Source organism: Puntigrus tetrazona, chromosome 3 (genome assembly GCF_018831695.1).
Source record: "Puntigrus tetrazona isolate hp1 chromosome 3, ASM1883169v1, whole genome shotgun sequence".
Taxonomy (NCBI): Eukaryota; Metazoa; Chordata; class Actinopteri; order Cypriniformes; family Cyprinidae; genus Puntigrus; species Puntigrus tetrazona.
In genome coordinates, this window is record NC_056701.1 from 26,376,153 (window position 1) to 26,438,956 (window position 62,804).

General features: G+C 40.4%; 1 protein-coding gene and 1 pseudogene across 2 annotated transcripts in view; both read left to right on the top strand.

Moving 5' to 3' along the window:
* The window catches only part of nptx2a (neuronal pentraxin 2a), a 14,133-nt gene extending 11,874 nt beyond the window's left edge, over positions 1-2,259 (top strand). For both annotated transcript variants that reach the window (XM_043228183.1, XM_043228175.1), the window contains exon 5: positions 1-2,259. This exon is cut by the window's left edge and continues 414 nt beyond it. The gene's annotated coding sequence lies outside the window, so the exon portion shown is untranslated.
* Positions 2,260-28,366: 26,107 nt separating this feature from the next.
* LOC122341390 lies at positions 28,367-56,693 on the top strand (annotated as a pseudogene).
* The last annotated feature ends 6,111 nt before the right edge of the window (positions 56,694-62,804 follow it).

Genomic DNA, 62,804 nt, shown 5'->3' on the forward strand with positions numbered 1-62,804 from the left:
AAAATGACTTAATTAGAAAAAGGAAGAAAAAATATCAGTCTGCACTTTCAAGGTCAAAATAGAGTATTTGAGGCTTTGGCTGAAGCTAAACATTTTGTTGATATTATATATGCTTTTCTCTGTGTTGCGTCCTTCAAAAACTTCTTCTCTCCACAGACTCGTGGGTATTTTAAGAACTGCAGTAAAAGATGAGTTTTTTTGCCATTTTCGCTTCGAGCTTTTGTCGTGTCGTGTATAGGCCGATGCCCTTCAAACCCCTGAGAAAAAAATCCAACTGCATAGTTTCAACGTAAGCTTTATTAAAAATTAACGAATGAGCTAGACTGTGACGTCGCACATACGGAGGGGCGTTCAGACATTCAGAAGCGTCTTTATGTCTGTGATCCAAAGATTAATGGAGGGAACGTTCGCATTTAAAAAAAAAAAAATCTTCTTTAATATCGCTATCCCTCACCGGCTGCCGTCTCCAGCAGATCTGACATCCAGAAAACCTTAAAGTAGCAAAGCTGCCAAGGACTGACCCGCAGCTCCCAGGAGAAGGTCTGGCTGCTGTGACTCACCCCGTCAAGCTAGATTGATTTCATTCGGTTTGTGAATCCCGAATTGTGCTATCTTTGAAACGTTTGTAAAGGGTTTTGACGCGAACAGATCACGGCGTCGTGAGATTAACTGTGAGACCTCGACCGGGAATGTGTGCTATACTTTTTTAATAACGTTTCATTTAGAGATGAAATTCTGATAGGCGCTAATGAGGTTGATGGCGTTTGCGCTCGTTTAAGCGCGACGTCGGGAGGTTTGATTTATCTGACAGTTTGATGCTACGAATGGGTGAATCTCACAAAAACTGTCAAGGTCATGTTTCCCTCCGAAACCTAAAGAGAAAAAAATAGAGAAAATATATTTTGCATAAGAAAATGAAACCTATTTTTAATCGTATTTTTGCACTGTACCTAGTGCTGTCAAACGATTAGTGTGATAATAAATAATATATAAATGTATAAATGAAGTTTTAAGCACATTTCCCATAGATTCTCATTAGCGTAATGCAATATATATATATATATTATTTATTGTGAAGTGTTTATGGTGTCCTGGTAGTATGGTTACTAGGTACCGCCTTCATTGCTTTTAACGTAAATATTACTTAACTGAAATGTTCTTGAAATAAAACCAGTATTACAGTCATTACGATAATGAGAATCAACCTTGAGCACTCAAAAGGCTTAGGTAAAAACCCGAACACGGGAAACGTGCTTATTACCGTAAAAACAATGTCACAAAACGGAAAAAAAAAATAGGGGTTGTTTTCGTGAGATTCACTTGTGTGCTTTCCGATTTTATTTGTGCTTGATCTATTTAGACAACTTCAAACCGTACATTTGTGTTGAAGTAGAGCAGTGCAATATATATATGGGACACTTTATGTAAATGTGGTCCTCGGCATCGTTTCTGTGTTTTCACGTCTAAATGCACCGCTGGGCCTGTCGCTCTCACTCTGTCTCGCTGTGTTACATGGATGTTTTCATTTCATCTTTCAACTTGTCGTGCACAAAGGCCAGATCAAAGTCTGTGAAATTCACCGTGGTGCAGCGTTCTCACACAATAGACACTAATAATGCATTAGTGTGTTTCCCTCGTCGACACGTGTTTGTATTTGGGCTACGAGAGCTCTCTCGCTCGACCGAAACGCACTGCAATGAGATCAAACTCTTTTGGATACTCGGTTTCTTTGGTTTGAATGTAATCTACTGCTATTTTGTGTCATAAATGTACTTAGAAGAACAAAAATCTCACATGGCAACGCATTTTGCGTCTGTTATGCTGCCTTCAGGTCCTGTTGAAATCAACGTATGTTAAGTTATACAAACGACGGGAACCTGAATCACGGTGAAACGGCGATATTCGGACCGAATCATGATATGCCATTACACACGTTGGATTCGAAGGCAGCATTAGGGCAAAATGTTTACTTGTTTGTAATCTGACCTGATTTTGTTCAGAATGTAACATGATATTTTCGTCCGAAATGAATGGCCTTTTCTGAGCACCGACTGTGCTTTCTGGGTTTTTCAAGGATTCAACCCCTAACGTAAGACCACGGCGTGAAACGGCGAGAGCGAGGAAAATAATAGACCAAAAAAAAAATGGGTTTAATGTGAAATCTCTCTTTCCTCGTACACAGAGCAACCTGGGGATGTTGTTCAGCATGGAGGAACGGTTGAATGTCCTTTCTCACCCAATAAATGATTCTGAAAACCACACGTCAGAGTTCTGCCTCGGGGAATATTCCAGTCTTTTACCGTTTCTTTCTTCGTTAGGGTAAACAGGATTTCTGTGCTCTCTATCAACTTATTTATATACTTTTTGAAATATCAAATGCATATCTAACCTACAAATATATAGCGTATCTTGCATAACATGTATGTTTGGAGTTCATTTTTTTCAATTTAAAAAGTAATATCTTGAAATATTGTCTACGTAAGAAGCTTTTCTTAGAATTATCAGTGTTGAAAATGGTTGTGCTGCTTAATATTTTTATACTAATATAACATTTAAAAAAATATTTTTTTTAACATTCATTTGAATACAATTTATATCATAAACCTTTACATCGATTTAATGCACCCTTGCTGTATAAAAGTATTAAATATTTGAAAGAAAACTGTCACTGACCTCAAACGGTTGAAGTTTAAACATGCAAAAGGTAGCGTATGATCATTAAAGGGTGCTTGCTTTAAAAAAAATCGCCCGTTTTGTCCTCGAACCAAATAAATACACACTTTCTGTGGCTCAGCCAGAAATGGACAAATCTACTAATGAATCATTGGTCTCATAATTTCCATAAGTAAATAAAAAACTCTTGGAAATGGAACAAAAAAAATCTGTGTCTACATGATTGCTCTTAACCTGACGGCCTGAGCTCATAATTAATTGTCTGCTCGTTTTATTACTGTTACGAGCAGGGCTTGAAACTAGGGCGATACGGTTGAACACTAACAAGGTCAAAGGGACGCATTAAAGCAATATCCCATTTGATTCATCGTAATAGAAACATCGGTGTAGATGCCGCCCTGCTGTATCTTCTTTTTCCTTTGTCTTTCCTCTGCAGTGGGAGCCTTTGAAAGCCCTTCGATGATTTTATTGAGACCTGCGAAGTCTGCCACAGTCCATTCGTCTTCGGAAATAGGTTTAAAAAACCTTATAAATTTCCAGGCTTTTGTGCTAAAGTCACGTGCCTGGTCCCAAACTGCCGTGTGTCTTTTGACGTTTGGCCCAGCCGTAGGTGTTGTGGATGAAACCTCACACGAAAGGTCGCGGGGTTCAAACCCTTCCCGTGCCGCACCTCTGACGTCCTTGACCTCTCGGCTTTGCAGCCGACGGAGTGAAACGTAACTGGAACGACCCGTAATGAAATTGTCTTGTAGTCCGTGCGTCTCTATTCTGGACATGTCTAGACTCTGCTTGTCATCTGACGCGTCGCTTCTCAGATCGCGCAGGAGACGGGTTTTCTGGGAAGGCGTTGCGTTGGTTTTCTTCTCATAACGGAAGCGAGACGCCGTGCTGTTTTGTTTGAGTCCGCAGAAGCTTTGAATAGACGTAAATGGCTTTTTTTTTTTTTTTTTTTTTCGGTCCTCTGTTTTGGATCAAATTGCTTCCAGCAGCTGCAAAATCCTCGTCCTGGCAAGACGCCAGGTGGAAATGAAAAAATCCGCGGATTATGAGCGGAGCAATGTAGGTCGTGCTTTTTCCGGGGCTCTCTGTTTTAATTTGCACTCTCGGGGTCGTCGCTGGCGTTAATTCACGGGTTTCCTTTTCCCAAGGCGTCACATTGTAATTGCTTTAGTGCTTTAACTACGGCGGAATTGCACATACAATAAAATAAAAATTAAAAAAAAAACAATTGAAGATACTGATGAAGCACGGTGAGTATCTGACGGCGCTATTGTTGGGTTCAGCTGGAGCCGTCCCATAGGAAAGAAACATCACAGATGAGATGCTTTATATTAGCTCTGTTTTTCTCCCGTAAAAGATGTTAAATTGAGAATCTTATTAATGCTTGCGTCTCATTAATCCCAGAAATTTCTCCTGAGTAAACAACCCCATTAATCACACATTACTGAGAAGTGTCTCCTTCAGGAGAGCTTCTCCAACTCGTATTTATTGAAAGTGCTTAATTTTATTGTACTTTAAATCCTAAAAGCATTTTTATACTGTACTTTTAGATAATATAATATTAATGAAATGGAAGGCCATATTAAGCGTAAAGTGTGAAAAGAGACACTTTATAATATTAAATTTTTAAATAAAAAAGTCATAAAGTTGAACATTTTAATTGTAATTACAGATACATTTAAATGCATGGCATATACATTTGAATATAATTGACATTAAAGGCCGGAAGTTTGCGACCGATTTTACTTCTGTTTTGTGACGTGCTTCAGAGAGAAGCAGAATATCGAATGAGAAAAATAGAGCGTGAGAAATGATTGGCTCATCAGAGAAGGCACGTCATTTTAAATGGGAGGAGCTTTTCAGATCTGGATTAACGATTATGAACGTGTGTGTGTGTGTGTGTGTGTGTGTGAGAATGCACTGATCAATTGTTCACCACAAAAATAGCAATTTGTGGTAACAAAATAAATATAGTCAATTTTAATTTCACGCTGACTTTAAAGTATACAAAAAAATTAACAAAAAAAAAACCTATAAATTTTGCGCCTAATTACTAATAAACTACTAAAGTAAAACTTCTAGTAGCTAGACCTTCTCCAACAATGTTTGTTAGTATGCTTGCTTGTTTTGAATTTTTAGCATCAAAACATTTTTTTGTATATTGTGTATATATTACGGTAATTGTACTTAAGTCACACTTAAGTGTCTAAAAAGCACTCTGAAGTTGATCTAATTGCATCTAAAGGGAAAAAAAATAGTTAGGAATCCCTTTTTGCGTATCAATACCACGAGTTTTGATTTTTAAATGGCAAACTATTTACACTATTTATTAAATCATGGGGTAATTTTCATTTTTGAGTGAAGTAACCCTTAATATACATTTAACCTGTATATAATATATTTTAATTTAATGCAAATGCAAATAACATGCAATTTAATGCAAACAGGTGTCCAAAAAAAGTGTATTTATTTCACGCTTAAGCATATTCTTTCTGTAACAAGTACTGTATGCCAAAAGTCTATTTCTTTTTCAAAAAGGGTTTATTAAATAAATACTTAAAAAGAAAAAAAACTCAGGTGCAATTTTATACCTGCTATTAACCTAAACCGCAAAGCACACATCATATTTGCCACTTAATCTCTAATTAAAATAATGCTAAAAAAATCCCGATACCGGGCACATATGGTGAGGTTAAAAATACGAAACTCCAGTCTTATTTCAAACGCTGCAAAAACGGCTGCGGTTTTAATTATAATTCCCCTTCATTATGCATTCCCCAAGCGGGACTTTACAGCGCCGAGAAGGAGCACAAGTTCTCGCTGTTGCCTAGAGGTTGTGTTGAAGCCGAGAGCAGCCGAGTATGAACTAGCAATTAGCACACACAGTTCTGTATCCGTTCGGGAAAAGGGCAAGTTTCACAGTTGCGGGGGGGCAAATTAAAATGCCACAGTTTCGGTTCTGCCCTCAGACGAAGATCCGCGAGTGAAAATCTGGCCGGCTAACATGTGTTTCTCTGTAATTACAGTCAGAGAGAATGCGGAGCGGGAGGATGACCTCTTCCAGGCACACCGAGTCTCCGCTCGTGAAAAACTACTCACAAAAGCCCTTTCAGCTCAACAGCTCTCATTAAATTACGAAACCCGAATGTCATATCCTCCCTTCCTGCACGAGCCCTTCCTCTTGCTCGCTAACCGGCGTCTCCAAAAAACGTCATCTTTGCTTTTTGTTTTTTTTATTTTCCTTCCTTACATAATTTATGTTTTTGATGTTTGTTGCTTACCCTAGGTGTTCTGTTCAAAACGGCTTGTCTGGTTACTATTCTGTTTCATGTTTGAATCGCCCTCAGAACATTGAGTTAACCCAGTTTAGATTTAGTCCGGGTACGTAACACGCGACTAGGTCAATTTTAACAGTTTTATTGTAATAATGGTCAATTTTAATAATGATTAATTAACATACTGTTAATGATATGTATATATGTGTGTGTGTGTATATATATATATATATATATATATATATATATATATATATATATATATATATACTGTATACAAATATGCATTACATTAGGTATTATATATATATATATATATATATACCTAATGTAATGCATATTTGTATAGTTGTTTATATAAGATAAACAGGTAAGATTTCTGCAGTTTATTGACTATTTGCATAATCATTTTCAAAATGCATTTATTCAAATGCCTAAAATCGGCATAAATCTGTTTAGTGTGAAAATTGAATTGAATACATTAAATATGCAAACAAAAAATATGAACGTGGTTAAAATATGGCTATTAAACAAGCAATACTCAGATCAAATGTATGAGATTAAAACTAATTGGATTTATTTATGATAAATATAAAAACCTAGTTATTGTGCATTTAAAACAGACTCTGTTTATTAATACCTTTACATAAATAATATCTATTCCATTTAAATAAATATATAACAATTTATATATATATGTGTGTATGTGTGTATTTATATGTACATACTAAATATACACAGTCCAAAAAAAATACTATATTGTAAATATATTACATAAACCTTCATTTTGGATGCAATTAATCATTTGACCGCACAAATGATTTCAGAAATAAAATAAACGACCACCTGTAGATGATATTAGATGATAAAAAAAAACATCAAAACTGGTACAACGTCTGAAATTTCTCGGTGCTTTCGTCACAACCGCTGTGTGTCACGCTTCAGTCAGCTGTCACCAGAGCTCATCTCCACAAATAGCACGCAGCTAAAAGTATCATAGTCCACTCTGATATTCCCCCTGACATTAATCCTGATTGCCTCTGTGTGATTTCCCAGATGAGAACTAATCAGAAATGATCGGGGACAGATAAGCACATCACCTGGATTACGGCCCCCCTCGAGGATCGAGGCGCTCGTGCTCAGATGAAGCGCTGCTGCGTTTGACCTGTGCCCTCCCCGTGTTTAAAACCTCCTCCGCCGTGACATTTCGCCAACATCGGACTCTCATCAGAGTCCGGCCGATGCAAAAACACCCGCGTTAATGTCAACACCGTCAAAGCAGCTCAAGCGGGTGTGATCCGCCCTAAAATCAGCCTGTCATTGTCGCGCTGCCTCTGGTTACCGATTAGATGATAAAGCAAACGCCGCAATAATTCGCTGCGTAGAGACAGCACGGTCGAGTTTTAAATGCGTCTAAAAATATGCGTAGCACATAGTACATTATTACATCAGGCTTCCCATCAAGAACCGTCAAATGAAAACAAGCTCGTGCTGGCTGCACGACGTGGCCTTGGTGAGAGAAAGGCATTTGTTTCGTAACTTTGTCTTTACAAAACCACTTCTTTCTACACCTGGATTAGATTTCTGAATCTCTATTGATGAGAAAAACGAGAAGACGCGTACTCTAAAATACGCTATTAATGCTTATCGACTCGAACGAAGGCAAAAATAAAAATAACTCCTGATTATCAGTGCGTTCTAGCCTCGGGCTCAACCGAAAACAAAGCTCTGGCTACGTGTCGCGGGCATTGGGAGTTCGAATGAATTTAAATCAAGCTAAATATTTAAAGCGCTACACTGTTGTTACTACAGTAACAAAGAAAAGCCCGCCGAAGGTGACTTTGTGCTCACGTAGAGATGAATATCAATGCGCAACGTGGACCTGACATGAGCACCTGCTTTTGTACGGCTGGAACTTTTTGCCGTGTCCGTAATGCAGCAGCTCTTTCGGAGCGTGGATGTGTGCACGCGGTCGGCCTGAACTAGTCAACACCTGCCGCCGCTCGATGCCTCTGTTCCTCCAGCTGCAGGTCACCATTACGTACATTGTTCACGATCAAAAGCCGAGCCTCTCGGACACGACCCCCAGGCCGCGTCCAAACCCAGCGGCCCTCAACAAACTTATTTATGTTTGGGTAGGCAGTGATCTTTTCATTCGGTGTCCGATGAAGGGCGTCAAACTCATTTTAGGTTGAGGGTCGGAAAACGTCCCCCTTGTGCAGGCCAAATTAGCATCTGTTAAACCTGATCGCTCACCGTACAAAATAATTTTAGTGAAAACTCGGGGTAGTGTTCGTGAAAATCACTTTTCATTTTCCGTCGGTCTTAGTACACAGCGCAGCTCTAGAAGAGTCGAGTTTTAAATAGGAAAAGTATCTTTTTGGTCATTTTCGAGCGTTGTGCTAACGGTCTAATCAGATTCAATGATGCTAAGCTACGGATAAAGCTACAGACAGACAGGAGATCGGCTGAATGGATTTAAAAACGGTAAAGCTCAACTGTTTAAAGTCGGACAAAAGTTTTTTCAGATAAAAAGGGCGTGTTCCCTTAAAGGAATATTTCGCTGGAGAATGAAAATTCTGTCATCATTTAGAGTCGTTCCAAATCTGTAATAATTTCTTTGTTCTGGCGAACACGAAGTTAAGATATTTTGAAGAAAGTTTGCAACCAGGCTGTTTTGGGCCACAATTGACTCCCGTAGTATTTTTTTTCAGATTAGTCAATATCGTTTCGAGCCTGTAAGACCTTAGTTTATCTTAAGATATCTTTGCTGCGTTCTGAGAGCTCTGTGACTCTCTATAGACAGCGACAGTGCTACCGCGAACAAGGCTCAGAAACGGAGTGAAGAGATCATTAAAACAATCCATGTGTCATCAGTGGTTCGACCGTACTTTTACAAAGGTGCGAGAATACTTTTTGTGCGCGAAGAAAACAAAAATAACGACTTTATTCAACAATTTGTGTCCTCCGCATCACTGTGTCGCGTACATACCATCAAAGACAAACTGTGGAATAAAGTCATTGTTTTAGTTTTCTTAGAAAGTATTCTTGTCACATCGTAAAATTACGTTTGAACTGATGTCACATGGATTTTTTGAACAATTTCTTGGCTATGTTTCTGAGCCTTGTTCATGGTAGTACCCTTGCTGTCTATAGAGAGTCAAAGAACCCTCAGAATGCATCAAAAATATCTTCATTTCTGATCTAAAGATAAACGAAGGTCTTGCAGGGTTGGAGTTTTATTTTTGGGTGAACCATCCCTTACATTTTATCTGCAAGTTCAGTTTTTTACTCATAAGTTCATACAAGCACACGTTTCTTCAGCGGTGCTAGTTGTATGTATGCACATGGGATGGTCAAAATCCTGAAATATTTATTTTTTGAGATCTGTGTTTTAAATCTCTGATATTTGAGTGTGGACTCAGACTTTGGCAGTTCACTGTATATATAAATATATTGCAGCCCTTTGCATCAGTTGCACTGTGAATGAGGCTCTCTCGGCTTCTCAAGCTGAGCCTCTGATCAAAAGCAAAGCCATTTCGGTAGCTAAGCGAACGCGTTTGTCCATATATAGTCCTCCGTAGAAGCAACGGCCAGCCAGTATGTTCCAGGAAGACGGCTCCAGGTCAACAGGATTGATGGTGCCATGTGTTCTTCATACGAGGACTCAGGGGGGAGGTCAGTGACGGCTGCTGTTTTCTTCTGACACTCATTGATCTGTCCCTCCTGGTGTCTGATGACTGATCAGTGCGTCAGAAACCCGAGACAATAAGAAGTTTGAAGGTCACCTTGGGAAACGCTTCTGACTTCAACTGTTTCTCAACTTTTCTTGTGGAGAATCCATTGAGGGAATCCACTGAAGCTGTTGTTGTGAACATGAACCATGTTAACAAACCAAAATAAACCTTGACACAAATTCCCTTGTCAAAAAACCCTGAAGGAACGCTGAGGAAATGCTGATCTGATTTTTGGAAGAGCTTGAATGAGAAAAGGTGGATGCTGTTCAGAAAATGAGGCAAATTTGTGTTTATTTTCTGAATAAACTCACTGTTAACAATACTGCTGTTTTTTTTGTTTCGTTTTTTGATTTATTTTTGCCCTATGGAGGGTGTAAGCATCCATATCCATCTTATATAACAACATTAAACAAGTATGTTTAATGACATGGGTATGACAGAGGTATTATAGTTTGAAGGTGGTTTATGAAGACACTGCCATTGTTCTAATAATGCAAAAGGCTTAAAAAAAACATACTAAATTGTGTTTTTTTGGAAATCTAAAAATGCAGCGTTTCCTGTAAGGGGTAGGTTTGGGTGCAGGGCTGGTGTAGGGCAATAGCACATAGTTTGTACAATATAAAAACCATTACGCCTATCCACGAAAGCCGTAAATGTTAACGTGATTGTGTGTAGGTGTAGCATACATAGTATGCATGTATAGTATAGAATGAGAACTGGGTACAGAAGCTTATTTCCACCAGAGAATGAAAACTATTAAAAAAAAAGGTAAGTTCAGTAAGTCTAGATGAGAGAAAAAATGGATCATTTCCTAGAAAAAATAGAAAATTAGAGACGTTAACTTGGAATTTTGAGAAAAGACTGAATTGTGAGATGTAGTCTGAGAGAAAAAAAGTGATATAAACGCTCAGTTGTGATTAACTTAATTAATTAACAATTAACAGAGACATTGCAATTACGTCGTAAAACAAATAATGCAATTATGCTTCCATAAATAGATCATTTTTACTTTTTTTTGTGTATTATATTTTTAACATGTTTAGAAGGATTATTGATTTATTAAAAAAAAAAGGTTTTAACCGCATTAATCGAATTGAAAATATATTTGTTTGTTTGGTTGGTTTTATTTTCTTTACTGATTTCTATATTTTTATTTATTTGAATGTTTGTCACTTATCCGGCCACGTGCACTTGATTCGGCGGGAGCAATCTTGCTTATCCCTGCGACAACAGGTTGCAAATTATGGAAGAAAACGTGTTATTAACGTATTTTCTTTTCGGCCGTAAGTAATCGAGGTTTGTTAGTCCGGAGTTCGAGGCGGAAATTGCCAATCGATGCTTGTGAAGAGCAAGATCTGACCTGAGGAGCCCGTGGAGTATCCCGTGAGCCTGGCTCACGGATCAATCGGCTGGCACCGGGATAAGACATCAGTTAGCTTGAGACCCGATCTGGGCCCCTCTGCTCAGGAAAAAAACATTTTCAAACAACTTTTCAGCACAGGTGAAGGCATTCCTCCGGCTTCGTGCTTCTGTAGCCCTGCGACTACAAACCCAGACATGAAACGTCAATCCAGATCCTTTCTCTTCCTCGCTTTGGCATTCTGTTGTACCCCTCTGCTCTCCCCTGTGGCGGCGTGTTTGTAGATTGAGAATCAGGCAAGAACCGGCTTTGGAACCGGCCTTCGTCTCGACAGCCAATCGGCGCGCGGACCAATGATCTCATTTCGTCTCGTATTTCTGCTCTAGTTGCAGCGCTCCCTCCAGAGAGTTCCAGTCCCAGGAAACACGCTCGAATACAATTCACACACACGCACACGCTCGCTCGCGCACGGAGCCGGACGGAGAGATCAAACGCGAAAACGTGAGCGAGGCTGCGCATGCAAAAGCGGTTTATTGGTTAATTTAGTCAAACTGTGATTTGTGTTTGCGGACGGGGGTTTTGCGAGCAGAAACACCTGCAGTGTTCGCCCGCTCCCTTCTGCTCCACACACCTGCACTTCACCGATTTCACCTCCGACTGAATGACACCTCCTGCGCTACAAGGAGAATATTTCATAGCACATCAAAAATCAGACATTAAAGGCAAGAATCCTTTTCAAATTCTGACATCCTCGCATCGCCTCTATGACAAAGCCATGTGCGTTTCATCACCTGACGTCTTTTCAGACGCAAAAAACGAATTTAGGATTGATAAAAATGGGTTTATGCAGTTGAAGCGCTAATTTTTCTTGCCACGTTACAGATACGGTAGAACCAAAATTTTGACTTTTTGTTGCATGAGCTGTTTAAAAGGGCTTAAAAGTTTTACGTGAACATGCATTTGTATGCTGATGGCGTTTTATTCACCGTATCGTAGTCGACAAGTGTCATCAACAACATCGTAGTCTCCAGCGTCACACAAATCTGCATATGATTGCATATGAACTCATAAAGTGTGTTTTGGGCTTAAGTAAAGGCGAAATACGCAAGATATAGTACCTTCAACCTTCTGTAGATGGTGATATATCACAGTGCTGCAGAAAGCGGCATGCAAAATATAAAGAACAACTGCATGTCAGTCAGGTCCAGTTTGATTCAGAATATTGTAGAGGAAATATGAAAAACTCTATTTATGATGCAAATGTAAACCTTAAATGCATATACATTAGGAAACTGAATGCATCGTGTCTTATTTTTGAATATACTGGTAATTATAAATACTATCATATACCGTAAAATAAAAAAGTTATTTTGACCGTGATGTTATTACTAGACGCAATGATGTATAACCTTCTCGACATATTATAAAGAAAATATTATATCCCAGGGCTCCGCTGAACATGTTCAGTTTGTGAACATGTCCTGAAGACTAACTGCTCAATCGGATACGCAATCTAATACCTAGATATTATTATAAGTGGTTATTTAATGCTGCAATCATAAGTTATTATTCACGTGACTGCAGAGTCGCGACCGTGGCGTCTCTGTGGATTATTTGTCACGTCTGATGAATTCACGCTTTGTTTTTGGACCCCAGACCTCTAAAGGACTCTATGAGATTGTGAAACTTTAGCAATTGTGAGAAATTGTGCCGTAGTTATTACACACCGGCATGACGTTCTTGCATTTTTTCTCCTTTCTAAACGTCTCTGTTTTGCATAGACACCATCAGTCGGTCTCCACGGCCCACGTTTGAGCTTTTAGGCTAAATTCGATCAAATGGGGATGTGACGCGGCTGAACAAATTGTTGCCTCACATGTTTTTAGACAAAGAATATTGTACACATCAATCCAGCTTTTGAAAGCTGTGATTTGTTTTCGGTTTACAGATACTAATTTGTTTGCTGATTACTCTTCCATTCGTTTCTTACGTCCTGCAAGCAATTCTCTTGAAGGAAAAACAGTGAAACGGTTTTTAAGGTGACTGGTTAGTTGTGATGTCATTACGTGCCGAAAGCTTGGGTAATAATATTGAATATTAATTAGGTCACTCTGTTGTTGCTAGGAAACCTTCCCGGTCCATCCGGTCACATAACCTAATTAAAACTGATTAGATTTCAGCAAATCAGTGGGGTGCATGTCATGTGATTAATTCATATTCATACGCCGCACATTTACCTTAGGATAAGATTCATAGGACATTATACAATGATGGAGTTTATGTCAGGCCAACTTTATGATCACTCAGATATTGACTTTATATGCCTATCTCTCTCTCTCTCTCTCATATATGAATAAAAAAGATTACAAATGTAGTCCATTACTGATTACAGATTTTATTTGATTTATTTATTTATATTTAATTAAATTTTAAAGTGTAGTTAGTCTCGTAATCTAGGTTACTTGCTTTAGGCAATGCATTCTGACTACTTTTTAGATTACTTTTATTAAACCTGTTTTAAATTTACCGCTAAATATAATATTTTCCTTGAAATATTTATTTTCTTTCTTAATTAATTCTTTCTTATTTTAAAAGAATTTTTGGAAAAATTAAGAATTAGGTAGACTCAATAAATGATTAATTTACTGTCATTGCATAAATAATATGTAATCATAAAAGTGTGTGTGTATATATATATATATATATATATATATATATATATATATATATATATATATATATATATATATGGACAATACAGTGTTTTGCTCTCAACCAATTATAGCTCAAGTGTATTTTTACTATATTTTATTTCCAATTTTAGAGCTTTTTAGATCATCGGATTAACAAATAAATAACATGAACTTTTCCAGGTAATCTACAGTCTCAAGTAACATGAACGTGCCGCATTGCAGTATAAAAATGATGAGAAACATTCCAGATGACCTGGCTTTCATACTTTGTAGCAGCGGTAGTTTATTATGGATCTGCTCAGATCGTCTTAATCAGATGGATTAATTAATAGTGCAGTGAAATACTGCATTGGAGCAATATTCCACTGGGCTGTGTGTGTGTGTGTGTGTGTGTGTGTGTGTGTGTGTGTGTGTGTGTGTGTGTGTGTGCGTGTGTGTGTAAAAGATCCTGTTACGCCGAATAACACATTATCATAGATGATGCTCACCTTATATAATGAGAGGTCAGGGTCAAACAGAGCGCTTCATGCTGCTCCATCACACGCCGTGAAACTCCCAGAAGCCTCCAGGCACAAAAGCACCAAGGCCTCCTTTATACTGCAAACAGAAACACAGAGGTCAAAGTTCAAAGCCAGAGAAACTCTAGAGACCTCGATAAACCTGAGAAGCCGAGGCATCCGCAGTCATACCACAGATAACCAAACAAATGATACGCATATGATAAATGAGATCTTTTTTTAAAAACGTATACTTGGCCTTTTGCGTGTCATTTGATCATTTGACAAATTGCTCTTTAGCTCTGTAATGCACGCTAAAACTCTCATTCGGATGAAACGTCACACGGTCATTTTATTGGGCAATTTTATTCAGAGTAATGTAAAATGCCCTTTGTGCGAAAAATGACCAGTGCATTCTTCAAAAAGCCTCCTTTTACGGTCCGCGAAAGACAGAGAGTCATACTAGTTTAGAACGACGTGAGGGAGAGTAAATGACAGAATCCTTCATGACGCTAGTCTAATTAGGAGTCGAGATGCGTCTCTCTTCTCCGGGAGGAGGTGCTGGCAAACCACAGAGTCGGTGGTAGGTGTCTCGACTCATTCGCATATTTTGACACCAGTCTGTCTTGCTCCGCCGTAGTCGCTCCCACCAGCCCTGCGGTAATGAGATAAACAAAACACGCCGCTTCTGTCGACTGCAAGTTTACTAATAATTGCCAGACGTTATATGTCTCCAGTCACTAATGGTGTTTTGGTCAGAAAGCTAACACCGAACTGCCGGCATCTGTGTTTTTGTTGTTTACAGCCTCGAGAGTCGAGACCCTAAATTACGTCAGTCGCTTCCAGGATGTATTTTGTACACAAGAGCAAAAACTGAAAGGGTTTAATCCATGCATTTAAATGTGATTGTCGTTCCCACAGTGTCGGCGTGACCGAAGTGGATGATCTAAATTCTCATTATCTGAAATGAAATAGTCAAAGAAAGTGTCAAGTTGCAGTGCCGCGGCGCTCAGTGGTGGCCAAATGGCATAACTCTACAGCTATAATACCCTTTTGCTGTTACGTAAATAGCAGCGGAGTGGGGGAAAAAAATCTCTACGCTGTTTGTTTTGTCCTCGACACTAAACAGCTAATATAATAATAGTGCTGTCAAATGAATAATCGTGATTAATCGCATGCCAAATAGACATTTAATGTATGTATGTATAATGTATATATGTATTATGTATATATATATATATATATATATATATATATATATATATATATATATATATATAAATATAATTTTTTTTCTTAATTATATACATGCTTCTGTATTTATATGTACATAATAATTTATTCTGTATGTGTTAATTGTGATTAGTCGTTTGACAGCACCGATAGATAGATAGATAGATAGATAGATAGATAGATAGATAGATAGATAGATAGATAGATAGATAGATAGATAGATAGATGGATGGATGGATGGATGGGTGGGTGGATGGATGGATAGATAGATAGATAGATAGATAGATAGATAGATAGAACCATACATGAAAAGAATCTGTATGCATGCATGTGATTTTAGTGCCTGTTTTTACCATATATATGTATATATATGTATGCAAAATATATAGGCCGCACATACATTTGCATTTTTATATACCTCTTATGAATGGAGTTTAGCACACAAATTACATTAAATGATTATCCAGAAGAAGTAGAATTAGTAGAATTTATTACGTGCTACATTTCAACAGTTCAGTGACAGTGAGGAGCGTTTGGCTGTGAAAACTCTATACTGCAGAAACCACAGTCTGAGTGCAATGGCTGTAACTCAATCGACTGAACAGTGATCGATCAATGGTGACTTGACTCAAAAGATGGCTTAGCAGCACACTAGCAAACTCATTCAGTGTCCGGTTCAAACAGACATGATGACCCGTTCCAACAGCAAGTCAGCAGTCGATATCATTTTTTTAACTTTATTTCCCTTACTATGCGATATCTGCGTTCATACTGAGCACGGAGGTCAGCGTTTGTGCAATCAATGCCTGGGCAGAACCTGATTGTGCTGAGTTCAACGCTGTTCCCGGATCAACATCTTTGTTGACCCTGGAACAACATTTTGATTGACCAATCAGATTTGAAGAGAAGTTCAGGCTTACGATCAGTGTTTGGTGCTCGTACATCAGTGTCACTCATCAGTCATTAAATCTGCTCACGGGTGAGGTTAGGTTTAGGTGTGGAGATGTGGTCAAAATGACATTTTTGGATTAAAATGTTGTTCCAGGCTCGACAAAATATGTTGACCCAGGATATCAGGTTGTGCCAACAGCTAAAGTGATGCTGAGCTCAAACGCTTACTCAGGTGGAAGTCAAAAACAAACCTTTGAGTACCAAATTCAAAAGAATCGGCCCTATTCATCCGATCTCCAGGTCTGGCTGTATAGCTGTAGCTTAGCATAGATCATTGAATCTGATTAGACCGTTAGCATCACGCCCAAAAAGGACCAACGGTATATTTGGTCGATTTAAAACTACATCGTGTGCTGAGGTCGACAGAAAATGAAAAGTTTGGATTTTCTAGTCAAGGATCAAGGAACTTTGCTGCCGTGCTCAACGTTTTCAGCTGTTTAACTTTAGGGTAAAATTTTAGTTGGAAAATTAGCCTATTTTGAGAAACAGTGGAGTGTTCTTTAGTATGTTTGGAAATGACTGGAGAATACAGAAACGGACACTTCTTCACTTAAAACAGTTCAAAACCAAGACCAACTAATGTGTCGTTCGCTCCCTTGACATTTCAGAGACCTGAGCTGGAATCCTACAGGAAGTGCTATATTTCAATACTCTGAGGCTGAGCGTGGGCGCTGAAGGTCATGGTGTAGATATTCGAAAGCGTCCAGCACACACTTCCTAATAACTTCTGAGATGCAGAATCTGCACATCGTGATGGCTGCTCATTCACGCTCTCCTGGGAGCGAGGACGCTTTATGAGTTTAGTGCACTGTGGGTTGGTTAGACTTCGTTCAGCTTATTTGATCTAAAATGCAGTAAAAACTATAATAATGAGAAACATGTTAGAATTTAAAACAAGTAGGTTTAGGTGTAGGATGATAACACGCACAGTATAAAAAGCATTACGCCTATGGAGAGTCACTATAAAACATGGAAACACAACGCATGTGTATTTTCTTTCTAGAACTCCTTTATCTTGCAGGAAGGAACATCACCAAGAAGGAAGTCGTGTCGTAAATGGTACCGCCGTCAGTCCTTTCAGCCGGACCCTTGATGAAGATGTTACTGGTAGAGCTACCATCATGCTGAGAGCGCACGATCTTTATTATTTTGCCCAGGTCCGGAAGATGAGGGTGCCCAGGGCATGCTCGGCTGAAAGAGAGGTTTAATAACGCACAATAAAAGATAAAAGAGAACTGACTGATTGGCTTTCATAACTGATGCTTTCAAATGACTTTTTACATTGTTACTAGTCCGTCAGCGTTCGCAGCAGTCAGCACATGCGCCGGATAAAATTCACTTGCATGTTTAAATGAATATTAATAAATCCCAAGGGGTGCGCAAAGCGTCCATGTCCTGCGGCTCAGAGCCAAGTGGGGCCCACCAACATCCCACGAGAGACCTCCCGAGCATCAACCGAGGACGCTTGAAGCCATAAACAAACCCCATTTAATTTGAGTTTTTATACTTTGATATATACACTTCACGGTCAAAGCATGCTCACGGGTTTTTCTCGAGCTGCTGGACAGGACTCGCATTTTTCTCTCTAGCCACTGAAATGTTTTTGTTTGTTTTTTTAGGTTGCACTGGAGTATTTTTTTGCGCGCGAATATGTTTTTTTTGTAAAGTGGCGATTCATTCAGCGCACGCTTTGAGTTTCCTCAGCCTCGCCGCCGTGTTTTTAGGTCTGAGCCCAGAAGCGCGTGAATGTGAACGATCTCTCACGTGTTGGAGCCGCACGGGCCTCGCAGCTAAATGTTCTGCGATAGAAAAGCCATAAAAATCAGATCGCTGAGAGGCTCTGCAGCTGGTGGAGCAGAACTCAGCAGATGTCCTCCCACCCGTCTCCTCACCGCTTACGACCGAACGCTGGTACGAACTCTTCTCTGAAGATAAAGCGCGACATTCGGATGATTAACGGCAATAGACGAAAAAGCTTTCAAATACAGACAGCGGTCAGTGGTTTTATTCCACGTGCGCAAATGTCTCAAGCGTGGAGGAACGGCTGGCTCTGGAAAGCTTAAGGCAGAATAAATAACTGTTTGTTTTTTTCATGTCATTGATTTAGAGAAAATTATTTAATTATTATGTCCTACTGTCACTTTCTGTTGGTCAAATTTTACATGACCAATATCTGCATGGTAAAACTCACAATCGAGCAGATTTGTATTGAAAATATATATATATATTTTTTTAGACCATTTTTTTTTTTTTTTTTCATGAATTTCCCCAAAATTCTCAGTGGTGATTATTTGATTAGATCTAGTGCAAACGTGCTTAACTGAAATAAATAAATGTTTAACGTAATCATTTTAATAATAAATGATTATAAATCGTATTCGTATTTTGTGCTTTCAAAAAATGTATTGCAATTAATCACCTCCAAAATAAAAGTTTTTCTTTACGTAATATATGTGTGTGCACTGTGCCGATTTATTAAGTAAATATTAAAACACACATACAGTGTATATTTACATGTAATCTTATATTAGGCATTATATATTAATATATATATTTAACATATAAACATAATATATTTCCCTTAAATATATACATGTGTGATTTTATATGCATAATAAATATGTGCAGTACACAGTTGATTAATCTTTTGACAGCGCTAATTGTTTTATATTAATTTATTGGTTCTGGGCAGGCTTCTGATTAAGCAGAAGATTCACTGAGGATTGAGAACTGATCTGATCTGATCTGATCTGACCGAACAATCTTTGGCCTGTGTGTCATTATACTGTATTGACATATAATGCATAATGTTAGAAGCAAATGTGCTCTCCGCGTTTCACAGATCGTCCGATTTTATGGAGTTTTATCTCGTGATGGAGACGAGCAGAAGGCACAGTCTGTTTTACTTCAAAGGAATGAAGTCTGGTGAATGAGCTTTGATCGCTTGCTTTGTTACAGCTATGAATATCAGCAGATCTCTTATTGCGTTTATTTCATTAACCGTCTAACATTTTCTTTATCGTTTTAGCTTTTCACGGAGCGTTTGGGACTCATGAAAGAGTACCGAAGTGCTACATGCCAAAAACCAGTGACGGATGCTGTAGAAACACCAGAACGTAACCTTTGTGTGACCTTTAATTGCCATTTATTTTCTCTGCTTTAAATTCAGTGGCATTCAGTATGGATGGACAGACGGACGGTTACACAGACAGAGTGATCTGTCACCAAATGGCAGGGTTGCTGACTTTCTGGAAAGTTTTATAAAGTTATGTAGCTGATTATAATGTACACTACGCTTCCTTATTACTGATTGCTGGAATGAAAATGCTGTCAAAAGGTGTTTGTTTGTTTTTACGTGATATGGTGAATATAATTTTACTCTATTTATGCTTTCTGCTGAAGGAGAAACGGTTTTAAATAATTACAGCGGATCCTGCCATCGGTGTGGAAAATGATGCGTAAACATATTATATAACATCAGCCGTAATGTGAAAGCATTGCTGCGTCTGGCTCTTACTCAACATTTATTTTAGTCTGTATATTTACATATATCTCAATCATTTAAAAGAGCATCATAAAGCGCCACAAGCGCAAGAGTGACAATACAATTTCTTGTCAGTGTCATGCACTGTCTCACATAAAAGACTTTATTCGTGATTGTGGTGGCCTCTTGTGGTAGGAAATACAAATATATATATATATTCATTTTCATATAGTTCCATATTGGTGAGAAATAAGAAGTATAATTAAAGGCATTCAGTATATACACACACACACACATATATATATATCTATATATATATATATATATATATATCTATAGAAGAAAGATTGAGGGGTGAGTAACTAAATGATGACAGAATTAACTTTTTTTTATGGAGAACTAACCCATTAATGGTTTTAACATTCAACAGTTATTAAAAATCGTTGAACTCCGCCAACAAAAACGGTGAGACTGCGAGACGCTCAAAATGATAAACGCAGCGAATTATGAATCGAGCGTAAAGAATCATTTAGACACCATGCGAAAACTTACGTTGGTTGATGAAGGCGAGATGTGATTTTAAAATTTAATGAGAGCCTTCGCCGATGGCTGAAATGGATTTGGGTTTGAGCGACTCGGTCGTCATGGAAACGAGTTCACGAGCACAGCCGAGCTACTCCTTCGTCTCTTAAGAGGCCCAACAGTCAATTTACAGCGGCAGCGCATTAAAAGTTTGGATTTACACACAGTCTAGGCGTATTAAAAGCTGAAAAATTACACGAATAATGGCACCCTTATATGTATTTATTCGTGTGAATGTATTCGCGCGTAATGTTCAGAAAAAAAAAGTGCATAACACCCGCCACGGGTATAAAGTGACCTCCACCCCATCAAACACGTTTGGGATGAACGGGAAGATGAATGAGCAAACATTCCCACAGAAACACCCCAAATCCTGTGGAAGGACCAGCTTCCTATTAATGTCATTAAGGTCTCTGTTGATTTAATGGTCGGGTTTGCAAATTAAAGGCTTAAAATTTAATTAGAAATTGAATCAGAAAAAGAAAGTAGACTTATATAAGCAATGTTTAGTAAAAATGTATAGCAGGAGATTTCAGAACGAGATTGTTAAGGATGTCTACCTAAAGGTCATGTTTAATTTAAATGCAGTTTTGGGTTATTTGTTCAATATTTTGTGAGTTATGTTTTAGTGGAACATCCTGCTTCTTCTTCTTCTTCTTCCTTGGATTGAAGGATGTCACTTGAATTATTAACAGCAACCATACAACAGGCCTGTGACTTAAAGATACAGGCATCTGCTTTTGTACACTCGTCATCTGTAGCATATTCTTTCATTCACACTGATATCTCTCTCTCTCAATCTGTCACGAATGAGCGGTCTGAGGCGTATGGATCCATGTGCAGGCTTTTATTAAACGAAGGCATGGTCATAACAGGCAGGGCGTCGAACAGGGCTAACAGATATATAGGAGGCGAGGCAATAACAAAATCCAGAGACAGGCGGAGGTCAGGTCTCAGGCGTGCAAACGATCAGAGAATCAGAATACAGACAGGGTCAAAACCAGAGACAATAATCCCTAACGATATAACTACAATACAACAGGCGAAACAATGCAACCTGCAGTTGAGTGGCTTGCTGCAGTATTTATAGTCCTGGGACAGGAAGTTGTCGCAGAGAGGAGTGGATGCAGATCACCCAGAGGTCAGGGCTCTCTGCTGGCTTGGTGACATAGCCCCCTCCTAGGAGCGACTCCTGGCGCTCCACAACACAAAACATAACTGTGAGCTTGGGAGGGGTTCCGGGAGAGAGTCAGCACACTGAGACCAGGAGGAAGAGGCGGTGGGAGGAGCCAGGGTGAAGGCGGGAGGAGTCCGGGGCGGAGGCGATCCAGAGCCCAGCCATGATGGTCAGTGGTGGAGCCGACGGAGGAGGAGCCATGGAGAGGTAACGGTCATCAACCCCATGGAGCCGACCGGACGCGCGGCGGAGCAGGTGGTCGGGGAGACTGAGGCGGAGGCGGAGAGCCGAAGAGCCAGGGCGACACAGCGGCTGGAGGTCCTGGCGATCCCGCAGACTTCGGCGACTGATGCGGAGACGGGGACGAGAAGGACGCGGCGGAGCCAGAGCGACAGAGGACTGAGGTGGGCCGGGGAAGGGAGGAGCCTGACAGAGCCGGAGGATGGAGGGACGAGGCGGCTGGAGGAGTGGAATCCTGAGGCGACGGATGGTCGGCGACCGACCAAGGCGTAGACGGAGAGACGATGGAGCCTGGTGAAGCTGGTGGAATGACGGAGCATGGTAGAGAGGAGGAGCTAGGAGCCTAAGGGAAGCCGGCGGGTCTACAAGCCGAGGTGGAGTCTGGGACTCGGAGGCGGACGGTGAAGCGAGGATCCTTCACCCACGGCGGCGATGGAGACTGGCAGACCCGTGACGAGCTCCAGGTGGAGGGAGGAGGATGAGTGCAGGGGCTGCTGGGATCCATTGACGACGTGTAGCAAGGGTGGAGGGTGGGATAACTTGAGGCTTTGCAGGCACGGGCACTGGAGGCTTTGCACGCAGGCGCGGGCACTGGAGGCTTTGCACGAGGCGCGGGCACTGGAGGCTTTGCACGCAGGCGCGGGCACTGGAGGCTGCACGCAGGCGCGGGCACTGGAGGCTTTGCACGAGGCGCGGGCACTGGAGGCTTTGCACGCAGGCGCGGGCACTGGAGGCTTTGCAGCGCGGGCACTGGAGGCTTTGCACGCAGGCGCCGGCACTGGAGGCTTTGCACGCAGGCGCGGGCACTGGAGGCTTTGCACGCAGGCGCGGGCACTGGAGGCTTTGCACCAGGCGCGGGCACTGGAGGCTTTTGCAGGCGCGGGCACTGGAGGCTTTGCAGGCGCGGGCACTGGAGGCTTTGCGCAGGCGCGGGCACTGGAGGCTTTGCACGAGGCGCGGCACTGGAGGCTTTGCACGAGGCGGGCACTGGAGGCTTTGCAGGCAGGCGGCAGCCATCTTGGGAAGCGGCGCTGGGCAGCGGCAGCCATCTTGGGAAGCGGCGCTGGGCAGGCGGCAGCCATCTTGGGAAGCGGCGCTGGGCAGGCGGCAGCCATCTTGGGAAGCGGCGCTGGGCAGGCGGCAGCCATCTTGGGAAGCGGCGCTGGGCAGGCGGCAGCCATCTTGGGAAGCGGCGCTGGGCAGGCGGCAGCCATCTTGGGAAGCGGCGCTGGGCAGGCGGCAGCCATCTTGGGAAGCGGCTCTGGGCAGGCGGCGACCATCTTGGGAAGCGGCTCTGGGCAGGCGGCGACCATCTTGGGAAGCGGCTCTGGGCAGGCGGCGACCATCTTGAAGCGGCTCTGGGCAGGCGGCGACCATCTTGGGAAGCGGCTCTGGGCAGGCGGCGACCATCTTGGGAAGCGGCTCTGGGCAGGCGGCGACCATCTTGGGAAGCGGCTCTGGGCAGGCGGCGACCATCTTGGGAAGCGGCTCTGGGCAGGCGGCGGCCATCTTGGGAAGCGGCTCTGGGCAGGCGGCGGCCATCTTGGGCAGGGGCTCGGGAAGGCGGCGGCCATCTTGGGCAGGGGCTCGGGAAGGCGGCCATCTTGGGCAGCGGCTCGGGAAGGCGGCCATCTTGGGCAGCGGCTCGGGAAGGCGGCCATCTTGGGCAGCGGCTCGGGAAGGCGTGCCATCTTGGGCAGCGGCTCGGGAAGGCAGCCATCTTGGGAATAAATGCAGTGTCTTCTTCCTCCATAATACCCAACGTGAGAGCTGACCCCACAGTCACTAAACCAAACTCAATAAAGTGTGCCAGTGATTCACGTGGACCCTCTTGAACAAGTTGTGTTTTGAGTGGCTGATTTATTCCTCGTGAAAAATTCAATTAGCAAACAGTCCGGTAAATCAGAGAAGTAAGCCAGGTCAGAAATTCCTGAGTATAATCCTCAAGTGATCGGGTGCCTGCTTGAGGGTTAGCAAAGACATTGCAAGGTGCATACCTGGCCATGGTTCGGGTGAAAAGCCGCTGGATCCTGGTGTGAGGTTGCATTCTGTCACGACTGAGCGGTCTGAGCGTGCGGATCCATGTGCAGGCTTTTATTAAGCGAAGGCATGGTCATAACAGGCAGGCGCGAACAGGGCTAACAGATATATAGGAGGCGAGGCAATAACAAAATCCAGAGACAGGCGGAGGTCAGGTCAGGCGGCAAACGATCAGAGAATCAGAATACAGACAGGGTCAAAACCAGAGACAATAATCCACGAACGATATAACTACAATACAACAGGCGAAACAATGCAACCTGCAGTTGAGTGGCTTGCTGCAGTATTTATAGTCCTGGGACAGGAAGTTGTCGCCAGAGGAGTGGATGCAGATCACCCAGAGGTCAGGGCTCCTCTGCTGGCTTGGTGACACAATCATTAATTTCATATAGCTTATTATTTTATTAATTTACTTAATTACCCTTGTTTTATTCCTTCTTAAAAAGTACAAAAATAAAAAAATACAAAATAGGTGCAAATTATTAAGTGACTACAGAAGCCCCGCCCGTGATGTAAAGAGGACCAATCACATATCAGCTCACCAGGATTCTGCAAGTATAGAGGTGTGTTCGACTTGAAGCGGTGCTTTGATGTCTTACACTGACCGGTCGCTTCCAGTATAGGTCTCTGCAGGCAACGTAATGGGCGGTTTAAAAAGGCCCAGAAATTGAGAAAAGCCCACTTTTGCTCTGTAGAGAAGACAAGTCCCACAAGCTATAGTCTGTGCTGCTGACATCCCACAATCTACAGTTTGTACCGCTGACGTCCCACAAGACATCCAGCAAGCTACAGTTTTCACTGATGTCCCCTAATATAGCATCTGCACCACTGATGTCCTGCAAGTCTGTGCTATTGATCGCAAGCTACAGTCTGTCACACAAGATGTACCACAAGCTACAATCTGTGCCACTGACGTCCCACAAGATGTCCCACAAGACGTCCCTCAAGCTACAGACTGTGCCCCTGACGTCCCACAAGCTACAGTCTGGGCCACTGACGTCCCACAAGACGTGCAACAAGCAAGAGTCTGTGCCACTGACGTCCCACAAGCTACAGTCTGTGCCCCTGATGTCCCACAAGATGTCCCACAAAACGTCCCTCAAGCTAAAGACTGTGCCCCTGACGTCCAACAAGCAACAGTCTGTGCCCCTGATGTCCCACAAGACGTCACACAAGGTGTCCCACAAGCTACAGTCTGGGCCACTGACATCCCACAAGATGTCCAACAAGGTGTCCCACAAGCTACAGTCTGGGCCACTGACGTCCAACAAGCAACAGTCTGGGCCACTGACGCCCCACACGACGCCCAACAAGGTGTCCTACAAGCTACAGTCTGGGCCACTGGCATCCCACTGACGTCGCACAAGTTACAGTCTAGGCCACTGACGTCCAACAAGCAACAGTCTGTGCCTCTGACGTCCCACAAGACATCCCGCAAGTTTTTCACTGATGTCCCCTAATCTTCCCTCTGCACCACTGATGCCCTGCAAGTCTGTGCTACCGATGTCCCATAAGCCACAGTCTGTCACACAAGACGTCCCACAAGCTAAAGTCTCGTGCCCCTGACGTCCCACAAGACGTCCCACAAGTTTACATTCTGTCCCACAAAATGTCCCACAAGTTGAGTCTATGCCACTTACGTCCCTCGCAGGCTACAGTCTGTGCCTAGGACATCCCAAAAGATGTCCCATAAGACGTCCACAAGCTATAGTCTGTGCCACTGACGTCCCTCAAGCTGCAGGAACATGGCAAGCACGTCCGATGCCATGTTCCTGCAGCTTTTTCGATCATGTCCAACTACAGTGAAAATATTCCTAAAGGCTTTTTCACTGCCACGTCTGACTTTGGAGTTGTTGCCGACTTGAGAGTCAACGCTCTCAAACTCCATTCCAGCCTACATCAGAATGAACAGTCAAAAGTCCCACCTGTAGCATGTATGTGCCTCAAGCTGCCGTTAATGTCTGCTTTTTTTATATAGATAAATTGATAACTAGCATTTAACATTCAGCAAGATTTCTTTCAAATCTGTGTTAAAATGAAGATGAAGTTGCACATTTTATAGAAATAAATTAATAATGACCATTACACTTAACGTAATTCTGTAGTGTAACAAATTAAATAAAAGGCACAAACATTCAGTTAATGTATAAATTAGACAAATCTTTTTAAATAGTTCAATTAAATGGCAAGTGAAAAAGCTTTGGAATTGTTTATGCAGCTACTCATTATTAAATAATTTGCATTATTTCTAATACATATCTAGCTATTCTCACTCTCTCCTTTGCAAGCACTAGTGTGTCATATATGAACTATCTACAGCGCTTGGCCTGTCAGACCTGTTCAGACATGCTCTACTGTTTGTATTTTAATCAGGCTAATGAAAATGGGGTTAGTGATCGAAACATTATGAGCAATATGCACTCAAACTAACAGTAAATCTTACCCTTACTACTCTCCAACAGCAACACGCAGTTCATCAGGATCGTGAAGTAGGCCGTGCTCTTTCTGTTTCCCCTCTAAAGCCCCTATTATCAATTTCAAACATCTATTATACATCAATAACATACTACAAATGATTACAGTTGTCTTTCTCTAGGGTGGTTATTTCAAAGGTCTTCCACTGGAGGTCGCTCGGCAAATTCGTGCAAATCAAGGCCCCCAGATTCCTGAAATCATCCAGCGTCTGGACTGGCAGCAGGTCCCCTACATCCTGGTCCTAGAGCGGCCCGTTTCTAAAGTGCTACAAGGGCACCGTTGAAGAAGATGTGGCACGGATTATGATGCTCCAGGCAACACTCGCGGCTGGAGTGGAGTGTTTCACGGAGATATCAAGTTGGAAAACTTGCTGATTAACCCAGACACCCTTGAAATCAAATGAACTGACTTCGGATGCGGTGACATTTTTACCAACGAGGGTTACACGTCCTCTGCCGCACGGGGTCCCTTAAAGCCGTATCGTGGGTCTCAAAGTGGAGAAGCATCATGGAACGAGATCAAATTGCATCAAAGTATTTAATGCGCGATAATGGATATCAAGGTATAATGCTGTCTTTTCCTCTAGGCACAAAAGAGTGCTGCCTCCTGAGTACTTCACTGACAAGAACCACGGGGAACCGGTACGGTGTGGTCAATTAGGATACTCTTGATTGTAGTCCTCTTCTGTAAATTTGCAAGGGTACGAGATCTGTGAAAGATCAATGGGAAAAATCTAGGGCAAAGATAGCCTGTCACAAGGTGAGATCTTCATTTCAGCACAGAGCCAGGCAACGCTTGAGACTGGTGGATTAATTAAGCATAAGGAGGTCATTTTGATCATTTGACAGATGGTCATAAGGAGCATGTGTGAAGCTCATGGTAATAGGTAATAATCAGACGTCTCTCCTTTTTCTGCATATATATATATATATATATATATATATATATATTTATTTATATATATATATATATATATATATATATATATATATATATATATATATATATATATATATATATATATATATATTTTATTTTATTTATTTTTTTTTTTTTCCTGTCTCCAGATATATATATTTATTTATTTATTTTTATATATATATTTTTTTCTGTATAAAATATTTATTTATTTATTTATTTATTTATTTTTGCCCAGTCCTCACAACATATCTATGACAAATAAAATAAATAAATGAACATACAATTAAACAAATAAATGAAACATTTAAATAATGTTATAAAAACAGTGTATGTATTCAGTTTTATTTACTTTTTAAGATTTTTATTTTATTTTTATCCATTCATAAATGTTAAATTGCTTTTAATGCAAGAGCTAACTTTTTGATTTGATATTTCATGAGACTCAGTGACTTGACTGTATGTTTTATGTTTTTCCTCGGCATTTGTGTTCCGAGCTTCAAAGACAGGACTAAAAAAACCAAGGAAACAAGGAACAAGTTAGAGAAAACTTGGGAGGGGTTTTAGCTATGAGAAATAAAATAAATAAATCAACATACAATTAAACAAATAAATGAAACATTTAAATACAGTGTATGTGTTATCAGTATTTATCAGTATTTATGAATAAAGAATTTTACAGATTTTACAAAAATGTCAATATTTTGTCTGCATGCGTAAAATTGGTGCTGATGTGAAATTTGGACGCACACATTTCAGGTATATTCTACTTTAGGCCAGGTGTCAGTCTCAGTCCTGGAGGGCCGGAGTCCTGTAGAGTTTATCTCCGGTTTTGAGCACGCTAGAAACTTCCAGACCCCTGCCTAAGGCTTTACACAGTGGAAAATATTTTCCTGTTCTTTTTATGCTCTTTTAATGCCCGAATGGCTGCAGTAAAGACAAAGACCGGCAGATGGCGGCCTCGGTCTTGTTTCTGTCCGAGAGCACCTGTCAGAGCGGCCCTCGAGTGACGTCGCACACCTCACCTTATCTTTCCCGCCCCTGACGCGCACGCTCGCGTTCACGCGCTCATAAGTTTGAAGCGAAGCCTCTCTCGGCTGAACTCCGGCAGCCCGTTATTGAGCGAGACCGCGGTCGCTTTCGATCGGAAATCTATAACACGCTTCCGCGGACGGCCGTCTTGCTATGAGGACTTGAGGGAGGCGATAAGCGCGCTGTCCTGCCTGGCTTATTTGGGAGTTCTTCTCCCTCCCCCCCCTCCCGTCCGAATAAACGACATCTGAGCGCGCGAGCTCGTCGCGAGAGGGGCAGAGGAATGTCGCGCGATCCGGACGAGGTGAACAAACTGACCGAGAGCACTTACAAGGTGAGAGAAAGCGAGTGTTATTGTCCTGTCGAGGCTGCGCTGACATCCACCCGTGAAGAAGTGTCATCGAGCGCGGCTTGACAGTTGGGGGGTTTCTGGGTTGAGCGGGTCGTTTTGAGCTGGTCAGGAAACTTTGGCTCTAACTGTGTTAGGCGGAGAAGACCGTTTCGTGTTTAAACTGGTGGAGTTGAAAAAAAGTGGTTCGTATTTCTGGTTGTCGTTGAGCCACAGGTGGGTCTGAACGTATGGCTCTTTTGATTTAATGACACTCCCAGATGAATCAGATTCATATCCCAGAGTCATATCCAGGAATTCAGTACTGTTGTTTAGTATTATTATATAGTAAGTTATTGTTTTATTTTATTTTACCTCTTGGAAGTATATTGTCGTTCAACCCTTGTGTGAATCATATTCTTTATTTAATCATGTGAATCATATTGCTTTGTGTGTGTGTGTGCATAGACATGCCAAAATACCACTATGAACCATCAACTTTTTTCCAGTAAAACATTGCACAATGTATTTTTGTAGGCAGTTTTTCCAGTTGGATTTAAAGTCCCACCAATAGAATCCATCACACACCAGTAGATATATATATATATATATATATATATATATATATATATATATATATATATATATATATATATATATACTCGTATACCTTTCATTAAAACCAATACAATTTCCACTGTAACCGTGACATTTTCTATAACCTATAACCTGATGATGCATTATTTAGTTTCCTAATGTCTTAATCAGTAAAAAAAATGATTTAATTTCTTAAGGCATATAATATTCTTCCTCGTGTTTTGGAGTGGAACATGACCCGAGCTTGTTGTCGACATTTTTTTTGGTGACATTCACTCAGGTGGTTCACTGATACACTGTAACTTTCTTTGTAGAGCGTAGATCACATTGTAAAAAAAAAACTTGATTTTAAAAGTCGTTCTTAAAAGTTAAAAGTTCTCTTAACTTTTATCTTGTTAACTGTAATAAAAAGCTCTTAACATTACAACAAATAATAACTAACATTAACAAAACATTTTAAAAAATCAGCGTAATTTATTCATGATTATTTATAAGTGCAGTGCATTCTTGAAAGCCTTAACGTTACGATTGTTATGCAAGTCTGAAATAGTTGGTTCAGACCTCTCTGATGACAGAAATATCAAGAAGAAGCTTAAAGAACCGTTTTATTACTGGTTTGATGTCTTTCTCTGAACGGCATACACTGATCAATTACGCACATCTACCAATATTTCGCTTTCAGTTCTTGGCTTTTGGTTTTAGTGTTTGGTCAATAACGACAAAAAGGGATAACAATAATACTATACAGTTAATCAGTACATGTGTCACTGTGATATACAATTAAAGCAAAAAGGTGCCATTTCTTTTCAGAAGCTCCGTTTGTGCCAAAAACGATAACGCTCATCTGACGCTTGTAATTTTTGAGCTTGCTACAGCAGGATGAATTCTGATTGGCTGTCGATGTTTGTATCGTTCATAAGCTTGTATTCTGCTGTTCTTTAGAAAGACATTTTTAGAGCTAGGGTATATATTAATCAGTATCTTAAAGTGTATATGGTTATCGTTCTTGGTATGAATGAAATTTTCTGCTTTAGTGTGCCATGACTTTAACAGGCGCTATATTGAATTTAAGATCTTTCTTTTGTGGGGTCTCTCTTTTTTGGGGAGGTAAAGTAAAATCTCTCTTACTTGTGATGTCTGTTGATATTTTAAAGAATACATAAAATGGTTACTTTGCGGAAATGGTACGTAATATGTTTATTAGAACATTTTTAATGCTTAAGATGAATCCACCACTCATTACTAACCCAGTTATCCGTGCGATTCAGACCTGAACCAGGTAGGAACTCGCCTGAAAAACTACAAACGGTTCTTTTTAGATTCGGGTAGATATCACATCTTCATATTCATCACCTAGAATTACGGTAGCATACTTGAATATGTTGTCATGGCCTGAAGCAGAAGCATTTTACACCTTGAAATCGGGCAAGCCAGGCCACTTTTGATGTAACCTTGCGCGCACAGTACATTAAACCAGAGACACTGAAGAGGTTGTTTCACGAACAGAACCGTCTCGGTCCACACAATGTCATGATTGCGACTGATTACATCATGATTGCTCATGCCAACATTTTAACCATTTCCTCTGTTTGAAATCCCTTTTCTCAGAATGTTATGGAACAGTTCAACCCCGGTTTATGTAACCTCATAAACCTGGGAAAGAGCTACGAAAGCGGTTTCAGGTGAGCCTCAGTTTTTTCGTGATCTCTACTAGGAGGAGTACAATAAAGCACGTTACAAAAGCTTTACTTCTCATATTTGCAATGCAATGCTTTATGAAGAGTTTGCGCTTGCTGAGGAAAAATGCGGTGTGATCAACTTTGGATAGTGAGGCGTGATAAGCACAAGAAGAATTTGTCAAAATCGGTTTCAGGCATTCATTATCATTTGACCTATCTGTAAGCCCCTCCTCTCGAACATGAGGCGAGCCAATGGCAGAAGAGTATCAGTTGCGGGAGAGTGAAACAGAAACATCTGTAGGTTTCAGAGCCATAGAGAAACATTGGAAGACCAGCAGCCTGCATCGTTTTTTTATAGGGTTTATGCTTTAAAAAAAATGTATCTAGGTACTTGTAATGCTGATTCCAGGTATCGGGAGAGGATGGGCAATATAACTTCTTATTCAATTTCCTGAATCTGAACAAACGGAGCAAAATGTCCCAAAGCAGAATGTTAAAACTAGAGACTTTAATGATGATATACAAACCTAAGGAGCCAGAGCGGACTGTTCTCGCACCATGTACAATGTAACGTTAGTTCTACGCTGTCTCTTCATATTAAACTGGTAAAATGCGTCGATTTAATTGTACCCTGTGAAACGGTGTTGATCCGGGATGTTGTCGTCGCTATTGTGATGACCGTCCATAATAGGAGGCTTCTCCGCTTTCATGGTGATCTGTATCTTTATAATTTAACTCCATGGAATATTTCGTTCCCATTTGGTGGCCTTCTGTGTCAAAAGTATGCAAAAACATTGTGGACGATGTTTTTCACACTGCAGCAGTCATTGTAAACAACAGCAACGGGCAGGAAATGATGACACGATATCAACATCGCTTCCAACTTCATAATTGTAAACGAAGGTTAGACTTTCCTTAACAATAATGCCAGCCAGATTGAGTGTTGAGCTCACTATTTCTGTTCTTGTAACATCCTTCACTCCCACGTTCTTGTATAGTTACATGTCAATCTGGAAAAAGTAGGTCTTCTTAACAAAGGGTAGGTTCGTCACATCTCGAACAAATGGCTTGCCGCTTTAGGAAGAGGGCAAGACGTACTGTAAGAGCCCCGACTCTCAGACTAAACACGACGCCTTTTTTTTTTTTTTTTTTTTTTTTTTTAGCTGGTTGTTCCTGGACTGACCGAAGAGGTTTGTCGAATTTGCCCAACAATATACAGGCCTTCCTGATTGAGCATGCTCATAAAACCATGTTGTTTTGTCTCCGGATCTTCTTCCGCCGTAAACCCGGTGATAATAAACTGTGTCAGGTTTTAAAAACATGGCATACTAATATCTCCTTCTAGCTGCCGTTGAATTACTTTTTGTGTTTCACTCACGCAACAAATGAGACGCATGCAGGCTGAGAAAATGAAATAATCATGACATTGTACTCCAAAGTATTCGGAAGACGTTAGAATGCAGGAGTCGGCATTTCTGCTATTAAACCAAGCAGGAGGAGTCATTTTATTATTATTATTATTAGTAGTAGTAGTAACAATACTGTACACTGTCCCTAGAAAACCTTGCGAATGTGTGGCATGTTGCGTGGAACAAACATCTTGTGTAACAACATGTATTCTTCTCCTTGTTTTGCAGCCATGGTTCTGGCTGGGAAGCAGTACTTTGATGCCGTATCTAAGATCGGGAGAACGCAACCCGTATCTCCAGTGTCCAGGGAACTGGGTGAGTCATGGCTAATTCTTTTTATTAAGAACTGCGTGAGCACGTTTCCATTTAGTCTTCCCATAGTGCCATTTGTCATTTTCTCGAGCTGGAAAATGTTAAGGCTGGGTAGGTGGTTCGGTCCAGAAACATTTTTTTTTTTTTGTGATGCTGGTTGAGAGTCTCTTCACATCCCCATAGCAATCACTGACTTAAGTGCTCTAAATGTATTTATGCATCTGTATTGTCTGTGGAAGCTGCTGGACCGTAAAAATGTTCATCCAATTATATATCCCTTGGTTCGGGCCTTTTAAGGAGGAACATATCATGCCTTTGTTATAATTCACAAAAACAGCAGCGTAGCGATCACTTAAGTTCATTTAGTTGTCATGGGCACTGAATAATGATAAACCCGCTCGCTTATCACCGTTTCCTCCATCATGTCAAAGATAACATTGTGATATCGTGCAGGAATGTGCCATAAAGCACGTTATGTGGACTGAAATCACGTTTCGGTTTCATGTTCCGTTCAGCATGTTTGAAACAATCGACTTTGATGTTTTTGTTTAGACAGCGTTGTATCCGCCGGACCATAATAACGGCGGATCATGTTCGAGAACTCGGGCCTCAATACGTGTATATTGCCTATAAAACGTGCTAAAATTGTCTTTTGAAACGAAATGCGTTTTTCAATTGCTGTACGCAACCGTATTCGCATTTCAGATAATATACCGACACGGGGCCTGCTTCCAAAACTAAACCTCTGAAATGAGTGGGAGTGCTTCAAGTGCGGCACTTACAGTACAAGAATATACTGTATATTTAAAAAAAAAAGCACCACTGTGGCATGTAAACAAGTGTAGGGGGTTGAATTATTAATGCGTTAATTGCTTTAGCTTTAGTTTCATGCCATTTTAAAGTCACTACGAAATATTTAGGCATTTCAAAAATATTATACATGCAAGTATGTTCGCTTATTACAACGGAGGGTGTACAGCATGCAAATCAACTATAAAATGTAAGGAATAAGCATCTAATAAGAAACTAGTTAATAGTGAGAATTAAACAATGGTAAGCAATCAGTTGTTCTGAGGTTTAGATTGTATTTTGAACCTTATTTGCACATAATGTATAGCGCAGCCTACATAGAGATGTTAATAATGAACTGATCAATCCATAAGTGATTGGTTTTAACTGCAGCTCTATTAGAATGACTGAAGACCCCAGGTTTTTCATTTGCATGTTACAATGTGTTTGTAAAGTATAAAAGGAACAAGGAAGCATCAGTACGGAAGTATTTCTATTTGTGTTGGATTGTAAATGACTTTTTACTAGTGTCGTCAAACAATATTTTTTTTTTATACACACAGTATATACTTGGAAACCAAAACCATTTATGAATATAATTCGTATTACAAATAACTACTTGAACGTACTTGAACGATGAATTGTTTGACAGCACTACTTTTTACACACTTTGATTTAACTTTTAAGTTATTATTAATAATATAATTTAAGTTTGAGTGCTACCATAATTAATATTAATACATGCATTATCATCATGTCACTCGGTGACTCAAACTTAAACAGTAAGCTAAAAACGCTAAACGGTTTCGTACTCGAGCTGCTGCCAGTCTGCTTAGTGCTAATAGGTGCAGTGGGGAAACCGGGCGGCTTCATCCAGAGCAGGAAATGAGATCATTCCAGCAGATCAGAACTGTAGCCAGATACCGCTGCGCATCAGGAGACTGACTTTAGCAAGGTCACGCACGATTACTAGAGCAGGGATGAAGGCCGTGAAATCTGCTTTGCCAGTATAGACTTATTACGATTTCAGCTTTTTTAAATTTTTAATACAATTAGATTTTCCTCTCGGCAGTCTAATCAGATCACGAGGAGAGTGATTTAAAAAAAAAAAAATCACAGCCGTTGTTATTTCAAGTTCATTAGTTAGGCTGGAAATGAAAGGTTAAAGCGCGTTGCATTGTGGGATCTGATTGCCGCGACGCAGCGGGCCCCCTTTTTTACTGCGCGGTCTGGCAAATGCAGGAAGTCGAGCGTGTGTTGGCGTGTTGCATGCATGCAGATCGTTTGCATGCGGTGCGCAATATTGGTGTATGCATCTGCATTGCATCAAAACTGCTTTAAATAACGGCAGTTGGTCTGTAATAATGGTAATCTGAGCCGAGCGGAGGCCGTGACCTGCACATCTGTCCCTCGCTCACGTCACACGTGTTCATGTTCTGTGATGGCTTTTCATATTTTCTACTACTGTCAGAAATAATGTAGTGCTAACTATATGTTAGAAACGCAATGCGGTTTTTATAAAGCCAGCACATTACAAAAGTATGTCTTTAATATTGAATGCTTTACAAAATATGCGACTTGCTGTATATATCTTTGCACTGCTGGGAGATATAGTTTGGTTGGTGGCTGGTTTTATTGTCATTTTAAGATATAAAATGTTTTATCGATGCTGTATTTATTAGATTTAAAATACAAAAGAACAATTATTCAAATTTAAAATAACAGTTTTAATACATTAATATATAATGTATTTTAGTGTCATTTACTCCAGGCTTCAATGTCACGTGATCGACTAGAAATCATGTGAATTTTCTGATTTATAAATCTTTTTTGGAAACAGATTAATATTTTTGGGACCTTTTTCAGGATTTAAAGAAAGAAAAAAACTATAATCAAAATCTATATATTTTTTTTTTTTTTTTACAATATACACTACTATTAGGTTTGGGATCAGTAAAATATGTATTCATTCATTTATTCAGTTATTTATTTATTTTAAAGAAATTAATACTTTTATTCAAGATGTGAGATATGGATAACAAGTGATTCTTTAAAAAAAAAAAATTGGGAATAAATTATGATCTTTAAAAAGTTTTTTTCATTAAAGAATCAAAGGTTTCAAAAATGTATATATTTAATCAGCACTGATAATAAATCTGCATGTTAAGTATTTCTGAAGACTAACAACCCAAATGGTCACAGGACAGATTTGAAACAAATGATCACTGAAAACACACGTGTAAACTAGGTTCATGCTTCAAAGTGATGGATTTTCTTTCCTTTTATTTTAGCGTGGATGACCTTTTCTTGACCTTTTTCTTTTGAGGGCTGTAACATTTGGACATGGCCTTAGTGCTTGTCAACACAATGCCCTCCCTATCCGTAGACGATAAGAGCCGAAGCTCGCCTCTGTTTAGGCAGATAACGTCCAAACGCAGGCCTTGCCTTTCTACGCCAGCGGTGTTCCTCGACGAGAGGAGCCTCTCGAGCCCCGAGCTGAAACCAGAGCCGCTTCAGGCAGATGAGCCGCCATCCGATAGTCTTGAGGGTCACGGACAGATCGACACGCAGGTCGGGTGTCGCAGAGAGACGGGAGATGCTTTCATTCTTAAGCGATCCCGCCGAAGACGGCCACGCAGGTGTCCTGTGGGCGAGACTGGGTTGTGTCTCCTATAACCCGCCGCTGCCGCTGCTTGCAGGAAGCACCTTGTTTTGTCGTGGCATTTGACTGTTTCGCTGACAGCCGAGCATCGGGTTACGCTTTTTGAGTTCACCGGAATGGCTTTAAAATACCTGCCCGCCTGCGTTCTCATGGAGGTGTGCTGGTACTGGTACACCAAGTGCTGAGCAATGCTCGAACGCACATGTGCAGCATTCCCGCACCTTAGTGGATAAAGAGTCCTGCTTTACGCGGGTCAGGGGTGAGATCAGATCAGGGTCATCCAGATTAAGTGCATACGTGAGTGCCATTGTGCTCCAGTTGACCTGCTTACAGAACGACAGCATAAAAGGAGGACTCTGCACTTTAACATTAATAGTTACTCGGAGACGCGCGTGGTTTTCCCTTTTGCCCTGTTTAACCTTACTCCAACGGTCAAAATATGGGGTCAGTGAGTTTTTTTTCTGCTCACCGAGGCTGCCGTTATTTTTTCAAAATACAGTAAAGACTTTAATACTACTTAATATTTTTACTGCATATATAAATACTCAAACATGCATGGATACATTTCAGAAAATGTGGTGGTTTTAAATATAATTTATATTATAAATATATGAATATATATATTTTTATTGTATGCATTAATATAACATATTTATATTTATTATAATAACGTATTTATATGAATACAAATATAGACATGTAAGTGTATTTAAAACACACACACATATACATATATATATATATATATACACACACACACACACATACATATACTGTATTTATGTGTACATAACAGTTTTGTAGCGATTAATCATTTGGCAGCAATAAATGCAAGCAAATTTATTTCTGTGATCAACGCAAAATGTTTAAACGAATAGCATGTATTTAATAGTGATAATATTTTGTAATAAAATGCCTATTAATATAAATATTTTCATGCATTTAAGTCCAAATTTAATTTGCATAAAACCCTTGCATAATTCATTTTTCAAAACAGAAATGTTCAAAAACAGCATACTTAACGTTACACAGTAAAATTTCAACCCTTTATACCTGAACCAGGACCTTGACGAGATCCAGGCATGTTTGTGGGAAGCAGGTTGCACTTGCTTGAAGTGAATTTGTGAATTTTTCTTTTGCTATTCTCTCTGAATTTCCCCAGGCCGCTTCTGTACTCAGAAATAACCGTCTGGGGAGTTGGGATATTACCCTGTGCATTCATTCAAAACAGTCTTTCTCCTGCACTTTATGATCATACTCTTTAGACCCATTTAAAAGCTGGAAAAACAAACATATGAAGACACAAAGGATTTAATGCACCGTTAATGCCCAGACTGCTTTTACTAAGCCATGTAAGTTTAATGTCGAGCTCAACCTCTTGCCATTTGTTTATTTTTCTTATACATTGCATGTTTAAAGAGATCACCCAGAATACGCGTCGCTCTTCATTATTAGATGGCATGTTAAAGCCACTTGAGAAGCTAAGGGAGACGTACCATCACGACGTGGTTTGATGTTTTTGTTGTGTAATGCTTGGAGTGGGTCAAACAGTTCTTCTCTTTGCCAGGAGTGTTTAGGTTCAGCTGGCTCCACCCGTTGAGTCGTGTGGTGCTTTTTTTTTTTTTTTCGGGAAGAACACACAAACAAAGCAGGAGTGAACCACAGCCAGGGTAGATGCAAATCATCCTCTGCGTTTCGAGCGACGCGATCCTCTGCTTATCATCATTGTGCATCAGGGCATGAGGTTTCTAAACCAGGAGATCAGGCTGCTCTCTGACACTTTTATATGATGGTTTTCCTTTTTTTTTTTTAACCCGACTGCAGAACGACAGGAAGTTACGAACTGGCTCTGAGACTCCCTGCTTTCATTATTACTCCGATCCGCTTGTCTTTGCTTTCCCTTCTGATTGAGCGCTCCGATATTTCCACCTTTTGTGTAAAAACGCCTGTAGCTTCTATGGTGAAGGATCGGTTGGAGCTCGTGCCGTTAAACACATGGTTTCTGGAGAGTCCTCACACAGCTCTTTTCCATGTAACCACGGCTTTCAGGCTCTCAAAGCAGTCCATGTTTTATAACCAAATTGTTCGAGTCTTCTTCGCCATCACCATCACCCACATTCAGGTCCAAGGTTTGACGCCTTTGACGCCAAACTCGAATGCATTGTGGCTAAACGGAGCGTATAGTTTTGAAAACATTTCATACATTTTTCTTGTCAGCTCAATCTGTTCCTCATAAAAGTCTTTATGACTGTAGAGCAAAACTTCTGAGTGTAAGACTATTCATTTTTTATTTAAAAGTATAGCATTCATAAAAGAATAGATGTTAATTTTTCTACTCGTTGATCTGTCTCTTGTACAGCGTCACCTGCTCTGGTGTCCACACCCCTCTTGCTTGATTTGTGTAACAGTGGCACACACACACACACACACACACACACACACACTCTCCCTCCCGCACTTTTGCCACAAAGGAAGCTTTTTACCAGGATGTTCTGGTGACCTTTAGTCTCCCGTGTTGTTTGGACTGTGCTTAGCGAGACTGGCCACAGGACAGCAGTCAACACACATGCAGCGCATTCACAGCCACGTCTGGAGACGGTGGAAACTACTGCAACATGTGTGCGTTTAATGCTTCGCTTTTTATTCAGATGAAAAGAGGTTAAACCAAAAATAAGGGAGTAAAGTTTGTTTGTCTAGCATGACCTGCCAGTTTTAGGAGCAACAAGGAGACAAAGTCAAAAGCTGGGATATTTCATCCAGAAATTAAAATGTTTTTGTGTCATTACATGAAGAATATTTAATCACACCTGAGAGGGTTGTTGTTGTTGTGGTGGTGGTGGGCTACGCTCAGGCTACAGAAAAATAGCAATAATCATAATTTTTATTTTGACAGCTCTGTTTGTTTTACGATGCTCGCTTCATCAAATCAAACGGTGAAATGCTCACAGAGTGACTCTCAGAGCAGCTCTGGAGATGATGTTTGTGTGTTTATGTTCTCAGTAAGATGCGTCACGCGCGCTTCAGTAAGTGTGTAGTAAACAAAACCTCATTCATTAACAGAGACATGCAGAACAGGCATGATTGATACTTAAATCGTCCTTCACTGCTTAATATTAACAGATGCTAGTCCATATTATGATTTGATTTAAGTGTAATGATTCAGTTTTATCGACTGATTAATTTAATAATCATTTAAAAATGTGCGCATTCCGTGACATTCCACGTTAAACTGTGAATATATATATATATATATGTGTGTGTGTGTGTGTGTGTGTGTGTGTGTGTGTGTGTATATATATATATATATATATATATATATATATATATATATATATATATATATATATATATATACTGCTGTTGACACGATTTTAAGTCTAGCAGCTTCCTGTAACCATTAAAATCACCGCTTACGCTCAGCCTCTTGTGAATTTTTAACTTTAAATCAATCTCAAGTTCTCCTCTCACGGATCTGCTATCCCTCGTCCTCATTGCTCACTATAAGCACTTTTCATTCATGTAAATCCATCTAGAAGCGGCCGTGAGTTTTGATTGGCTGCAGACACGCCGGCCCTCTGTTCGGCGCCATTGTAGCTGGAATGTTTTCTGTTGTTGTCTTTGATAATACAGAAGCGTTGGATGATCTATGATCTATTGTATCGCTGTGGACTGTATAGCTCTGGTCATGTCTCTGCGGTCATTGTCTGCGTGCAGCTTTTGTTCTTGGCGGTGGAAGTTTCTGCGCCTGACTGGGCGGCACCTACAGCTGCTGTGATCAAAGTCCGTCTACCCTCCCATCACGGCTCAACCCGACCTTCATATTCAATTACTGTCACAGTCAAACTCAGGTGGCTCGACCAGCAAGCTCTGGCGCTTATGAATCTCAGTAATGCCGAGCAGAGGTTTAATCATTTCGTGTTTGCAACACGCTTAGGGCGTGGAAATGTCGCCGCGATAGCAGACCGTGTGTAAAACTTCTAAAAGGTTACGCGGTTGCGAATAAAATATGCTTTAAAAGTGTTAATATTATGAAGCCGATTGAGCCATAGTATTGCAAGAAAACACAGAGCACAAGCCAGGCCTTGGCTTCAACCTCAAATTGCATTTGTTCTTTATTAAAGGACAACGCTAACAGAATTTACGAGCGAGCAATAAAATCACCGAGAACTGTTTACATCATGTACGTCCTGAAGACTGGGCCAGTAATTGTCCAGAGACACGACTCCGGTTAGGATGGTTTACACTTTGCTTGGCCTAATCTTTCTTTTATGGCATTGCTACAGGCGCACACATAAACAAACTCACATGTCTCTCTCGAGGAGCTGATAAGACATCCGGGCTGAATCAGGGTCAGAGAGCAGATAAAGTTAAAGTGGGTCAGCTGAGGCGGAGGAGGGAACCCACACCTGCTGCTCTCAGGTGGCCTTGTGACTCATGTGACTCGGGGCCGCGGCTGGCTTCGTGTTTTGGATCTCCTCGTCCCGCCTCGCCTCGCCCTCACATGGCCTCACCTTGACTTTTTATTTTTCTCAGAGGCTGAGTTTCACAACACGCTCTGTTTAGCACTGTGTGTTCCTACACGTGGCTGGAGCCGCAGCTTTCGGTGGCGATCGCTTGACATCGGTACGGTCCATTAATTGGTTGACCGCCAGTTTGTCTAGCAGGGTTTTCACCTCCGTAGCAAGCATTCGGACCTTTAGACTTGTGCTACGCTAATACCCCAACATATTGTCTCCAAATTCCTCCTCAAAAATGCAAGTTTTATTCAGAAGGGAAAACAAGTCAGCAGTAGTTTTCATGAGAACTGTTTTCAGATCTCAAATTGGCCACAAGAAGCCATAAAAATGCATAATATTATATGCCTGACTGCCTGACTTCTTATGAACTCTTTATTCTGCATGTAATCTTTAGCTAATCTGTTAAAAGGGGAAAAATAATAAAGTAATGCTGTACTTTTATTTCACTTTCATTTTAAAATGGTTTGCTATTTAAAAATTATATATTTAGACAAAGTCGTATACAATGTTACTTCAGCCGAAAAAAGGTTTTTACTTTTGTAATCATTCACTAACCCTCATTTTATTGCAAGATGTTTGTTCATGGTCGAAACCATTTTTTATGTTTTCTGTCCATCTATTGAAAGTCCATGCCACCAAACATCAGTTAAAAATTGCAGAAATAATCATAAAACAAATCCAAATTCATCGATTGATGTGATGAACCGATTTAATGTATGTATATTTTTTTAATTTGCATATAAACATCGATCAGCAAACATGCATAAAGCAGCTATCGAACTATTAATATTAGTAATTGGCCGTAACATGAATGCATTTATCAGACAGAGATTTGTTAACAGTGCATCCCAACCTTCACATTTTGCACAGTGTTCTTCATCTGTTGGTGAAGACACGTTTTCTTTTGCCGTGAACTTCTATTAATGTTACTATGTTTTTGCCTCCCCATTGGCTGACATTGGTTAACTGAGGAAGGGTGAACAGAGGATGTGAAGAGAGCGACAGATCGCATTATTGCTTCTATGGAAAAACTCTTCCACATCTACATGCAGATGTCAGAGAGAATTAACTTCGAGCAAGAATTAGCTGTCCGTCCCTCCTCCTCCTCCGTCCAGCATTCAAATGCAATATTTAGGATGTTTGAGAATCGCCCTCAAATAAGTGTTGAATAAGTGTGTGTGGGCGGATCCTTTATATAAAGTGCTCTGATTTATGCCGTAGGTTTTGCATTTTAATCCCCGTTTGATTACGGCGGGTAGGAGCATGCTGGGAGAAATATCCGAGCGCAGTGTGTTTTAATTACAGTAGCCGCTCCGAGGGAGGACTGTTCTTGGAAAACAAGGCCGTGGGGGTTTATTAGACAGGGGAATCGTCATGGATTATTAGATTTTAAAAACAACGGACGTGTTAATGGCCTTTGTATTGGCGTGAGAGGCTGATAAGTGTTTTTCTCCGTCCTCAGGGGTCGTCCTGATGGAGATCTCAGACGTCCATCGGAAAGTCAACATGGAACTGGAGGAGAACGTGAGTGTGTGTTTTTATTCGTTTCTTGGCCCAAAGCACATGGAAACGCACCAAGCTAGAGAGCCATCTGCATATGCCCGTTTCCCATAAACTCTGGACTCCCTCCCGTTGATATACAGGCAGACTTATTAGTGTAAAGAACGGGAAAGGGTAGAGGAATACAGCGTGTCAGACTGTTTGTATCAGAGCAGGTTTGAACATGCCCGTTGATGCACCTGATCCCAGCTCCGCATGATGACAGTGCAGCCGCTGATCTGGGACTCAAAACAGGACAACTAACAAGAAGAAGACGGGCCGCATTTAATCGGCTCCGGTCAAATCTGATAGCATTTTCATAAACTGGATAACCCGTGAGACTTCCTGAAATACCTGACAAAGAAGTAGAGCTGTACCACCATTCCTAACTTCTAATAATATTACTGATATTGCCAATATTGTGAATCCGTACTAGTTTGACAACAGGGTCTGCATGTAGGTTTTAATACACTAGCGTGATAGAAGTAGTTAATTTGTAAAGCGTGGCTTAAACTTCATAACGCAGATCAATCCTTGTTTATTAATCTCTCATTTTTGTCTATCCACTGCGAATTTACAAGCTTTGGAAAGAAATCTACACGAATTCTGCAGTTTAAAGAAAGCCTTCTAAAGAGATATGATCGTTTTACATGAACACGTTTCATTTAGGATTCATTCGGATTATTGGGTCTTAGATGAGGCTCCTTGTTGTGTTAAAACACCTAAAACATCTTCATTCTGTCACCTACTCGCCATCATTCCATTGTAAGCCTAGTAATAATAGAGATATAGTTAGTAATATTGCTATTTTTCATCACATTTAGACATCTGTGCCATTATCTCTGATGTTAATTCAGATAGCTGCTCTGAACATGTTAATAAAATCTAACCGGCTTGGTATGATTGTTCAAATAGTTGCTCTGCCGTGACGGTAATTGACCTAAATGAAAAAGATTAATTAATCAATTTAAGAGTATGTTTTTAGTGCTGTCAAACGATACTTTTGTTTTCGTTTACATAACATATATCAAGAAAAAAGGTGTATGTTATATATGTTCATATATGATATAAAAGTTATGTGCAAAACTAAACCCATTATAGATAGCATATACTTCTAGTCTAGTCAGCTTTATCGATTCAGACCATGACGTGTATGAATCTGTTCAGTGAGCTCTGAACCTCAGGACTCAAACTGTAAATCTGCAACGACAGCTTCAGCGACTATAATGGGATGGGTGCATTCCGATAATGTTGCTTTGTGCATAATTTATTCAAAATTTGAATACGTTTTGTCTTTCATGCTTCGCATAGCACATCTGCTGTCATTTCCAACCAAGATAGAGACATTTTCCTCTCTGCTTGAGATTTTAAAACACTTATTCCATCCCATATTTATTGAAAGGGCAAAATCGCTCTGATCGGTGGTTGGTTTCATCCTAATATCCTGCAGCACAGTTACTTTTATTGTCCAACGCTGGCGGTTGTCTCTAGGGATTTTTCATTATTACAACTGCAATGGCACGTCGGCGGCTGGATTATACGATTAATCAGAGCCTTACACGCTACGACATTTACAAGTGCATTTCTACTATGCAAGCCCACATTGTACCCAGAGCCTAAAAATACCCTGTAGATCTATGAAATGACTAAACTAGAATGTCGGCTCGAATATAGGCAGACGCATCTAAAACTCGACAGCGATTCCTCATTTAACGCTCTAGCAAATGAAGCGCTCTTTTCTGAATGAAAACATGCGTTAATGAAGACGTGTCAGGAAGTGTGGGATCTAAGAAAGGCAGATTAGTGAAGGGGGCAGGTGGGTGCACTTGTAGCCGTGATGGTGAGGTGTCGATGGGTTAGTTAGTGTGTGTTGGTGTGTGGGTATCCCTCGGTTTGTCTCTGACTCATCTCTATAAGCGCTTTAGCTTATACAACAACTGTAAACAGCCTGCCGACTCACCCGTTGCCTCGTTTTCTGCTCTTGTACGCGCGTTTTCAATTTAGGCCTCTAACATTTTCTTCATTTTCGGTCTCTTCCTCTCTCTACAGTTCAGACGGTTTCATCGGGAGGTTATTGCGGAGTTGGAGAGGAAAACTGACATGGACGTGAAGTACATGACGGTGAGATGCTGTATGGTCGATGTGCATGTACGGACACGACTCCATCGTGTCACCGATCGAATGCTGTCTGTCCACAGGCCACGTTTAAGAGATATCAGACTGAACACAAGATGAAGCAGGACTCTCTGGAGAGATCGCAGTCAGACCTGAAGAAGCTCCGAAGGAAAAGTCAAGGAAAGAACGCTTCGAAGTATGAGAGTAAAGAGAACGAGGTACGCAAAGATACGCACTACAGATACAGATATAAACGAAAAAACTGTGCTTTTAGTTTTCAGGTATATTTAGCAGGAGCATTCAAGAAATCAAATATATCATAAATATAAAAATAAAACACTACAGGCCTACACTTCACTGTGTGACTTATACATCGATTCTTGTTAAAGGCACACTCCACTATTTGAAAAAGGCTAATTTTCCAAAGCGTTTTTGGAGGCGCGTGATATCAGTGCGCCTGCTGCACTCCCATGGTACGGCAGAGAACCTCCTTGATGATTACGCCTGAATATAGTTCATATCGGCTTAGAAAATCACACATTTCTTTTCTGTCAGCCTTAGTACACGATATGACTATCTAAACAGTGAGAATATCGAAACCATTTTTTAAAATTATTATTATTTTTCAATTGATTCAGTGATCCATGCTAAGCTACAGCTAAAAGTGCTGAATGGATTCAAAAACGGTACAATTGTTTTCAGAGATAGTGGAGTGTTGCTTTTAAAGCAGCTGTATTGAAGTTCCTCAGTCAAGAGCAGTAAATGTTGTTTCACTTTGGGTGAATTACCCCTTTTAAATATTAAGAAAACCACTAAACTATCATAAATAACGGACTTTTTCCTATTGGAGATGATGGGGACGAGCAGCTGTTTACCCGCATTCTTCAGTATATCTTCTTTTTATTGTTGTTGAAATTTAATACAGGTTTGGGGCAAAGTAAGAATAAGTAATGACAGATTTTTCATTTTGGAGTGCAGTATCCTTATTGGCAGAAACATGTCTAGTGCTATTAGTCTGCTGTTGCTTTGCATCTAATATGCAGCACTTTCACTTTAGACATAACCAACCGTGTTGATGGGTAAACCTTGCATGGTTTTGACCATATTAGCTTAGTCCAGTAATCAGGCGCTGCTGTTTGACGGCATTTCAGTTGTAAATCACATTTAGGAACAGCACACCAGAGAGGATTTAAAGCACATGCAAATAATGTACTTTTTTGATTCGTAAGTAAGTGCAGCGTCCCATGAGAGTAACTCTAGAGACGAGTTAACATTTGATGTGAATGTGCGTCGCGTTGTACACCGCACTACTACCATATTTCTTCAAACCAGATCAAAGAGAGATTTCAATTTCACGGTTGGAACGAGGATGCCACATGCACCTGTACTTTGCAACCATGTCGACATTAAAGAGCTTTAACCATAGCGGTATTCCCACTATTTCAGTTGGCTTCTTTGAGTGCTTGTATCCCCATCATGAAGAGCATTCACACTCTGTAAAAAAAAAAAAAAAAAAAAAAAAATCTGGTTGTGTGTGAATGGACAGACACGCTTCCAACTTCCGACCTGTAGAAGCGTTGTTGAGTGTAATTAGTCACTTGCAAGGTTTGTGAAAATAACGCAATCTGCGCGATTACTCCTTATAATAGGGGATGCAGCATTCATCTGTGCTTTTAGTGCTGCTCACAAACTCTTCATCTGCTCTGGGTTTGGCTTATGTTAATGTGCAAAACCATCTTACCGTATTTATAACCAGAAGCACTTATGAACAGAAGAGAAGCTTTAAGAGGCCCCCCTGCTGTTTTCCTTCAGACTTAAAGTTCAGCGGTTTAAGGCTTGAAATATTAGTTAATATTTCTGTGTATTTTTGGCCGATCGTCATAACATATTGGTTATCGTCAGGAACGTGGTTCTGATTGGTCAGGATGCAGGAACTGTTGGCTTTAGAGCTCTATTTTGAATCTGAATGTTATCAGATGCAGGCTTGTGTTCGTATGCAACACGCCCGTAAGGCGTATTAAATGCGTCTTGTAATATCTCAGACAAACCTCCAACCTCACCTAGCACCTCCATGAACTTTCTTCCGTCGTGGTGGATCCGTCTCTGTATAAATAAAGCCCGCTAAGCAACTGTATTTGAAACCCGAGCACAATCTTCTGATCCGCGCTTATTCATCATAAGCATCTGATGGTTACGACTCTGTTCATCAGGGTGGCCTGCGGAGATGAATTGCTTTTTCTCTGCGCGCTTGCACCCTGATGGCTAACGCCTCACTCGCTGTGGAATTTACCGACAGATTATCCCTGTCTGTGTTTCTCTCACCCGCCGATGATGGATGGAGGCGTCGGTCACGGCGGCGTCAGAGATAAGAGACGTACCTCTTTTCTTTGTTCCTGACTGCACATCATTGACATCCTGACATTTCACTGCTCCCGTGGTCTTCGTAATCAGTCTCCGCTGATCTCGACAAGCTTTTGGTGTCATTTCACACCAAATAAACTCCTTGTTTATTCTAAGAGAGATTGAATGGCTTTTGATAGTACAGTTGTACTGATTTGTTTTGCCTGTTTTTAATTTCGTTGCATCCGAGTCGAAAGAAGTGTCTATTAGAAAAAATTTTTATTTTTTTATTTTATACAACAATTTTGAATTTTCAGCATCCCTACTCCAGTCTTCAGTGTCACAATAAATCCTTCAATAATCATTCTGATGCGCTGATTTACTGCTCAAAAATATTTATTTTTTTAATTAATATCAATATTGAAAACATGCCGCTTTAATATTTTTGTGGAAACCATTTAAGATTCTTTTAAGAACAGAATTTCTATAAAAAGATAGCAGTCGTTTGAAATATAGTCTTATAACTTTTGGTAAATTCAATGCTTCTAGTATATATTCTTGTAGTTTCTATGTGTCTTTTCTGTATTTCGAAACAAATAAACGCAGCTTTGATGAGCATAAGAAACTCAAAATCATTCACCGATGAGGTTATGATGGTCTTGAAGACAGCATGGTGCACAGATCTATGGTGGTCCCGCTTGCATCTGTCTCTTTCGAGGTTTTCCCGTTTAGGCAGGAATGGAGTATTTTTCATCTCTTCTCCTCCATGCGCTTTTCTTTTACCTTTCTCCACAGGAGGAGAATGAAGGTGTCCATAGCAACAGACTTTATCATGGGTCTGCGGTGATAAACAGGACAAATAGCGCTCTTACGCCCCTGTCCATCTCCCGTGGTTCCATCACGGCTTTTGGGACGCGTTCGCTTGGACAGACAAGTCTGGTGCTTTTAACTCCGTGTGTGTTCATCTGCAATGTTACAGAAAATGCAGCTGTTATCTCCGCTGACCAGACCGTGTGTCTGCGTGCCAGCAAGACAATGCATGTCAGAGAAAGCTCCTCGACGTGTGCCTGTTTTGTTTTTAATCTGCCTACTTCTTCACACACGCTCGCACAACTGCATCTTTTCAAAATCAACTAGTATGCGTTTAGGAGGCACTGTATAATTCAGCCGGTTACATCCGCTGAAAGAGGCACAGAGCAGACGCGTTTCTCTCGTTAGATTTAAAGCCCTTACGTTAGACCTATTAAGCCAAAAAGAGAGAGCGAGAGAGAATTGATTGTTTAAACGCACATGATTCTGCCTGACTGGAATACACTGGCACACAAAAGAGGAAATGGATTCAAATCGGTCACAAGGAGCTTGGGTCTTTCCGTCCCCATAATGACGAGGGGTTGCCCCTGGGCGAGCGTCACCCTGCCTCTTCCTGCACCACCAACCTTGATTGTTTTCATTTGCCATTTATAGCAGTACCTGTTCTCGGAAAACAAAAGAATAACAGGCTGGCCCTTCCTCTTCATTAACAATTGATCCAGGGGTTTACAGCAGACAGGAAGTGTTGTGCCAGGTGTGGCGAGCAGATTACGATCCCCAACCTGATGTTTACTGTTTTTATTTGATTGTTTTGACCTCTAGTCACCTGATGAAATCTGAAGGAGTTATAGACATATAAATGATGGTTTTGATTTTCTACTATACTTGGTGTAAGTAAACTTTCAAAAAAACATCCGCAAATGGACTTCATGAACATTTGATTTGTGTAATCGCCACACCGTACTACTTTAGTTCTGGTCTAGTGTTTTTAGAAATCCTAGAGTTGACTTCTTGCCTATATACTAAATGTAATATTATGTTTCCAATAGGTTGTGTGTACCTTGAGGTCAGGGACTCTTTATACGGAGTCACCTGTTATTGGCAGGATCTAGGCCAAAGGTGGCCAATCCTGCAAAGTTCAGCTCCAGCTCTAATCAAACATCAACTAAGGCTGGGTATACACTAAAATTTTTTTTTTTTTTTTTAATCTTATAAGATTTCCATGTAGAGACCACAGACATGAGGACAGAAAATCCCAGATTTCAGAGGGTTGCTTCTATAGTGTTACTACTATAGTTCTACACCAGATTTTCATCCAGAGTCCCGACTGTGAGCACGCCTTTATAAGAGAAATAAACCTAGACAATGTTTACACAGCGTTTTAAATCATGATGGGAGAGGGTGTTTCAGACGCGCGTCTAGCCAATCAGCTTAAAACCTACGCCACCGATAGTTTCTGAAACTATTTTATACCCTACTCCAAGAAGCTAATTTAGTTCCTCCAAAGAAGTTACTGAACTAAAATCATTCCTAGTTCCTGCAGGCAGAACAAGCCAATTACTCCTGCATCTGGCTTTATATACAGTTTTACATTTTCTTGAAGAAATTTAATGTGTAGAAATCAGTTTTTTGTAACATTTGTTCAAAATGACAGTATAGACATTTCTAATGTTACAAAAGATCAAATAAATGTTTCACAACAATCTAAATAAACCTGTTTTCAACATTGATGATGTTTTTAAAATGTTTCAATCGGCATATTAAAAATGATTTCTGAAAGGTCATGCGACACTGAAGACTGTAGTAATGATGCTGAAAATACAGTTTTGATCACAGGAATAAATTGCATTTTGCAATACATCACGGCAGAAAACTTTGTTTTAAATTCTAATAATAAATATTTCACAAAATGACAGGTTTTTTTGATTGTTTGTTTTTATTTTTGTTTCATTTTAGAAGAGAATTTTTTATGTAATAAATGGAGAACACAACACTTACCGCCTGATTTAAAATACAAATGTGTATATATTTAAGAACCTTCATTTGCATATTTTATTCAATATTTTAATGTAACTAGGTGCAGTCTCCAACTAAATGTTCATTATGCGCTTTGATCCGTGGAACGAATCATAAAAGTATTCACCTAATAAATTCCTTTTGTAATTTTGACCTTTGATCCAGATATCTTTAGCATACTGGGAGAGGCTTTACGTAAGATGCCCAAACGATACTTTCAAAAAGTAGCAGTGTTGAATCACACTTCAGTATCCTGTTTCACCAGTCTACTGTATGTAGATGGAGTGATTACGAAAAGAAATGTGCAGACAAAATAAGACCGTAAAGCTCAAAGTTGAGCGAAAGCAAAACCATTTTGACCAGTAACACCAAAAGCCAAATTGACTCTCTTCCCGGGATGTGCTGCATTCTTTGGCTTTCATTCATCAGATCTGATGAAAGCCATTGTGAAATGAATGCTGTCTTACATCATCTGCATTATGTCGTCGTGAGGGTGTGTCCGTGTGAATGCACCTGCATGCAACCGCCTCCACAGGCCACACACTTAACATGTGCGGCCTAATGAAACCACAGAGTGAGGACCGGACCTCGGTCAAGTCACTGTTCACTGTCAACCAGCAGTAGTTCTCAAATCCCAGTCATACTTGAGCACATTCAAACTTGTGGACTTCACAGCTTACATTTCAACCTTTGCCTTGGCAAATCCGCATTGACGTCATAATTATAAAAGCTGATAGCCGAGACTGGACTGTGATCTTCTAACCATTATCATTCCTTATGAAGAGTATGAAGGCCAACCCCATTTCTATTTCTTTCTTATCGCATTGTGTTTTTTCCATTTTAAATGTTTTTGATTACGTTTATTTTGGAGCTCTGTTTTAAAATGTTCAAAAAGCATGTCCAGATTATTTGAAGTCATGAAACAATTCGTCTACAATCGGGTCATAATGCTCCTAAACTATCTGCACATATCTAAATGCAGCTCCTTTGCTTCCTTCACAACACCTGACATTCAGTCTGATGGGTCACTTTGTTCCTTTATAATACTTTCAGAAGTTCACAGCGAACGAGTGTTTGAACACGCTGCTTATCAGACAGCTGATAAGAGCCCCTCTTTTCTCTTCAGTGTCTGGAGACTCTCACTCACCGTCAGATGGACATGCAGAAGTTCATCGCTGACGGCTGCCAGGAGGCTCTGCTGGAGGAGAAGAGGCGCTTCTGCTTCCTGGTGGACAAGCACTGCTCCTTCTCCTTCCAGATCTCTAATTTCCACGACAAGGTTTGTTAGTTCACTGAGAGCAGACGCCTCTAGATGCAGTTTCACTCCGGCGCCCTAACACTTTCTTGTGTTTTTGAAGGCTCGAGAACTTCTGACGGAGAACCTGTCCACCTGGCAGGACAAATGCGCGACGCTACCAATGTCCCCGAGTAGTGTGATGTCCATGATTGAAGGTCTGCGACTCCGGTGTCCAACACTCCGCAGGCGTCTCCAGCCCTCCAGCGCCACAACAGAGTGAGGAGGACGCCAGCTCCTGCACCACACCACGAGTCCTGTGGTGTTCACGAACCCTCACCTGTGTTTTTCTGTACCTGTGCAGGCCAACTCGGACGCTATGATTCCAGCACCCCCAGCGCCGCCTCAGACGAGTCCCCTGGCCAACATGTTCAGTCAAGAGTCCTCCAGGAGAGAGGAGAGACACTGGTAGGACCTCTTATAGGCTATTGTGTGGAGTTATCCTTCCAGTCTCGCCTTGTAATCTAAAGGTTCAGATTTGCCGCTTTTGCTTTCCTAAAACACAATCCTGATTTATTGTGCATAACTATCATTGTTGGCTATGGCTATAAACTCATTTTTGTAGGTGACAAAGGAACTGCGACTCTTTTAATGTAATTTTTAATGTCATAGTTTATGTAATTTTAATACCAGTTAACTTAGATATCAGCAATTATAAGCTTTAATAGATAATATACTGTAGAAATGTTTAATAAGAGATTATAATATAAATTATAGAATAATTTATTTAAATTATTTTGTTATTTGTACATTATTGTAATACTTTTTAAATGTAGTTAGCTTTTATTTTTAGATTTTGTTTTTGTTACAGTTTTGTTTTAGTAATTCTATTTGATTTTTTTTTATTATTATTTATATATTTTTTTTATTTTTATTTTGTAATTAGCTTTTTAATTTTATCATTTTTTAAATGTTTATTATCGTTTTATTATAAACTGTTTTGTTAACTTATTAGTGTTATTAGTTTCTGTTCTTGATTTTTTTTTTTTTTTTTGGTAAAATATCCTGTTTTACTTTTGAAAATTAAGTGTTAAAAAACAAAACCCCAAAAAGTGAATTAGATCAGTGAGTCATATGTTTATCATTACAAGTGAAGCTTTGAGGACCTTGGGAGACATGTCATCTGTCTTTTTCACCTCCAGACTACAAATAACGAGACAACGGATTGTCCAGGTCTGTGTCGATGGCCACTGGCCTCAATCACATAGACAAAAGACCCAAAGTGCGTACCATTTTCCCCTACAAGTCTGGAAACAATAACACGCTGTTGAGTTTTGAAGAAGGAGACATTATCTCACTGCTGATTCCTGACGCAGAGGGACGGCTGGCTTTACGGAGAGCTGCAGAAAAACAAACAGTGAGTGGAGCTTATCAGCGTGTCTCGTTTATATGAGCTTTCCACACTAGAGCCGGTTCGTAGACATGTCTGTAGCTTACAGTTGATGGTGACACTAGCAATAACGGTTTTGCTTTACAACCAAAAATGCAATTAAAACAGGCCAGGGTATTTTTAAGGCTGGTGGCGAGTCAGTCCATCTCAGATGCACCAAAGTGACTCAGGATGTGGAGAGACATTATGTGTGCACAGCTGCTGGTGCCGGTCTGCAAACCAGCTGTGATGAAGAAAACCCAGTTCATTGTGGTGTCAGTCAAAGCCACATGAAGCTCCGATTCGAGAGAGAGCAGACGGGGCTGCAGCTTATCTGAGATGCAGAACACAATCCCCCCAAGGACCTGAGGACTTTCAGCAGGTGGAAGAGACGTAATCAGAATAACACAGTTATGGCAGAGAAATCGGTCTGAACACGCCAGCGCTCCTGCCAAAAACTGATGTTGTTGGTTTCAGAGAACGCTACCAGATGGCGAAACAGACAGGGTGCGTTCTGAATGCAGTCAGAGTCGTCACTGCCACAGAAGTCAAGTCAAGTTGAAGTAGAGCTCATAAACTTTCAAGATGAAGACAAGTAGTGAAATTATTATTTTTTCTCTCTTTCAAAACTGTGTTCAGAAATCATGTTGTGCATTTTTTAAAATATTTTTTTATTTATAAATTTGTTTTATTAGTAGCAATAGTACTATCATAACATTGAATTTATTTCTGTCACAGTTTCTTCTGAGTTAAAACTTAAGTTGCTGTGAAGACTGTTAAGTTTCTGTTTATAAGATATGACGATTTTTTTTTCTCAAAAGAAATGATAAAATCATCGTGAAGTGATTCTCGGGCAGCTCTAAATATTACATTCGTTCCCCGCTCGCTTTTTTCCACATTAAAGAAATCACGCAGCCCTAAGAAGTTTTTTAGAACTGGGGAACTTGGCGTGTTATTATAATCTTTCGATTTATCTTTAAAAGAATAATTCACCCAGAAATGAACGTTGCGCCATTTTCACCCTTCGCTTTTTCTTTTTTTTCTTTGGGTAATCTGTAGTTTGACTCACTCGGTCGCATCGTGTGTTGGTGGTGTTCTGTTTTAAAAACAACATCAGACTTGTCTGAACCTATAGGGAACGATACATGAAGTCAGACTTGTCACCTAGCAACCCGTTAATATGTGCCAAATTACACGCAAGCACCATTTGCTAAACAAGGCCTTTTAAAACACTACGACGACCTGTTCAGACAGACTGAGTGCTTCTATTTAAAGAAAACTTCGGCCTGATTGACGGTTGGTATTAATAATACATTTGCGAGGTCAATTAAAACGTCCTCCTCGTGTTCTTGAATGCCAAGCAGGAAATGAGCTTAAAATCAGCGGTGAAACTTTCCAGCCTGCGTCTACGGATCGCCGTCGCTGTACCGTAGCTCCTCCGCTCTGTTGATTTAAAGCGCACCGAAAAGCACACCCAAGCACAGAAAGACCAATATTAGCATTTCTTCATGTGGATGACGAACACGAGGACAGAAGTGAAGGGATTTGCCTGGAGATTTGCAGTGTCTACATCGAAAGCAATATGAAAAGTTTGCTCTGCTGTCCTAGAAGAGAAAGACCGCAACACGGTCGTCCTCTCGGAGGGTACTGGAACGTGAATACATGTGAAGAGTCACAAAACTCAAAAGCCTCAGCCCCTACAGCCATTGATGCACTGCTTTTGCAGTGGACTTACCAACTTCAACCTTCCAGCGATCGCTGACAGACGAAGAGTGGCGTTTAGTGTCTCGTACGTGAGTAAGAAACACGCTTGAAGGAGCCTAAATATAAAGAGTTGAGGAAGTTGTTCAGACGTTTAGTCATTCACCTGACTGGTCTCTGCTTCCTAAAATGAAGGTTCGTCACAGTCTGATATATCGTATTAAATATGCAAAATTCACTCGAGATGAATGTTTACTGGAATATAAAACTAAAACTAAATATGGCATTTATTGTAACGGGTTTATATGAAGATCGTTCCCCTTAAATTAAAAGTTGATATATCACATTCAGCGTCTACACAAAACTCCATGCAAGATGTTATTTGTCTTTCCCCGTAGCTTTCAGGGGCGGAGGCGGCTGTAGAAACTGAGTTTCCCATCACTATTTACATTCCCTCAGCTTACAAGAACACAAAGTCCTGAGAAAACGGTGCCACACCAAGGCAAACACTGCCATTGTGCTTGAAGTAATGACAGGCCATTTGATGTCACCGTCACCTCACACCGCCGCACGTTCAGATGACGGCCTCTGCTTGGATTTCCTTTCTGAGAACGCAATGCAACCGCTCAGATGGCTTTCAGAATGCTTCTCTCAGTGTTTTATGTCCCGCAATCCCAGACTGTGTTCAGCAAACACCGAGCAGACATTATAAGAGCCATTTATCCAGCGCTAGATAAAAGCATCCACTTTTTTTCCTCCTCCTTTTTTTCATCCGACTGACTGTGTTGTCTGTCTGTGTGTGTTTTTACAGGCGGGGCTGGTTTCCATCATCTTACTGTCGCGCATACACAGAGCTAGCGGTAAATAACAGGTAATCAGATACCACACACACACTAACACGGTTCTTTGTTGTCCTGATTAGCCCTGATACCGATCGCTGGGCCTCTGAAGAGAAGGAAACACAAGCTTCACAGCAGTCAAGCCCTATTTTAAGACTATCGCATACTATCGCAAAGACCCATTTTTACATATTAGAAGGGGGTTTGTGTATCGCATGGGTCAAAAAAGTTTGACGGCGTTTCATTTAATATCGCCAGAAAGCAAATGCTTTCATACTGGTTTCCTGAACACACCCTGCAACTGCTATTGGCTGGACAAACGGTTAGTTCCGCCCCCAAACTCACGCCATTGGTCGAGTCAACGAGTGTTTGTACACTTCTATACGTAACTTGCAACTACGTGCCAACTAGTTCTCGCACTAGCGTGTCTGCTAACTGTCAGAGTAGACGGTTAAGGTAGGTTTAGGGTTGGCGGAATAATATTTGCAAAGTTTCTTGAAGTAATACAGATATTAAGCTAATACTCTAATGACTGCTAGTTTCTTACTGCTATTAGAACGGCAAAGCTTAACAGACTCTGGCTTTAATGGATGATCGATTAACCAATGTATATTGAGAGCTGCAGAGAGAAACGGTAGAAACAGGCCGCATACCCAGACTGACCCAGACATGCTTCGTGAGACTTCTAATCCCTTGTGCTCTTTCCCACTGGTGCTATTCAAACGTGTGGAGGTCAGATCATGCACCTACTCTCCGCCAATGTTTGCTTGAAGAGCGCATGACTTAATGCTTTCTGATGTCAAACGAAATCCTATCCTCTTGGACCCGAGGGGTTCCTGTAATGCCTGATCAAAAGCCTTTGTTGCAGCGAACGGTGAGAGCACCAAAGGCAGTTTGCTGATTATGCATGCTATCTTAACATGGTGTGCTAGCACCACACGGTTTACAGATCTGGATGGAAATGAAATGGACAAGTCACGAAAAACTCTAGAACTATATCACTCGGAACTATTGCAAGTATGCTACGATATAATATCTTGCATTTTAAGATGTTTGATTTTACTCACACATCATTGTTTATAGACTTTCAATAACACATTTTAGACTTAATATTAAGAAATGTGCATTGTGCTCAAGCAGTAGTCCAAATAAATTAGAATTATTATTTTTATAGCAGTACATCTCAAGCGTTATGTCAGTGTTAATAGATTTTAACTGCAATCTTAAAATTAAAGGTTCTTTATTGGCATCAGTGGTTAAAGGAAGAACCTTGAATGACCATGAAATCTATTAAATGCAAAAAAAAAAACCCTGTTATTTATAGTTCTCAAGATTTTTGTAAAGTTCCCCAAAATGGTAGGAACTGTTCACTGAAAGGTTGTTTGGGAACCTAATATTTTCCTTCTATGTCATCGCTTATTTTGATATTTTTTAGGAAACTTTTTTCATATTTTAAGCATGAAATTAATGTATTTCCTTTTTCTTTTTGTAAGCAGAGTTTGGAAAAATCAGACAAAGTGGGAATTGTTATTGTTAAACACAAGCTAACTAAAAACATAAGACAAATGTGTCACATGATTAAATTAGTAAGCGTGCTAAAACGCGGTCCATATAAAGGTTTCTTTTGCTGCGGTTGCGTTGCAGTATTGCTGGAAATCCTCCGATGCGCAGTAAGAGCGTGGCCAACCTCATGCAGAAGGACTCGGAGGACGACATGATGGTTCTGCCTCCGCCGACTACAACGACTCACCCGTCAGGAGAAACTCCACCAAGAGCCTGATGCAGACGTACACCTCCACATACGATAACCCGGTCAGTCTCCTTCATCTTCCCAGTCAACTACCACTATATCCTACATGGACGCTGCTTGCTTTGCCTTTTCTTCGTGCCGGGTTCCTAAAGCTCATATTATATATACTTTACAAGCCATAAGTTAGGCCCGTTTGCTTACATTGAACCGTATAGGTGCAAATAGACTATCGATACCACAGCTAGTGGTAGGTTTTCCGTTGGCGCCCGCCGTCAGGAAAAGTCCGATTTGGTTTAGGAGCGACAGAAGCCCGCGTGAAGTCCTCTCAGGTGTAGGTGCGCATGCGTGTCGGTGTCAGGGTGTCTAGGCCGTGTCATGACGTGCAGTCCTCGCGTCTGAGTGGATCAGAGGATCAGGATCACTTTAAAGAGGATTGCCGGTGGAGCAATGCTAAATCCAAACTGCTCTCTCAGAAGCGTCGCCTCGGTGACGGCACAAAATAAACAAAGCTACCCTTTCAAGCCCACCACATCTCACGGCTTATTTCAGCATGTTTGCTTTTTGGGCAAAAATAAAACGAAAAAAAAGTGCACTTTATAGTCAACGCTCGGAGATTCGGTTCCAGATCGTATTATAAATTGTAACAGGAGTGGGAGTTAAAACGGCAGGAGTAATGTCATTCCCATATTCTTGCTTGAAATTATCTCCCAAATGTATACATTACATAACCACGCAGACGTTACTACATTCTTATGTAATATATACATCAATAATTAAAGTTATAAATAAATTAAAAAAATTTACTTGCTGCAAAAATATTATTCGGACATGAGCGCAGCCAGCTTCACGTTATGAAACGTTTGAAGTATTAATGCTTGAAACGTGAGACGCACAAAACGGCGTGATTTAAAAGGACTGCACGCATTTTGTGGTTAAACTGATGATAGATGCACACCGAGAGACCCGTGATATGTGACTGACTCGGCGTTAAAAAATGCTGTTTGTACATGATTTCTAAACAATGTGCTGTTACCTCTTCCATACTTCCACAGTAAAAGCTATGAATGTGTCGGGAAGAAATAGCAAGGATCATTTCATTATTTATTAAGAGTGTTTTCTGTCATATAAACGTCTGAAGGCTTTAAGCAGGGTTGTCCGACTCCTTTTCACTAAGGGCTGCTTCAAAGGGACAGTTATAACCGTAAAAATATTACTTGAGTTACAAACGTTGCATTTGCACAGGTGAAAAATACATGTAATCGCCTGTGCTGTTTTAACAAATCCAGATCACTCTGTAAACCGGAAGCAGAAATAAAGTATCCTCATTGTTAACTTTTGTTAGAAATTTTTTTTTGTTACATTTATGGCACGACAAATAATTGTAAGTTTGTGTGACTGGATATGGCAGATGGCGTTTAACAATCCGATATTTAGACTGTGTCCTGCAGTACTCCACTTCGACCGCTGGCTGCGTCAACACTTACGCGCTCTTTCGTCTCACGAGAGGCGGAATGAACCACTCGCACGAGAATGTTGAAAATGAGACGTTAGATGGCTTGGTATTTACTCGATAGCAATATATCCGGAACGCCGTGGGCGGTTGTATTTGCATGCATGCAAACGCGATTTGACAGTGCGTAACCAGACAGAGACGACGCACGCAAAATGAAGGGAGTTTGCTTATTCCCAGAACTGGCTGGCGGCAGCGATGTAAAGCTATTTGTTCGGAGGAGCCTTGATTTGTGATATTTGCGGGCTGCGGTGTCGGATGGCCAGGCTGTGAAACGGACTCATCTCTCTGGACGCCGTGAAATATTCATCACCGGGCCCACGCACACAGCCACACACACACACACAAGCCGCGCACATCCGGCCACGGCTCGACCTTTCCGATGGAATTCCACACGGACTTCAACCTGAAACCTGCTGGCAAATCCACCCATTCATTGGCCCCGCCGGAAGCCAAAGCTCACCCCCCTGATGTCACGCACACAATAGAAGTACAGGAGCCAGATCTGTAGGTGTGAAGCCCTGTCGTTGGGCACCTGTCCTCCCCGCCGAGGGCTGGCTCATCTCTGTGGCGACTGAGGAACCCGTGCCACGCAATTACTCAAGCCAAGCTCGTCTCTCCGCCCCGGAAAGCCAGGGGGAATGAGAAGATGTCGAAGGAGCTGGAAAGGAGATTGTCATGAGTGAGAGAGGCGGAGGCTGTGTGTGTGTGTGTGTGTGTGTGTGTGTGTGTGTGTGTGTGTGTGTGTGTGTGTGTGTGTGTGTGTGTGTGTGTGTGTGTGTGTGTGTGTGTGTGTGTGTGTGTGTGTGTGTGTGTGTGTGTGTTTTAGCGGGGAGCGCGGGTCTTGGATGCTCAAAGGTGAAGGCGTTAGCGAAAAATGCTCCTGCCTAGTTTTTAGCTTCGCTTGAGAGAAAAAACGTAAAAGGGAAGAATCTGATACAAGACTGACAGCAGATGTGAATCTCGAAGGAATGCAGACGGTGACATTAGAAACGTCTCCGTGGAGGTTATACGTGATGGACGAGATTGAGGTTTGGGTTTGGCTAATAAAGCTTTGGCTCTCGGCCACACGGGAAATGGCACGTCTGACCAGATAGATACGATACACGCGGTCATGTTTTAGAGATCTCGCTGGCGTCCAGGAGTGAAGATGCACAGCTGGATGACGGCAGTGGGTTATTACGATGCCAGATGCCCACTAACTGAATCAAGAGGCGTTTAGTGCGGACACAGCTGCCCTCTAGTGAGGAGACCAGCTCAGTGCTCAGTTAGGATTATACACATAGTCCAGTTACTGTTAGTGAGCATTTTAGCATGTTGGTCTGTTTGTAAAGACAACATCTAGAACGCATCCATCCATCTTTATCTTTATCATTTAATGCTCGTTTGTTTAGCTCCTGTAGTGAGAGGTCTTAAAGAAATGTATTTATTTATTTTAAGGGGGTGGGTTTATAACAACCGGTTTAGAAGAGTTTGTGATGATGGTTTATTCATGAAGAGACACCAAAACACTGGAGTAACGACGGAGGGAGAGCATCGCCGCTGCTTTTAGGGTACCGTGCGTAGTATTTCGGAGATGCGTGACGTGTCCTGCTCTTTTTGTCTCCTGCAGGCGCTGCCTCAGTCAAACGGCCTGCCAAAGCATCCTATCCTGGGTGAGTATTAATATCCATGCTTGTCGCCTTCAGAGCTTCATGCTTCACTAGCTAAATCAGATATGTAACTATACGTCCTATGTGTGTGTGTGTGTGTGTGTGTGTGTGTGTGTGTGTGTGTGTGTGTGTATAAATACATCTGCATGGAGAAAATCTCGTTTTATATTAAATATTTATATAAAATTAAATAAGAATTTGTACATGTAAATATTTTAAATATTCTGTATGTGTATATATAGTAAATATACACAATGAACATGCATGCATTATGTACATTTATATAGCTTTATTATATACTGAATGTAAAAGTTGTATTTTGATACGACTGATCGCTGAGAAGGCAGCTCAAAGTGTGACGTTTCAGCATCAATCCAGCGCTTGTTTGGATATTTTCAGAACTCGCATGTATTTATTTTATGGATGAAACGATAAAAAGAACAGCGCTCAAAAAAGAAAAACTTGTAGCAAAATACACTACTGTTCAAAAAGAAGAAAAATAAATGATTGATCAGAAGTGATAGTAAAACCATTTCCATTTTAATGAAGGACTATTCTTTTGAACTCTTTATTCATCAAAGAAAATCGAGCAATTATTACAGGTTCCAAAAAAGTAACTTTTTCAGGATTTATATGTATTATTTTATCTATATATATATATATATATATATATATACATATGCATCTTGTCTGTCATCTCTCTGGCAAATTTAATTTTAGCTAACAGAAAAATAGCAATTTAAGTCCGAGCGTGAATTTATCCTGTCAAAATAAACCATAGAAGAATAAGAGGTTCACTTATTTCTAATATAGTGAGCTGACTAACAATCTATATTGAGTTCTTCACGGGTGAAACTATCGTTTCGTGACAGATTTCTTGTTGTTTTCTGATACGTCTGGTCGAGCGCAGCAAGTGCTAATCTAGACATTGTCCTTCCAAGCAGCTGAGTAACCGTGCAAGTTGTCTCTGTAGGGGAGGAAATCCATTCGCTAATCAAACTCCGCCCACAGTCACAATGACAGATCAGCACCCATCATCTGATCGACCCCGCATGAGAGACCCGCATGGCACACACACACACACACACACACACACACACACACACCGTTCAACCACTATTTATGTAAGTCCCTTTAAACTCTCTCTCTCTCTATGTATATATATATATATATAGAGAGAGAGAGAGAGAGGAAATCATCATTTATGCATTTAGCTGTAATCAGATGCTTCACTTTGAGTATCATTCTGTAAATACATGAGAGAGAAGACACACTAGATGGGAACCTGCTCAAGCATGGAAGTCCTGATGATAGTGACGTGAACCCAAACACTGCTGACCCTCCGAGCTGGTAACTAGTCAAGATGTTTACCAGAGTTAGCTGGCTAACTCGCTCAGCTGGCAACACCATCATCTGCAGAAGCGCTTTTAGCTCCGTTTCCTTCTTTTAGATCAGCTTTGCTTTTATCTAAGGCGTAGTCTTAACACTGAATGATACCGATCCGTCGTCGCCAGTGGATGGGGATTTCTTTATCTTCCATTGCTGGGGAAACTATTCACTTGGCTCTGATTGTATCGATGCACTTTTCTGTTGATGTTGGACTGAGATCTTGTAGATCACTGCTGTATGAAAATAAAAATATTTTGTTTCTCACCGTGTGCTTTCGTCACAATATTAGAGCGAGCGTTGCAATCTCCAGAAGAATGAATGAATGGTTTTGATAGAAATATTGCTCTTACTCATTCGTAATGTTTTTATGCAAATCGTTTTCTAAATATGCACCTGGGACATTCATGATATAAACTGAATCATTATATATGGAATTTTATTTTATTTTTCTTCTATTTTTTCCATTTTAAATTTTTCAGAAAATGTGTGTGTATATATATATATATGTAGTATATAGTATATATATATATATATATATATATATATATATGTGTATATATGTATATATATATATATATATATATATATATGTATATATGTATATGTATATATATATATATATATATATATGTATATGTTATATATATATATATATATATATATATATATATATATATATATATATAATTCTTTTTAATAAATCAGTGTGTTGTTTTTTTTCATTAATTTTATGGATTTAAAATCAAAAACATCTCTAAACTGTTTTTTTTTTTTTTTTTATGAAATCAATCAGAATTTTGTGGTTTAACATTCAGATATTAGTCCATATCACATTGTGAACTATTTTAGATGTATTCCTTTAAAATAAGCTCTGTGTAAATTATATTTTCATGACTCTTTTGTGCATCTTGAAATGATGGGGCCTCAGTTTTCTATTGTGCCTGAAGAAACTGGAAAATTGAAATATTCTCTCTCTCCAAGCTTTATAGGAGGCTTATTCGTGAGAACTGACTTGGAGAGAAATTTCTTCACCAGTGAGGTGAAACTCCAGTGAATGGGTGCCGCTTCAGAATGAATGTGAGTTCAAACGGCTGATAAAAATATTCATGAAATGAAACGCTGTCTATTTGTATATATAAATATATATAAAAACAAACCCATGAAGACTCCAAACCTTTCTTCTAGCTAAAATTCAAGTTCTCTATCCATAATATAGCTTTCTCCAGCACCCATTCACTGCAGAGGATCCACTGGTGCGATGCCAATTCTCTCCAAATCTGTTCTGATGAAAAATAATTAATATGTCTGGGGTTAGCGACATTGAATTTATGAGAACTTTAAGCAAGATACATTGGGTGTGGAGGCTCCAGGAACGGCTTCTGGAAAAACCTGTGTACAAAAATATTTCTCTTAAATGAAAGAAAAAAATTATAAGCACTGATTTTAAAGTTTATGTAAATTCAACCAGCTAAAATGTATACAAAAATATACGCTTAAATTATTTTTTAACCAGTTAGTTGTTTATGAACTAGTTTGTTATGATTGCAAAATCTATCGGAATGATTGCCAAAAACACGTTCAGTAAAAAAGAATGAAAGAACAGCGTTTATTTGAAATAGAAATCTTCTGTAACGATTATAAATGTCTACAATCACTTTTATTCCAAGTAGAAAAAGGAAAATAAATTTACAGGAGATAGGTTTTCTCACCGATGAGGAAGTTCCGATAAAGCAACCGAACACGTAAACGCAACGCTCATAGAATTTATTTACAATCTCTCTGAATGTAGAAAAGTCCTAACCCAAGATCATGACAGCGCA